Source organism: Microtus oregoni, unplaced genomic scaffold (assembly GCF_018167655.1).
Source record: "Microtus oregoni isolate MIOR12 unplaced genomic scaffold, Mior012 000036F_ref0000092, whole genome shotgun sequence".
NCBI lineage: Eukaryota > Metazoa > Chordata > Mammalia > Rodentia > Cricetidae > Microtus > Microtus oregoni.
In genome coordinates, this window is record NW_024543095.1 from 21,264 (window position 1) to 93,197 (window position 71,934).

Here is a 71,934-nt window from a genome sequence, read left to right on the forward strand (position 1 = left end):
GGCCTTTTTCCTTTGCAGCTCTTAATATTGTTTCTTTATTCTGTATGTTTTGTGTTTTGATTATTATATGGCAAGGAGATGTTTTTTGTTTGGTCCAGTCTATTCGGTGTTCTGTATGCTTCTTGAACCTTCAAAGGAATATCTTTCTTTAGGTTGGGAAAGTTTTCTTCTATAATTTTATTAAATATATTTTCTGGACCGTTGAGCTGTACTTTTTCTCCTTCTTCTACCCCTATTATTCTTAGGTTTGGTCTTTTCATTGTGTCCCATATTTTCTGAATGTTTTGTGATGAGAATTTGTTGGTTTTGCTGTTTTCTTTGATCAGTGTGTTTATTTTCTCTATGTTATCTTCAGTGTCTGACATTCTTTCTTCTATCTCTTGTAATCTGTTGGTAGTACTTGTCTCTGTAGTTCCTGTTCGTTTACCCAGATTTTCCATCTCCATCCTTCCCTCTGTTTGTGTTTTCTTCATTACTTCCATTTCATTCTTCAAGTCTTGAACCGCTTCCCTTACCTGTTTGATTGCTTTTTCTTATTTCTCTTGGTTTTCTTGGGTATCTTTGAGCGATTTATTCACTTCCTCTACCTTTTTGTTTGTAATCTCTAATTGTTTATGGCAGTTTTTCACCTCCTGTTTAAGGTCCTCTATTATTTTCATATAATTCACTTTTGAGTCGATTTCTTCTAATTCTTCTGGAGTAGGGTGTACAATTCTTCTTATTTCGGGATCCCTGGATTCTGGTGATGTCATGTTGCCTTTCAGGTTGTTGGAGGAATTCTTGCATTGGCGCCTTCCCATCTCTTCCTTCAAATGGAGCCAGAAGAGGCCTGGTGTCTTGGTCCAGACTTTGCTGTGACTGACTCTCTGGGTGTATCTCCTCAGTGTAGAAGCAGGAACCATTCCCCTCCAGATGAAACTCCTCAGCACCGAAACATGTACACCTTGTAATCCAATGACCCACGGACAATTGGACAAACTTGGGGGGCAGGGCGGGTCCAGTAGAACACAGGAGACCCTGCCGCGCAAGCTGAAGGTGTCCACACTCACTTTGGGGGTCCTTGAGGCCTGCCTGGTAGGCAGGCACTCACCTCTTTGAGTGGGTAGCCTTAGTGTAGGAGCAGAAAACTGTTCCTAAGCAAAGGACCTTACAGATCACGCAGTCTTGGGGGGGGGGGGGCTCGTGGTAAGAAAGACAGCCCTGCAGAAGGAGCTGGGAGTGGGGGATTTGTGCTCTCTTCCAGGATAATCTGCCCCTGGATAGCACACACTCACCCGTCCAGATGGAGCTCCTCAGTGTTGTTCCTTTTGGAGACAAGGCCGCACATGCACAGAGAATACAGCATCCCACCGAACTACAAATCCCCGCAGCCCAATGGAAAGCCGCACATGTGCAGGACATTCTCCCAGACACACCTGCATTCCCCGTTAAAAACAGGGGACACCACAAGTTGCTCTCTCTCTTTCCTTTTGTCTCTTCACCCCCGTCCCTCACCTGTCGCCACCCCCCCTCCATTAAAGTTCACCCACGTGGAACCGCCGTGTGTCTCGTGTCTCCTTCCTAACCCTGCACTGCCATGTGTCTTGTGTTCTTTCTCCAACCCTGCATCTACCCCCCACAGAAAGAATAACATTGGTGCCGTCTACTCGAGGACCTCTCCTCCCAGTCACCTAAGGCTGCGGCTCTGGTTTGGCGCCTCCCAGAGCCCGGGGCCTCCCGGGACAAGGTCAGGACTGAGGACCTGCGACTGCCTCCACGTGTTCAACGCAGCCATCTACAACCAACAGCGGCTAATTCGTGAATTCACCTGGGTTGGCTCGCCATCCCATCTCACCCAGAGATCGTCTGGTCGAACTCCCGGCTTTCTTTGGTGCGTCCTGGGTACGGTTGCCAACTCCTCCCCCCTCCCCTCCCCAGCCTTCCACCCTCGGCTAGACCTGTTTCTTATCCGTGCCTGGGAGCTCGGAGCTCCCAGTTCTCCCCTCTTCTTTCTGATCTTTTTCTGTCCTCTATGAGCTCACTATGGTGTGAGCACCTCGGCCGCAACGGGCAGCCTCCAGGCTTAACTGTCCCCTCCTAGCTGGGATCCCATTTCCCATCGGAAGCTAGGATCAGGTCATTTAGGCTATAACACTGCCCTCTGATCACTCGAACGCCTGTGATTAGAGCTGCTGTGTTCATGGCATCTCCGGGTGCCTTCTGCGGATATTTCCACAGTTCTAGCCATGGGTGCTAAGCCTTCTAAAACGGTTCCCCCGTCCTCTCCCCTGGGGCAGCTGTTGGAAGCTCTGCAACCTCACTCCCTGATTCCTTCCGTTAACTTATCTACACTCATTCGTCTTTGCTCTAAGACTTGGCCGAAATACAATTTACAGGGGAACTTCAGATGGCCTTCTCAGGGATCCTTCGACCCCGATATTTTACGGGAATTAGCTAACTTTTGTCACCGTTCAGCTAAATGGAAAGTAATGATGTACATTATGGCATTTTTTTTTACATGGCCATTAAAACTGACCCCTCCGCCACTTCTCGCTGTTCACCTGCACACGTTCTTATCAATGCCGTCCCTCCAGGAACCCTCTACTCCCGCCATGGGCCCCACGGACAAACCTCCACCCCCTCCCCCGGCCTCGAGGGGCCACCCCCTCTCGCTCTGCCCAGTCGAGCGACAGCGACAGCTCACCCATTCCTCTTTCCTCCAAAGTTTCTTCTAGGCACAGGAAGGACTCACCTACATCTTCCCCCCATGATGCCTCTAAACGTTCCACTTCTAGGTCTCCAGGAGTCCCTCATAAATATTCGTCCAGGTCACCTCACCGTTCTCCTTCTAGATGCCCAAGAAAGTCCCATTCCAGATCTGCAAGGGCCTCGCCTAGTCCCTCCGACTCAGCTTCACCCCATTTTTTCCGCAGCAGGTCGTGCAAGCAGCTGGAAGCTTCCCCCCACCACAGGTCACACAGGCAGTGGGAAGCTTCTTCAGACTCTTCTCCGTCTTCTTCCCGCCCTACGCCTCCCTCTCCATCTTCCAAAGCCCCTCTGGGCTCCTGCCGTCACTAATCACCATTCCCCCGTTGTTATTCACTTAAAACACCCACACCTAAGGATATCAGGTTTCTAAAAGCTACCACGGCCTCCTGTCAGATCTGCCAAAAGATAATGGCCCAGAGTTTACTTTCCAGATTTCTCAAAATCTGTCTAGGGCACTTGGAATCCCCTGGAATTTCCACATACCGTACCACCCTCAGTCTTCAGGTAAGGTAGAATGGACTAACCGCTCTTTAAAGGAAGCCCCCATTAAAATGTCACAGGAACTCCACCTCGACTGGGTAAGACTTCTGCTTCTGGCTCTTTTCAGGCTTTGGGCTCTCCCAAAGGGCCCCCTTTTCATTTCACCCTTCGAACTCATGTATGGGTGGCTGGTTTTAACCCCCGGCCTCCAGTTGGGTACCTCTCCCCCTTCCTGATCACCTGCTCACTCCTCTCCTTTTCCACTTATGCTCGCTACTATGGGACTTCACAGATCACTCATTACCCCAACCATGTGCTAATACATGTCCACCGCTGGTTAAAATAGGAGATAAGGTATTATTCTCACCTCCAGGCCAATGTCCCTCACCCCTTTCCCCTAAATGGCAGGGTCTCCTCAGAGTAATTCTTCTAACTCCCACAGCTACCAAGCTTGAAGGAATTCCTCACTGGATTCACCTGTCACATCTTAAACCGTTCATCTCCTCAGCTCAAGATAATCCTCCATACACGGTAACCCAGACAGGACCTTGTTCTCTTAAGTTCCAAAAGATACCAGGTTCAGCCCCCTCTACTCCAGTCTAAGGAAAACAGTGGTCCCATCCTTCACTTAATCCTCCTGTGTTAACACACCCTCCCTTCTTTAAATTCCTAAATAACCATCCAGCTGTCGTTACAGAAATCATCATCGAACACGGAGTCAAAGGCTCAGGTGGTAAGCAGATTCTTAACAAAGTTCCTTGACATAACAGGTCAGTCACTGACTGCAGCAGTGACCCCTAAAATGAATACACGGTTAAAATCTATTTCTTTTAAGACATTTTCTTTTCCAGGATGCCAGCCCGACCTACCTAAACAAAGCAAACACAAGCAGATCATTAACGGAATAAGTATCATTTAATTTTTTTATCATTCTTAACCCCAGACCTCCTAAACCCCCCCCCACTCCAAATCTTCCCTTTAATTTTCCAAACCTCCTCCTAAACCTCCTCTCCCCTTTAATTTTTTTCTCTACTAATGCGACTTTTGTCTTCCAGCATCTTAACAATGACCCAGCTACTCAGGAGCCAGACAGATGTGATTTCTTCAATCAGCCACCTCATAAACACCAGCGGACAGGATATAATCAACAGGACATCCTCAGAATAATCGGATACTCCCTGGATCCCTCGACGCCCAAAGCCAGCAGGAAGCAGTCATAAGAGACCTGGCTAGGCCCCCATTCCCTACACGCTAAGACTCTCAATCCTCCCCAATTTTTTTTAATAAAAACAAAAGGGTGAAATGTTGTTCCTTTTGGAGACAAGGCCGCACAATCGCAGAGAATACAGCATCCCACCGAACTACTAATCCCAGCAGCCCAATGGAAAGCTGCACATGCGCAGGACATTCTCCCAGACACACCTGCGTTCCCCGTTAAAAACGGGGGACACCACAAGTTGCTCTGTCTTTCCTTTCATCTCTTCACCCCGTTCCTCACCTGTCGCCACCCCCCCCCATTAAAGTTCACCCACGTGGGACCGCCGTGTGTCTCGTGTCTCCTTCCTAACCCTGCACTGCCATGTGTCTCATGTTCTCTCTCCAACCCCCCATCCACCCCCTGCAGAAAGAATAACACTCAGCACCTAAAGAGGGACGGCTAATAGCCCAATGAGCCCGGGACAAAAGGAAGAACGTGGCAGGCAGGGTGGGGTCCAGTAGAGCACAGGAGACCCTGGTGGGCAAGCTGAAGGTGCCCACGCTCCCTTAGGTGATCCTTGAGGCCTTCCCGGTAGGCAGGCACTTACCGCTCTGGGTGGGTAGCCTTAGTGTAGGAGCAGAAACCTGTTCCTGAGCAAAGGACCTTGCAGACCAGGCAGGCTTGGGGGGGGGTTCCATGTATAAGAAAGACAGCCCTGCAGAAGGAGCTGGGGGAGGGGGTTTTGTGCTCTCTTCCGGGACAATCCGCCCCTGGATAGCACACACCCACCCATCCAGATGGAGCTCCTCGGCACCTAAAGAGGGACGGCTGGTAGCCCAATGAGCCGGGGACAAAAGGGAGAACGTGGCAGGCAGGGTGGGGTCCAATAGAGCACCTGAGACTTTTTTTTAATTGTTAAGAAAGTCCCCTTCCCTGCCCCACACCCCACACTGGGCTGTGGGCTGGCTCCTGGAAGCGCAGCTGGGACAGTTGCCCTCTCCTGTCTTCTTCCTTAGGGGTGGAACCCATGAACTTTTGCTTGATAACAGGGGTGCTGGCCCCTCTGCCATCTCCTGTTAAACAATCATCCTCGTCTTTTTCTTCGGGGTACAAGTTTTTGCTTGACCACAAATTGTCTGGCCTAGCCCTGTCCTCAGGCTTCTGTCCGGTGATAGCCATAACTCTATGTGCTCTTTGGAATACCTGCTTTAGGCCCTGAGAAAGCAGCTGGATGAACCTGGGCTGGGAGGATTTCTTCGGTTGTCTCTTTGAAGAAACAGTGCTGGTTTGAGTACGTCTTGATGGATCTGTCAGTGTTCCAGAAGGACACTCTTCTGTGGGTCTACTGTTTTTGTAGAGCTTTATGTTTTGCTTTTTAAGTTCCTTGGTGATTTTCTTCATTGGATATTTTAAGTCTGAGGTCTTACTGAGTCTTGACTTAGCCCATTTTTCATGCCGGTTACTTTCAGAACCACTCTCTGACGCGGAGAGAACCTCACAGAATTCATAATGCCCAGAGTCTTTGGCTTCTGTCTTCCCTGCCACACCATGGCTGCCCCATTGCTTTTGCCTCCTGTGAACTGGTACAGAAGCCGGAGACTGGGAAGATCTGGACTGGAAATCTCTTGTAGAGGTTGAACTCTTGGAAGCTGGAGTATAGATTTTAGCTTTCCTGTGTGATGATGAGGAAGGGTTCTTTGATGTGTCCGCTCTGTTTCGCCCATGATACTTTGAGACTTGAGGTCTTTTTCCAATGTGCAACCTAAAACCAAGATGCGTCCGGATCTCACCATGGCCTTCAGGGGTTTTTATAAGGTGGATCTGTGGGTAGACGAGAAGGTAAGTGTGGGGAGCCGTTCCCACATACTCCTCCATGGCAAGATGGCGCTGACCATCAGCACCACCAAGCCAGTGCACATGTGCATGGTAAATGACAGTTTACCTTGTCGAGCCAGTGCGCATGCACATAGTAACTTTCCATCCCTTGCTCTTTGCCTCGCCCGTGGCGTCATAGCGTTTAACAGGCTGCAGCCAGTCAGAGTTTGACACGTCCGAGGCGAGGACTGTTAAGCTATATAAAGGCCGGGTTTTCGACCCTTGAGGTCTTTGCTCTGTAAGCTTATGCTCTCCCTCTCAAGACGCATAAAGCTTTTCTGCAGAAGGATCCTGAATGTGCCGCGTCGTTCTTGCTCTCAAGACGGTAGCACGGGACATCTGGTGCCGAAATCCCGGGAATCTTAACATCGTCAGCACCGCCGGAGACCCCTTGGATTCAAGGAGGATTCAGAACTGCAGGTGAGTATGTTCAGAGAGGCATGTCTTTTTTGGATTTCAGATTGGACCTTTCATCGCCCTGAAGAGTAGCGTGGAGGCCTTCTGAGAGTGCTTTTGATCATCGTTTTGGGACCACTGTTATAACTGTTAGGTATGGTAAGTCCGACGTAGATAAGCGGCAGTACCTTATTGTGCGCTTCAGTCTCTTGTAGATAAAAGAGCCGCACGCGGATACTTTCATTTTCGCCGCACTTGTAAGACGGACGTAGATAAGCCGCGGGTGCCTGCTTGTCATCATGGGCTCCTCGCAGTCAAGGAAGGAAGGAAAAAAGGAAGAAAGAAAGAAAAATCCCAGCTGGTAGCTGGTCAGAGCAACACGGCAGTTCAAGAACATGACCGGGAGAGTTTGCCGCCTCTAGACTCCACCCTCCTGCAGGAGAGCTAGAGACGTGTTTGACGGCATGTGGGCACATACACTCTACATACCACGGCCCAAAGGTGGCTGCGGCACTCACAGCCTCTGACATTGCCTCTGGCCCACACATGCTCCACTTCTCTGGCTTCTGCTTCCAAATGAGGAGGAAGAAGAACGATGGGAGGGGAGAGACAAGATGCAGGAAGTTTGCGAAGAGACACATTCTGAAACTCTCCTGATGATGGAATTTGGGGCTACATTACATCACTTAAAAATAACCAATCTTCACCCCCTTTTTGTTATTTTATCCACTTGAGACCACCTACCAAACCAGGTCTGCATGGAGCCTGTGCCCCTCTCTTATCCGAGAGAGGATCTTACACTCATCTATTAGAACCCAGCTCAAACACCTGCCTCCCTTCCGAATCCTCCCAAGCAGGGGACCTGTTCCCGTCATCCCCTCCTCTGCTCTGTAATATGTAACTATCTTTACAAAGCACGAGTCAGCTGTTTCATGATCTTGATCCCTCAGTGTTCGTTTCCTCTTAAGAACTCCTGGAGGATGGGACTGTGTTGTACTGTCCTCATGCATCTACAGACCTTGGCCGGTAATACAAGTTTACTGTGTACAGCCGGCTAATATAGTGAACGGGAACCCTATTTGCCAAGGAGCAGAGGTACAGGGTTCAGATCTGCTAGAAACCTGGATCCTATGCGTCTCCTCTCACCCTACTACTGACTTCCCAGTGTCTTTGGATCCACCCTCCTGCTCTAGGGAGTCCCACCTGATGTGCCCAGACTCACCGTGTCTGCCCTCATCAGGCTCACCAGCTTTTGGGCCTGGGTAGTTAAGTCCCTGTGGGAACACATAGTAAGGAGCTGAATGAGGACCAGAGACTGAGGGCAACATAGCAGACAATAGCACCTGGCAGTCAACTTTGGGGGTCGGCAGGGCAGCCCCGCCATACAGAGCTCCTTCTCGACCCAGGCTCCGCTGGGGAGGACTGACGGCTGAGAAGGCCAGACGCTTGCACGTTTGAGGGGTTGACTCTCAGTGAGTTTATTTATCAGGTCGGTGTATTTAATGATAGACTTCCAGTTTCTCTTCCCAGCTAGGCTTGTTCAAGGCAGATAGGTCTCATGTAAATGTTTTACGTCATGTGCCGCTCAACTCAAGCCTATGTTAACAGACGCCATGGCCCTCCCTCCCGACAAGGTGATCTCAGTTTAAAATGATGACAGAGCTGGGAATAAGCTCAGTGGCCGAGTGTTTGCTTAGCATGAACAGCCTTAGCCTCAGTCTCCTCCTCACTGTAAAAGAAAAACTGTAACACGGAGATCAACCTTGTTTATGAAGACTCCAGCAGCCCCTTGAATACGAGCTACTACTCTGCTGGATAGCATGGGTTGGACTCCCAGGTCTACCCATGACCACTTCTCTGAAATCTTTACCTGACAAACGCAGTACTTTCCTTTATACAACTAATCAGTGCCTTGCCTTCTACAGGCATTGAGAGAATCAAATGAGGGTCACATAAAGAATGTAGTGCCTAACACAAAGCAAGCTTCCTTAGAGTAATTTCCATTGTCACTAGCACATTCACCACCTGCAAAGGTCCTCCAGCACCATGCCCCAGGCAGTATGCGCTGTCCTCCCTCTGCCTTAACTACTGGCCCAATTGTTCTGATCCTGGCCCCAGAACACTGGGTGTCAGAGACCTGGGAGGGGCCTTGGAGTCAGTCACTCAACCTGCTTCTCATCTGTGGATGTGATGCTATCAGGGCAGCCCCTCTGTCTTTGAACCCGAGTTTGGAATGGGTACTCCAAGGGCTCAGGCTTAGCTTTGAGTCACTGGTAAAAACACAGGCAATAATTCCTCTGTGTTGTCCGTCTTAGGGTTACTGTGTGGGACACAAGGATACCAGCCATGAAGGTATTCTGTAACGTGGGCACTGCTGTGAGTACAAGAAAGGGTGTGAGCAAGCTGAAAATGAGGCCTGTATGACCCAAGGCCAGATCCTGGGGTCAGTTTGCTGTACCTGTTCAGGCTAGATATTTTTGTGCTGTAGTTTCAAGTGTATAATATGGGGACAGCTTCCCTGCGCCTGCTTTTCTCTGCCACCCGATGTCTTTTCTGAGGCCACAGACTCAAGGCCGTGTGAGCCACACTTACTGCGGTCACTCAGGTCCTTGACTCTGACCGTCCACTCTTGCATGTCTCCGTGATCTAATCATGGTAGAACTGCCTTTCATCTGGCGCTACCAGCTGAAGAGAAATTCTGTAAATGTTAAAGCCAGTTTGGGCTTGGAAGTGGCAGGTCACTAGCCTTTCACCCCTACGGCCAGCAAAGAAAGAAGCGGCCTTCAAAGTCATTCTCAAACCTGTTAGGCTTGGCATGAGCTGTCTTTCCTATGGGGAATAAATGCGAAAGTTACTCAGAGGAGGCCGACTGCTCCATCCAGGAGAGCCTTGAGAGCTAGGAAATCACCAGGGAATCTCGGGATGCAACTACAAAAAAAAAAAAAAAAAAAAAAAAAAAAATCTTCAGACTCATGTGAAGAAGTGTGGTGTGTGCTGAATCTGGGAGAAAAACTGGGGTAAAATAGAAAAGGTCTTTTCGCACATTTCCCTAATTGGATGCAGTGTTCGTGTGTTATTGGCTAGGAAAAGGACCCTGAGGAACACTCAAGTCTTTGAATAGTGTGCAAGCAGGGATGGGGGTGGGGAAGACCAGGGACACTGATCTGTTATCGAGTCCCTACACCTTCCCTCAGGGGAGCCCAGCAGCCAGGCTGAATTAGTGCTGAGACCACCATCCTCACCCAATCCATGCAAGGGCACAGCTCTTTAGAGCTTTTGCATACATGATGGTGTCAACCTCACAAGCTCCATGGTTTGTGAAAAAGAGGCCTCCAATAGTCTTGTTTCTTGTAGAGACCAAGTAAGAAATGTGGCGGACACTCAGGGCTTCGATTCCTGTGTCAGTGTTTTTCCTCGAGAGTGCAGAGCCCTAGATGACCCCCTAAGGAAGGCCTGGAGCAGAAGACTCAAAAGCAATAGCAGCAAGCGAACAATGGGAACTCCCCATGGGCCCATTTACAGTCACTGCTTAGTGAGGGAATAAGCTTTACAGATGAGGCCAGGGGATCTACATGAAATACATGCAGGGCATCAGAGGAATTCCCTTGGTTCCTAGAGCAGGGTTGAGTGTCCATGGCTAGATTCATGTGTCTGACAGCAAAGGACACTCCTAAGACAGCCCGTTCCAGCTGTTCAACCTGACTCTTTACCCAGATCAAGACCCTCCACCTACACTAAAATCCAGGCCAAGGCAAGCTCTGCCAGGCACCCTGCTTCTGCCCCCCCCCCCCACGTTGCACTCCCCGCCCCCCAAGACACTCAGGCTCACTCTGCTTTGGCTCCTGCCACGGCCTGGTTGAAGAATGCATTGGCCGAGGTTTCTCTCCCGGTGCCAACAGAGAAGCCCTTCAAGGAGGGGTTGAATTCCTGGAGGATGTCTGGAAAGACAAGGGACATGTTTACCAATGGTCCCAAAGCGATCTTCCCAAGCCCCTTACTTACTGCTTTGTGACAGGGTCATCCTAGGTATAGCCCAGGCTATCTTTGAACTGGTGATTTTCCTACAGAAGCCTCTTGAGCGCTGGGATTACATGGCCAACTGTCAAGTTCCTTTGGCCACTCTGTGGAGGACAGAGCATAGCCTCGGCACCACAGCCCAGCACGGAACAGAATGTTGGGTGCCCCAGACTTTACAGCAGTGGTCCTCAGCTCCCTAATGCTGTGACCCTTGAATGTCTCATGCTGTGCTGACCCCTACCATACCATTATTTTCGGTGCTACTTCATAACTGTAAATTTGCTACTATTATGAACCATAACGTAGAGAGCTGACATGCAGGAAGGTTTTAGGTGACCCCTGTGAAATGTCCTTCAACTCCCACAGGGGTTACGACCCACAGGTTGAGAACCTCTGCATTATCAGGCACAGCACTGAAGATTTTCCCATCAGGTCCTTGTTTCTTTAGGGTATTTTTTTTTTTTAATCATGAAAGGCTGTTGATGTCTTTTCCTGCATCTATTGAGATGATCATGTGATTTCTGTCCTTACTAATTTGTATATGTCAAAGCAACCTTGTATCTCTGGAATGAAACTGACTTGCATATGGTCTCAATGTGTTCCTGAATTTAATTTGCAAGAATTGAAAATTTTCACATCTATAATCACAAAGGAAATGGGTCTTATTTATGCTCCTCTGTGTTCAGCAGGGTTGGTGTGGGGACAATGCTTGCCGTGTAGTGTGAGGTAGGAGGCGTTCCTGCTTTATGGAATGGTTAGGACCACTGTTAGCTCTTCCTCAAAGGTCTGGTAGAAGTCATTAGTCAGTCTGTCCCATTCTGGCTTTTCTCTTCACCTAAAAGTTAATTTCCTCGTTTTCTTCTTCAAATGCCCTTTTCCATCAATTTTGAGAGCGTTTTGCTGGAAATAGCAATTTTGATCAGCAGTCCTTTACTTTCAGGGCTCAAAATATATAATTCCACATTCTTCTGATTTTTATGGTGGCTAATGAGACCTGTTATTATTCTGATGTATTTCCCTTTGTGAGCAAGTTTGCACGTCCCCCTTACAGCTGCTAATATTGTTTCTTTACTTTCTAACTTTTGATATGCTGTCTATAATACATTGTGGTTCTTGGGTCAGGTGGATTTGGATTCTAAATGTCTCATCCTTGAGTATTTTTCTCTAGATTTGAGAAACCTTATGCTATAAATTAGACTGGATTATTCTGTATTCCTTTAGTATTTATCTCTCCTATCTTATCCATTCTCTTTCTTTCCTTCCTTCTTTCTTTCTTTCTTTCTTTCTATTTTGTTTCTCGAGATAGGGTTTTTCTGTATAACAGCCCTAGCTCTCCTGGAATCCACTCTATAGACCAGGCTGATCTCAAACTCACACTCTGTACAGCAGGCTGGCCTCGAACTCACAGAGATCTGCCTGCCTCTGCCACCCAAGTGCTGGGATTAATGGTGTGTGCCACCACTGCCTGGCTCATCCAGCTTATTTTATCTGTTCTTAGGTTTGGCCTCTTGATCATATCCTAGAGTTCCTAGACAGTATGGTCATATTGTTTTTTTTTATTGCTATTTGATCAAAGATTTCATCAACCTCGTCCTCCATCCCTTATATTCTTTATGGTTATAGCTATTGGCAACACTTGCTTTACGGAACCTGATTTCACCGAGACTCTCCCTGTTGATTTCTGGTTCCCCCACGTCTCAACATCCTTGCTGACTTCCCCCCACATTGCGGACCTGTTCATCCATGCTTGCTGATCATCAGTGCTTGCGTCTGTCTTTAGGGTGGCATGCCCTGCGCTGAAGAGTGGCAGATGCCATGGGGGCAGAGTTGTGTCTCCCCCACACCCTGTACTGGAGCACCTGCTGGGTTAACTCGAGCCGGGCACTGGATGGGGGTATGTCCTGACCTTGCACTGGATGGGGGTACGTCCTGACCTTGCACTGGATGGGGGTACGTCCTGACCTTGCACTGGAAGTCAATTCCACACACCCATTTACTCCAAATCTCCTCCCACTAGGAAAGAAGGCTGAACAGATAAGCTAAGTGCGTCAGAGGAGGCCGCCTGAGAGGTGACACAGTCTCAGTCATTTGTAAAGCACTTTGGTGGATGTTCTTGGAACAATATGACGTCCAGCCATCTTGCCAGGCCACCTCAAAGCCAAGATCATCACACTCTCAGAAGCAGCCTAAGTCACCTCCTAGCAACAGGGGACAGGAAGTACTCATGACACGGAACTGTACTTATTTAAATTCAGCACAGTTTTCCAGGAACTAAAATAGATAATAGGCATGAAGTCGAATCAGGAGTGCCAGTGTGGACTTTAAGTATCCCTACTGTCTAGCCTTGCTAGCTTAAAACTCAGTGTCTTAGCTCAAGATATACCAAAGGGATACGTACCTGAAAAAGTAGTAAGAATGAAACCAACCAACCCCTACCCCCCCTCCCCGGGCAAAATTCTTAGGGATATCTAAGAAGAAAATAATTCACTATAAATATTGTCTAATGCCTTATTTTAAAAAAAGTGCACTTTAAGAATAAACACTGGGGAGCTGAAGAGATGGCTCAGAGGTTAAGAGCATTGCCTGCTCTTCCAAAGGTCCTGAGTTCAATTCCCAGCAACCACATGGTGGCTCACAACCATCTGTATTGGGGTCTGGTGCCCTCTTCTGGCCTGCAGACATACACACAGACAGAATATTGTATACCTAATAAATAAATATTAAAAAAAGAAAAAAAAAGAATAAACACTGGGGTGGGCAGCACTAAAGATAATGAATCAAGTAGCATAATGGAAAGCACTACCCATAGCCACAGCCCAAAAGATTAAAGGTAGACCCCCCTCTCAGAAAAATGTAGCCAGTCTTTAAAAAAAATAATCTGAGTGGGTTGTTGGCAAAGCCTTAAGGAAAATGTTGAGCCCCAAATATGAGCCTGAGCAAGGTAACTTCATCTCTCAATGCTGCAATTACTACGGGTTCATACAGCAAGGTCATTGTGAACAAAGATGCCCAGGCCTCCCAGGCCTAGGTGGAGAGCTCCCCAGATAGGCTCTGAGTCCAACCCTTCTTTATCGGATCACTTTTAAATGATTGTCCTAAGATTTGGTCTAAGCTCTCTTTCCTTTTCTTACTCGTTTATTGGATAAAGACGACTTCCTGTTGAAAAGCACTAAAAAGCTGACAAAACCCTCCAAGGCTTTGATTAGCTCAGGAACCGAGCCTGGATGGCAGCCACGGGGAAGCAGTGCCCCCTACTGCACGCAGCTGCGTCCTGCTGCCTTGCGAGGCTGGCGGCCGCCAGTAGGGGGCGCAGTGAGCTTAGGCGTAGCCACCCCGCCCCCAAAACACCAAGGAACTCACTGGCCAGGGTGATCACCTTCCTGATGTTCTCATCTCCTCCTCTGCTGTTGGTGAGAAGGGAGAAAGAAAATGAAGGTTTAAAGGGCCAGCCAAGCCTAAACAAAACAGATTTCCCTCCGGAATCACAGCTCCAGGGACTCAAAACGCCCATAATTTCTTCACGAGAACTAAAAACCAAATCAGAACGCAACTCTTTTCCTCTCTCCCTGGACACCAGAGCAAACAAACAGACATGAGAACATAAACTGTCACTGCTCCAGCGGCTCCTATAGTTTTAGCTTTGAGTCCCTCTCATGCTGGAGCAGGGAGAATGGAGTTGGTCTCTCTCACTGCCTTTTCCAATCCAGAGGAATACTTTTGTGGCCAGCCCAGTGCCAAGCAGCTACTCCATTACTGTCACTAGCTTACACTGGTCTTTCTGTTCCTGGTTAGCTTGGAAAATCTGTTTTTGAAAGGGCACCCTTGTCAGGGTCTCCCGATCCAAGCCACCAAAGTCTCGAGATAGCACCGACTTCTATGAACAAAACATTTGTGCGCTTTCACTGCCCCCACCACCCCGCCGCTCCCATCCCCCCACCACCCCGCCCACCCTGCCAACATCCCTCCCCCCACCCCGCCACTCCCCACCTCCCACCAAACTCCTGTCCACACCTCCTGTTCTAGGGATTATAGTTTTTTGGAGAGGTCGATAAATTGAATATAGAAGTTTGTTATAAAAAAAAACAAGATATCCCAACCCTCACTTGATGATCTGTTTTTCTAGAAGGCTCGGAGGCCTTTGCCTTGCTCACCTCCAGGACAGGCCTCAGTACTGAGTTACTTTTGGACCCGGCCCCATTGGCTGCCTGAAAGAGAAAGCAAATGGCGGGTGGGCACCACTGCTTTTTCTCAGGGTACCACAGCTGTCCACCTATTGATGTCCAGGCCCTTAGCCTGGGCAGGATGCCTTGGAAAGTTCTCGAATCCAGATGGAACCTGCTATGGATACCTCTCCTGTCCTTTCTGGGATTAGTGTGTGCTCCCACTGGGAGAGCCTGGTGCCAACCACAGCTAATTTCTCCTCCGGGAAACCCTGTCTAGACTGCAACTGAGAGATGCACAGGCTGATAGCATATATTTTTGCAAAAGCACATGCTTGAAGGTACTGTGTCCACTTTTAAAAGTTGTGAAACATAGCCAGGCGGTGGTGGCGCATGCCTTTAATCCCAGCACTCGCGAGGCAGAGGCAGGCGGATCTTTGGGAGTTCAAGGCCAGCCTGGTCTACAAGAGCTAGTTCCAGGACAGGCACCAAAGCTACAGAGAAACCCTGTCTCGAAAAAAACAAAACAAAACAAAACAAAAAAAAGTTGTGAAACATATAATCAAACTAAGCGTTTGCTAAGCCTGGCCTCATCACATCTACGCATGCGCAGGTGAGACATGGCGTAAAATGTACTTGGGGGTATCTGCTCCCCTGAAGCACGTATTTCTGAACTCCAGGTGGAATCCCCAGGTTATGCTTACTACAGTTTGGTACCAAATTCCCTTTTCTACCTGCCACCATGGCACACTTGCTGCCTCCCCCAGAAGTCCCTAGCACCTGTGTGATTCTCTATGGCTCTCTGTCCTGAGGGCATCTTCTAGGAGACCACGGAGGAGGGTAGGGGGTTGGGTGAGATCAAGGCCTCCCTCAGCAGGAAATGACTAAGATACACAGCTAGTAAGATGCCAAGGACCATCCTGCCAGTTTCTCCCAAGGGTTACACACAGTAAGACCTTTGGGACAAGCACCTGCTGGGGTCTCACAGAGGAGGTTGCTATAGGGATAACTAATATTCTGAATCCTAGGGCTTTTAGAGCCAGCAGCTGAGCAACTGGGTACTCACTGCATCAAACGTGAGGAACGCCATCCCTCATAGGACTTTTATCATGGGGATAAAGAGCGAGCTAACTTCACTATGACTAAAACACAATTGTCCTTGGAGAGTTCAAACCTGGAGATGTTGCCTTCTAATTGATCCAGGGGACAGAAGCTGGAGAGGACAGTTGAACTCCACCAGGAGTGATCCTCTGGGGACCACCCCTGAGGCTCTCTATGGGATTGGGGTTTTTTGTTTGTTTGTTTTGTTTTTAAACAGATAGTTTGTTTGGGGTATCACTATGGGACAGTTCCAGAGGCAGGTTTGTTCATCTTTGGAACTTCTACGTCTTCTACTGACCCTCACTTCTCACTCCTACCTCCATACCCATCAGTCCTAGCTCCTAGGTCATCATCTCTTTTGCCTGCCTGAGTAGTAGTAGTCTTCTAGACTGACTGAATCTTTGGCGATACTCATGGCAGGAGATGCTGCCTCATCACAGATATGTGCCCTCAGGGTCCTTCCACTTTTCCCCCATTGGCAAAGAATGCAGAGATTGGAGTGAATATCACACTGTATAAGACACGCTAGATATTGGGCAGGGAGAGGGGATGTGGTGGGTTTGGAGATTAGGACCAGAAACAGGTTAGGATTAAAATCTCAATTTTCAGATCCATATTTTCATGTTCACTAAAATCTCCTCTCCCAGCTGGATACAGTAGCTCACAACTGTAACCCCAGCACTTGGGGGGTAGACCCAGGAAGACCAGTAGTTCAAAGCTAACCTCAGCTACATAATGAATTGAGGTCAGTCTGAACTACATGAATCCTGGTCTAAAAAGCATAAACAAATTCAGGCAGTGGTGGCACATGGCTTTAATCCTAGCACTCAGGAGTCAGAGGCAGGTGGATCTATGTAAGTCTGAGGCCAGCCTGGTCTCCAGAGTGAGTTCCAGGACAGTCAAGACTGTTATGCAGAGAAACCCTGTCTCGCAAAACCAAACCAACCAAACAAACAAAATGCAAAACCGAAATCTCCTATTCCTTCTCCAGTTGAGGTCACCTACCGTGAGAGAGTCACCCAGGGCTCCAATCACCTTGATGTCAGCCGGCCTCAGCCTGTGAACTAAAAAGCAAATCTCGGGTGAACGGAGAATGGGGATTTCAGGAAGGTTCTGGACCTGGTTCCCTGTGCCTCAGGAAAGTGGCTGGGAAACTTAGCTTTCACCATGGCATACCTTGCTGCCACCAGCAGCCAACTCAGTGACTGAGAAATTGGACAGGATTTGCAGAGCCATCTCAGCTCCCCTTCCACGGAAATACCTCTACCACTTCCATGCTTCTGGCAGAGTGGCAGCTGCCACTCCCACTAAGGACTTGTACTGGGAAGGAAAAGGCCCTGATGTTTCCTAGGATGTAAACTAACACATGTATGGTCATGAATGTAGGCTGTGAGAGTATACAGATTAGCGGTCCTTCAACTGGGTTGTGCACGAGAATCACCTGGAGAACTTGTTAAATCACACATGACCCCCCCAACACACACACACACACACTCCCTAGAGCTTCGGATTCAGTAGGTCTTTATTGAGTCTAAGAATTTGCATGTTTAATCCTCAGGCACCGTGGCCTGTTGTCTGTCTGGGTACCACATTTTGAGAAATAGCTTTTTGTTTTGAAGCCATGGGCAGGGGTCCATTTCTGCATTTGTAGTAGAGACCATAACTGTTTCCTTCCAGGTCTAGGTACAAATTGGCTCCCACGACTGTGGCTGCCATTGCAAAGCCTGACGGTGGCTTTGGCGTCTTGTTTTGAGACCCTAGAGTCACTTAAGTATCTTTAGAGTCTTCCTTCCCTCATCATCATGCCTTGAATTCACCGCACACACGCGCACATTCCCTTTTACGTGATTACAGCCTACGTGGTCTTTCCCAGCCTTCCACAGCTACTCTGCGTGGTTAGCAGAACAATATCAAATCACAAACCCAGCTGCACACATTAACACACGCCTACAGGGCTAAGCATGGAAACTTTAAAATGACCTCTTCCCAAAGAAATCAGGCTATAGAGGGTAAGGAGGGGGGGAAAGCACACCAGAAAATGAGACCCATTCCCTCAACTCCAAAGTGGTTTATTTTAGCTTGTGTTGACGACAGTCAATTACTATATTCTCAGGGCCATAATAGTGAATTCTCTGAATGCCAACTGGTATGCGAAGGTTAGGGTAAGACTTTGTGAAGGCGATGGGCAGATTTGCCTCCACAGTTCCTACATTTATCATAGGCTGAGAAAAGTCCAGATGGCTTAGTGGGTAAAAAGCTCCTGCCACCATGCCAAAAGACCCGAGTTTTGTTCCCAGATTTCACAGGATGGAAAGAGAATTCCTGTAAGGTGGCCTCTGACCTCCTCACATGCTCCATGGCACAAGCACACCTACCTACATTTATTTATTTTTATGTGAATGTAAAATTTAAAGAATGTAAAAAGCAACTCAAACAGACCATAATTACCTCTTAAATTTGGTGGATAGAAATGAGACAGAATATATGCACATATATATATATATATATATATCCTCTGTTCCTCTACTGTGTGTGTGCATGTGTGTGTCCCTGTGTGTGTATGTCCACATGTGTGCATGTGTCCACATGTGCTTGTGTGTCCATGTGTGCACGTGTGTCCATGTGTGTTGTCCATGTGTGTATGTGTGTCCACGTGTGCATGTGTCCATGTGTGCGTGTCCCTGTGTGCGTGTGTCCCTTTGTGTGTCCCTGTGTGCGTATGTCCCTGTGTGTGTCCATGTGTGCATGTGGGTGTCCATGTGTGTGTCCATGTGTTCATGTGTGTATTCATGCGTGTGTCCATGTGTGCATGTGTGTGTCCATGTGTGTCCCTGTGTGCGTGTGTCCATGTGTCCATGTGTGTGTCCCTGTGTGTGTCCATGTGTGCGTGTGTGTGTCCATGTGTGCATGTGTGTGTTCATGTGTGCGTGTGTCCATGTGTGCACACATGCACACAGTTTGCTTCTGGAGTGGTTTCTCTAGTTTGCCGCTCTGTATTCTCAGCCAGAGAGGCCAGGCCGTATGAAACGAGGCCTGCTGGGAGTTGGCTTATCGGGCACTCTACTGTCATGTTACAGCCCATACACTTCTTTGGTTTAATATTCTGTAGACCTTGGCTGGAGATTTATTAATACCATCACACTGATAAAGAATCAGAAATTTAATAAAAACACTTTAGCAATTGCTCCCTTTGGAAAGGCAACTATTTCAAGATAAGATTAAATTTATGTGGCCTGATTAGATAAATATTATCTGGAACACACTGTTCACTGCCTTGAGAGAAGTTTGACACTCATGATTAATTTATGGATGTTTCTACAGAGAGTCTTTATCAGAAGGCCATCCAAGCTTTGGGCAGTATTATGAGCAGCGAGCAGCCTACACAAGTAAACATGGAGAAATGGCCTCTGCCCACGAAAAGCCATACTCAGGAGTAGCGATTAACAGTTTGGTGTTTTATTCTTGTGTAGCCCAAAAACTTGAACCACTCGATGCTACAATCTTAAAAAAAAAAATCAATTTACTCTCTTTGTTAGCTTGGGCTTCTCAATTCATTTGTTCTGCAATTTTAGGGATTTTTATAAAAAGATTTCTACAATGATGGTAATTTACTGACATTAGAATAAAACCCCATTTCTGCCTTTGGAGATTTTAATCTACATATATAGGATAAATGGGTACCTTACACACAGGAGAAGTGAGAGAAATATATTAATTTCACTAAGAAATGATAAGATCTGAGGTGATGTATATGCTGGGTTTCCAGATTTGATTGTTATATGTTGTATTTGTGTATTTAAAGGCCACATTGCACTGCAAAAGTGTGGATGATTACTATGTATTTGCTATAAGTATATTAATAAAACATATTAGATTGAATGAAAGGTTATGTGATGGTGATTTTACAGATCTCAAAAGTTTAAATAAGAAACTTGGAGACCAAAGAAGGATATATGGGAGGGTTTGAAGGGAGAAAAAGAGAAAGGAGAAATGAAGTAATTATCTCAAAAGAAAAGAAAAAATGATAATGGGTTATTTAGGAAATAATAAAAACAAAGCCTGTAATTTGGGACTTTTTCCCCACTAAACATCTTTGAGCCATTATTGTTTGAATCTGCGGATGTGGAAACTGTGGCTAGAGAAGACTAACATCTTTGAACCATTATTGTTTGAATCTGCTGACGTGGAAACTGTGGCTATAGAAGGCTAACTCCACTGACTTATCTATTAGTCCTTCTCATTCCTACAATTATTAGACCTCAGTGAATGCTGACTTCCAGATGATGTCCTCTTAGCTACCCTCCAGGTCACTAATTCCATTTTCTACTCTTTCTGTCTGTGCTGTTTACATATCAACAGGGGTCCCAATTTCAATGACTATTTTCCCACGTTAATTAGGGTCCCAATTTTCATGGTCCTATTTTCATATTTCAAAGTTGCACTCAATTCCTCAGCATTTTGGTGGTTCCTTCATCAAATCCTCAATTTGTTTTAAAACACTAAATGTATTTTTTTTTTAAATAACATTGGGGGAGGAAAATACTTAAAGGAGCCTCTCTGGGAGAACTTGAATTTGCTTCCTAGGCTGGATGTACTGAGGGACAGGCAGACTCTTAGTCCCAAGGGGGCAACATTGCTTGCTGATGGCAGGCCACACTAAGTCCCGAGAACAGGTAGGTGGCTTCAGAGCCTCACTGAGCACTGGCTGTTGGGTCTGTGACCGACTGCCTACTGCTGGAACATGGTCATCTCTCACCTTAGCTCTAGGAGAGTTCAGTGTAGCCAACTGGGGTAAACAAATGTCTGGGGAGCTAAGAATCAGTGACTTGAGTGAATGTCCTTTTCTGTTTCACACGGCTGGTCGCAGCCACACACAGGCAGCACCGCATGGATGCCTTCTGTGGTTGTTGCTGCTGAATGAAATCAGAATTAGCAGCTAGTCTTCGACGGACAGCCAGGGAGCCACGTCCCCTCGCACTCCTCAATGCTGCTTATTTTTGGAAAAAACTTAAGTCACCAGCAGACCCCTAGATAGATATTTAATTCATCCAGGCTATATGAGAGGAAGGGGCAGTAAATATCAGAGTATCAGTGTTTATAAAACCATAGTGCTTTGTAAACCCTACAGGTGTACAGGCAGGCCTTGATCACTGAATTCCAAATGCTGATTGGTTCTAAAAGTGACTTGCACCAAGTTTCTGCCTCTCACCCCTGAAGCCCCATAGATCAGCTGAGGCAGTCTATCACCCACGAGCTCTGGCAGGTAAGACTAGGCACCTAGGCACCAGGGACCACGGCCTGAGAAGACAAGCACTGTCCTCTTGTGTAACATCAGTTTTCATCTGTGCATCTGTGACTACAAAAAGGAGTTCGAAAATACTCTGAGAGGCAAAATAGTTATTTTACACCACATTCTTAGAGACAATGTGCGAGTGGTGGTACTGTGGCCTGGCTGACTCTGCGAATTCATTGGATGAATTTAAAATTCTCAGCCATTCAGAGTTGCTCGGTAAGTATTTAGTGGCTCCTCCCATTTGCTAAGCCAGTGGGGGTGTATCATATGCTCTCATTTCAATCAGCAATCATGGTCTCCAGAAGAGGGGGGAAGAACTTTCCAGAAACATGGTAACAATCAAAGGAAAATAGTAGTGTGGTCTTTTGCTGAGGTTTTCCTTTTTTTTAAAACATGAAAATACTTCCGTCATGAATATGATTAGAATGCTCACAGGCAAGTGAAACAAAAACGAAGTGTGTTTTTCTTCTTGCCCACTTATCTTGTTTCCCTAGACTCGGAGGTCTAGCCTGACACTCTTAAATGAGCATGAATTTCACTGACGAGCGTCCATGGTTCAGTCCTACGTCATTGGGGTAGCTCACTGGAGGCTTGGATCACCTCCCTGTGTACTTAAACAGTGCCTATCACTAAGGTATCTCAGATTGTAAAGTCTTGAGATCTCCTGCTCTTGACTCCTTCAAGCACTCATAAACACAATGGTCACTAGGGTCAGGGAGCAAGGAAGAGACTGTCTATCTGGTTTCTAGATGTAGAGATAGGCTCTGATGGACGGTTGCCATGACAGAAACACAATTCAGGGAGATTGCAAGATGCTTTACAGAACATCCTTTCAGAGTGATAAGATTAAAACACAGCTATTAGAACCTTCAAATTGATATTCTATCTCTATTTAGATATATGCATATCTCGATACATATACCTCTATCTATGTCTTAGACTAAGGGTTTTTACCATGGGAGGGTACACATATAAAGATGATTATTTCTGCTGTTAAAGTCCACCCAGCAAGTAAATAAATAGGAATGCAGGGCCATCAGACATAGGAGCAAGAAGTCTAAAGACTAAACATCTTCATGTAAGATCTGCACCACTAATGTGGGGGCTTGGGTGTGGTTTGGTCTCCCAAAGACTCAAGTTCTGGAGGCTTGGTTCTCAATATAGTGATGGGGAAGAGGTAGAAACTGAAGAGCTGAGTTTAATGCAAAGTAATTATGTCCCTGGGGGCTGGGGACTGCCCTTGGACAAGGTTAATGCTTGCCTTGCAAGGTGAATGAGTTCTCATGAGAGTGGGCGGTTACAAATGAAGGTGACCCCAACACATGACTCATTTTATCAATTCTCTTCCCATCTCTGTACCATGTTTTAACTTTGCCACAAGGGGCATAGCCAAAGAGACAGGCCATCTAATGTTGGGTATTCAGGCTCTAAAACCATGGTCTAAATAGATTTTTTCTTAAGGTCCTGGCTTCAGGTACTTTGTACTTCAGATACCAGAATAAACACGAACGCCTATTCTGTTACATTACAGCTTTGAAAAAGAATATGTTTTGTATCCAGGCTCTGTTTTTTTTATTGACAATTATATGTCTTAATCTGCCTGTGAAAAGGCAAGATGCTCGGAAAAGGCAAGTTAAGCCATGGTCTTACTTGCTCTGCTCACAACACAAGGAGGCAATGTTACAACAGATGTAAGATTCCTTGTAGGTATTGTGACTTCTCTAAATCCAATTTTCCCTTTTCAGTAATCCAGGTCAGACGTTAAATTAGATCAGCCAGGATAGATACTCCTGAACGGCTTACAGGAGCTACCCAACAATTCACCAACAAATCAACAAGCAAGCAGACTGAGAAATGAGCATATCTAATTATCCTCCAATGGCCAGCATGAGAGCTTACAGCACTAATGTCTTAGCTAAGGTTCTGAGTCACCAGGGTCCCACTAATACTGTCACATGACTTCCCATATGTATGGGCATCGTTTCCCAAGCTGCTTCACCCATGGAAAAACCTGCAGTGCTTAAGTAGCTTCCTCTTCAGGAAGATGTTAATGACTGCCTGGAACATTCTGTGAGGCTCCTATTCAGAGTCCAGCAGCATTTCAGAAATATAGTGAAGTCAGGAGTGATGCCGCACACCTTTGACACCAATACTTGGGAGGCAGGGGCAGGTGGCTCTCTGAGTTTGAGGCCAGCCTGGTCTACAGAGTGAGTTCTAAGATAGTCAGAGCTATACAGATAAAACATTGTCTTGAGAGAAATGGAGATAGGAAGATAGGGAGGAAGGCAGGAACGAAGGAGAGAGAGAAAGAGCGAGGGAGTGAGAGAGAGAGAGGGAGAGAGAAAGGGAAAGGAAACATAGAGAGCAATGACAATTTTTTTAATCTGCTGGGTATCCCCATTCTGTGCAGACTTTGAACACATTTTCCACATTCCTTGGGTAAGAAGTATGGACTGGCTAATTTGCTTTCTGTTTACAAGTAATTTTTTTTTTAAAGAACAAATTCACCCATCAAGATTATAAGATAGGAACAATGCATTCAGTAACCCTTAGGCTCCATACATAACATGGCTTGACATGGGGTCAATGCTCAGTCAAAGCTTTCTGATAAGGATGCTATTATTTTAGTTAAATAATAATCACGCATAAACATGACCTCATGGCCTAGGGCAGGGCCATAAACACCTGTCCTGGACCTTCTTACCCACCTTCACCCTGATCTTGGGAGTCCTTGCTATCTTAAAGTTGCTCTGACTTGAATTCCAGCCCTCAAGGGAGGGGAAAACCCACCAACAAATAACCATGTACCTGTGGTGGGGACAGTGTCCGAGGGGTCCTTGTCCAAACAGCTAAACTCTGTGCCTTCTCTCACCTGAAATGAGACACACAGGGGATAAACAAACACACCAACTGGACTAGAACTTGGGGGAGAGGATTGGGGGTTGGCCCTATGTACTGGAAACGACCACTCACAGTTAAAACAGAACAGAACTATGTCTGTTAAGATCTCTCTGTCTTTCAACCTCATAGCTCACTGTCCATAACACATTGCTCCGATCTGTCTCCTCCTCCTCCTTCACCTGAGCTCAAGCCGTTAATAGTCCTGTCTACAGTGTTGCAGGTCCTCAACAGTGTCACCTCCTTTAGACTGGAGGTCCCCTCCTCTCCCTTTGCAATGGTCTCCCTCTCTCTCTCAGGAAGATGTAACTGTGACCTTCCCCTGCCTAGATTCTCAGCCAAGCCAGGCCCTTCTGTCTATGCTGCCTATTGTTGTGTCCTCAAAGATGACAACAGTGCCAAGCATCTAGGAAATACTATTCGTTGATTGGACAAATAAATTGCTGCCATATACCAACCTCAGCATAAAATCCATCGATCCTAACATTTCCCGACTCTAGTCTGTCCTTGACCAAAGTCTTGATACCCTCCCATACCTCTGAGCCTTTGCTTAAGACATTCCTCCAACTCTTTCCTTCTTCTCCATTTTCTTACCCTTCTGCCTCTCAGGTTCACCCCTAGTCATCCTTCAAAATTGAGATCATTTTTAGGAAAGTCATCTTTAACTTTCTGAGTTGGTTTTTCTTCCTCTGTATTCCCAGAAGACTCAACACAAAATTTTAATTCCAGTTACTATAGTGTTTGTAATTGCTGGCTGGTGTGTCCATTTCTCTACCAATCTATGTCCTTTTGGACTATCAGTATGCTTTATTCATATTTTAAAATCTCATGTCTAGGATTCACCTATACATCTTCTTCATCAGCTAACAGATCATGACTCCGCCCTGGCCCCGAGTCCTTGCCCCTCTGAGCTTCCGTTCTAGAGGTATAGGAGAGACTTAATAATGCATCCCAAGGGAAAACAGCAATATATAGAAACCAATAGCAACACTTTGATAGGATTCCCTGCATTCCAGACACTGGAATAAATGCTTTCTCTTTCTTAACACACTTTGTAACTCCACATGGTGAGACTATCACAGTTACAACTTCCCAAATGAAAACAAAAGGCGCGGGTAGGTTGAGGACCTTTCTTATCCACACACAGCCAGGATCTGGAAGACTCTGGATTTGAAGGTAGAACCAGTGGCTTCATCTCGCTGTTCCTGCTTCCTTCTAGGTGCATAAATTAGAAAATATGGGGCCCATTGGTAACTCAGGAATCTTTCTCGTTGCATTTCTTAAGAGTAGAAGCTCAAAATGTCTGTGCTGTTGGGGTTACACATAGGAAGCGATCTCCTGTGCCCATCTGCTGTAGGGTACTTCCCACTTTCTCTTCTATCAGGTTCATGGGAAGTAGACAAAATGGCCGGGGAGAAAATTGAGATCTTGGGGGTGGGGTGGGATGGGGGTAAGGGGAGATGGGGAGAGAAAAGGGAGAAGGGGAGAATGGGGGGAACTTGGGGTAAAAAAGGATTGGGATAAAGGAAGGTTGGATAGGGGAGCACGGAAGCACAATTCTTAGTTAAGGGAGCCACCTTAGAGTTGGCAAGAGACTTGAACCTAGAGTGGCTCCCAGATGCCCAAGCCAAGGTCCCCAGTTAGTTCCTAGGGCAGCTGAGGATAGGCAACCTGAAATGACCCTATCCTATAGCAATACTGACGAATATCTTGCATATCATCATAGAACCTTCATCTGGTGATGGATGGAGATAGAGACAGAGACCCACACTGGAGCACTGGACTGAGCGCCCAAGGTCCCAATGAGGAGCAGAAGGAGGGAGAACATGAGCAGAGAAGTCGGGACCACGAGGGGTGCACCCACCCACTGAGACAGTGGAGCTGATCTATTGGGAGCTCACCAAGGCCAGCTGGACTGTGACTGAAAAAGCATGGGATAAAACTGGACTCTCTGAGCATGGCGAACAATGAGGGCTGATGAGAAGCCAAGGACAATGGCACGGGGTTTTGAACCTATGTAATGTGCTGGCTCTGTGGGAGCCTAGCCAGTTTGAATGTTCACCTTCCTAGAAATGGACGGAGAGGGGAGGACCTTGGACTTACCACAGGGCAGGGAACCCTGACTGCTCTTTGGACTGGAGAGGGAGGGGGAGAGGAGTGGAGGGAGGGGGAGAAGGGTGGGAGGAGGGAGAGAAGGGTGGGAGGAGGGGGAGGGAAATGGGAGGCTGGGAGGAGGTGGAAACTTGTTTTTTTTTCTCCTTTTCTCAATAAAAAAAATGGAAAAAAAATAAAATAAAAAAAAAGAGTAGAAGCTCACTCTACCACTTGGAGCAAATGCTCCCATGGAAAGGGAAGGACCAAGTCATCTTTATCCACCTTTGTCCTGGTTCTCTGAGAGCAAAGATGTCAGTCTTTCGGTGTTTGAGCCCTGAGGAGTGCAAAGTGCCCTATCTAATCTCAGCGGGAAGAATCCAGGTGACTCTGAGATGATAAGCCACAATCCAGATGTGTACAGTGCAGGTCAGGTTGGACTTTAAGGCTATCTGGTCCCCAAACTACCTGGTTCCTGACCTCAGCTCCCTTCTCCCTCTACCCTGACAATTCTATCTTCTTCCTTCTCAGATTAAAGGCTCAAGGACTAGCCAAAGATTTGTGGAGGATCCGAGGTCTCTTGTCAAACTGCCACAGTGCCGTGGAACCCCAACTACCTCATGTAGCTCTGAGAGCTACAAGGAGTCAAGTCTAAGATGGTGTTGATCCGGGCCACCAAGAGCAAGCCACATATACACTTGAGGTCCTTTGCCCCCCAGTCTGCCCTGGCTGAATTTCAGGTACCTGTTGCAGTTTCCAGAACTCCACAGCTCTCGGTGTGCCCAGAGGCCAGTGGAGTTTTCAGGACACAGAGAACCATGTGGAAGGTTACAAAGACTCACGTCTGTCCTTCCCTTACCTGAAGCCTTCCTATGGGTTTCAGCTGTTTGGCCTGGTAGTTGCTATTTCTGTAGGTGAACAGATAGGGGCTCTCCTGCAGAGAAAGGTAACATATAGCCATGACACAGAGCTCTCCATCCCATAGTAATCAAGCCCATCATCTTTGATATGGTTAACTGAAACGTTCATGATGTAAGGTTTCAGGTGGGGGCAGGGTTCAAGAGAGACACTGAGGAGGGGTGTTGGGGAGTAGAAGTTTACCTTTTTTTTTTTTTTAAAGTTAGGAGTGTCACAGACAAGCAGAAAGATAAAACATACATGGTGAGGGCTCCAAGGACAGCTCAGAGCCCAGAGAGAGGCAGCCTGGTGGGGTCTCTGAACAGTTGTACAGAGCCTGGGTGCAGAATGAGATTGGGGGTTGGTTTCACAGTAGAAGTCTGTGAACTGGACATGAGCCAGGGAAAGGGCTGGGGAAGAAGGTATGTGATAATATCCCCACCCCCTTGGGTATAAATTCTCTTCCCAGTGCAGAGACCCTGGCCCCAGGGGTCTGTTAGCCGGGGACCCGGTAGGTATCTGTCAGTTTCTGTGACTGGGAAAAGGCTGCCGAGGGTGTTGTGGCCTGGGCAGTGGCTGGATTCTAACACTGAGTTTTCACACATATCCTCTCCATGAATCCAGACCTTTCCCTGCCCCTTCTCTTCCTGTTGCCTGATGGCCTCCTGAAGAAGGTCCCCGGGGCTTTGAAATGGCCCACTTGCAAGCTAGTCATCTCTGATACTTTCTCCTTCTCTGTCTCAGTGGTCTGTATCACCCAGTTAAACACAGAAATCTCAGACAGAAGACCTCATTTTAGGTTTCTTGGAAGTCAGAACAAAGAGGAAAGGAGGTTTGCCTAATCACAATAAACTTACTAATTCTGCTATCAAGAAAGCAACCCTCCCCCCAAATCAACCTGCCTTCCACGAGAGAAGGAATTTCCATCATTGATGTTTGGTTATTTCCTCATCCATGTCTTTGGAAAGATTATCTGTAGATTTATTACATTTTGGGCACATATTTAGGATACAGCCTTCAAGACTCCTTAGGACCTCATCAGCTCTGCCTCCCGAGGTATAGAAAGGCCTAGATGTGGCACCTGGGGCCCAAGAAGGCTAGCGGGACCATAACTGGAGGCCAGGTGAGCTGTGGCCTTGTTCCTGTGTTGCCCACAAGTATGAAGGGTCTTCACTCTGCTCTCACAGTGCACAGGAATCAGTTTTAGGACAACCTGTGCTCAGGTCCAGAACAGCAGGCCCAAGACTCTCAGGGCTAAAGTCTCAGTAACACCCCACTTTTCAGTGAAGTCCACGTTGTCACCCACACCTCACCTCACCCAGCCCAGTGTCTCCTACCTGAGATGGACATTCCATCCTCTCTCTCTCTGATGCATCAAACAGTTCATCTTTGTGACCCACTGGCTTCATCTAGAAGAGAAGGTGACAGCTGAAACAGAGGCCTTGTGTAGGTAGCAGCCCTCCGTGGCACTCCTGAGATGGGTTCCTCCAGCCAGGGAGCTCTCCGAGTCTGACTCTTGGGTCAGTAGCCCTTGTGGGCATTTCCAGCTCTGTCCTATACCGAGGGGTGAGCAGCTCAACTCTCAGGGAAGTGCGGCCTACATCTTCCTAGGGATGTGGTAGTACTCTCGTTTGAAGACCATGGTGTGAGATTGGTGGGTTTTGGGGGGTGTTGGCTTTTGATGGGACTTTCTAGCCCACCTCCCCAGGAGTGCAGTAGGAGAAACTGAACATGGTTTGGAGCAGGTATCCAAGGCAGACAGACATTGTTATTTAGAGTCCAACCAGATTATCACAGCGGGTCACGTGGCTTCCCCAGGGTGGTTACCATACTTGGCATTGTGTCCTCCCCTCAGTGTCCAGTTGGCTGGACGCTGATAAAGATTTCCATGGCAAGGACAGTAGAGACAGGGAGGAAGGACAAGGCCAAGCAGCGTGGGAAAAGCCTGTATCTTTTGCCCCAGTTTTCCCCTTCTTTTTTTTTTTATTGAGAAAAGGAAAAAAAAGTTTCCGCCTCCTCCCAGCCTCCCATTTCCCTCCCCCTCTTCCCACCCTCTCCCCCTCCCTCTCCAGTTCAAGAGCAGTCAGGGTTCCCTGCCCTGTGGAAAGTCCAAGGTCCTCCCCCCTCTGTCCATGTCTAGGAAGGTGAACATTCAAACTGGCTAGGCTCCCACAAAGGGAAAACATGAAGTAGGATCAAAACCCCTTGCCATTGTCCTTGGCTTCTCATCAGCCCTCTTTGTTCGCCATGTTCAGAGAGTCTGGTTTTATCCCATGCTTTTTCAGTCACAGTCCAGCTGGCCTTGGTGAGCTCCCAATAGATCAGCCCCACTGTCTCAGTGGGTGGGTGCACCCCTCGTGGTCCTGACTTCCTTATCTTCTCCCTCCTTCTGCTCCTCATTGGGACCTTGGGCGCTCAGTCCAGTGCTCCAGTGTGGGTCTCTGTCTCTATCTTCATCCATCACCAGATGAAGGTTCTATGGTGATATGCAAGATATTCGTCAGTATTGCTATAGGATAGGGTCATTTCAGGTTGCCTATCCTCAGCTGTCCAAGGAACTAAGTGGGGACATCATCACCTTGGGCTCCTGGGAGCCACTCTAGGTTCAAGTCTCTTGCCAACCCTAAGGTGGCTCCCTTAACTAAGAATTGTGCTTCCGTGCTCCCCTGTCCAACCTTCCTTTATCCCAATCATCCTGTTTCCCCAAGTTCCCCCCATCCTCCCCTTCTCACTTTTCTCTCCCCATCTCCCCTTACCCCCATCCCACCCCACCCCCAAGATCCCAATTTTCTCCCCGGCAATTTTGTCTACTTCCCATAGCCAAGAGGATAACTATATGTTTTTCCTTGGCTTCACCTTCTTATTTAGCTTCTTTAGGTTCACCAATTGTAGACTCCATGACTCTTATTTATGGCTAGAAACCAATTATGAGTGAGTACATCCCATGTTCATCTTTTTGGGTCTGGGTTACCTCACTCAGGATAGTGTTTTCTATTTCCATCCATTTGCATGCAAAATTCGAGAAGTCATTGTTTTTTACCGCAGCGTAGTACTCTAATGTGTATATATTCCACACTTTCTTCATCCATTCTTCCATTGAAGGGCATCTAGGTTGTTCCCAGGTTCTGGCTATTACAAATAATACTGCTATGAACATAGTCGAACAAATGCTTTTGTCATATGATAGGGCATCTCTTGCGTATATTCCCAAGAGTGGTATTGCTGGGTCCAGGGGTAGGTTGATCCCGAATTTCCTGAGAAACCGAAACACTGATTTCCAAAGTGGTTGCACAAGATTGCATTCCCACCAGCAATGGATGAGGGTCCCCCTTCCTCCACAGCCTCTCCAGCAAAGGCTATCATTGGTGTTTTTGATTTAGCAGTCACACAAACCTCTCTGGTGACAATAGTTTGCTTCCAGCTGGCAGGGTCTTATCTGAGCCGTGGAGATGATTAACCTGCGGGCTCTGTGTCTGTGAGTACCACCTCTGCATTCCTCTCTTCAACACCCGCTCCTGTCACTAGTTCCCAGCCCTCTGCAGGAGCTCCCGAGGGTCCTCTTTGCATAACCCTCTGTCTTGCCAGCCTCTGCTTTGCTCTTGAAGAAGAGGACCAGAAGGGCATTGTGCTTGCCCTTCAGACACAGGACCCTCTGGAAGGCTGGGAGCCTGGATGGGCAGAACAACACCCAGGTCAGAGCAAAGAGAACTCTGGGGCACAAATACCTCTGAAGGCCAGAGATCAGGGTCAGTAGAAGTCAGAGAACCAGGGCCATGGCTTGATCACATGTCAGCATGCAGCCTTTCTATGCCCCACTGGCCCATTTTATCCTCTCCTTGCAGAAAGAAAAGCAACAGAAGCTGCTGGGCCCCAGGTGTACATGCACTGAACTGGATATCACAGAGGAAAACTCACGGAAATAGAAATACTGTAAGAAGAATGAAAACCAAAGAACCTGCCCTAAATACAGCCAGTCTCTTTCCCCCAAATGGTAGGCATCCCCGGATACGTGGACACTTAGGGTCATTGCTGACAGCCTTGTGTTTAGATGGGCTCAGAGGAGTGGTCAGTTGTTTAGTATTACACAGATTTCACACTCAGCTAAACTATGAAATAATTTAAGGACTTACATGTTTCCTGAATGAATTTTGCAACAACTAGCAAGTTGGCGCAAAGGAACAGCACTTCATACACTAACAGAGGCTTTTAAAGGCCTTTGTCCAGCATAGTCACATTTGATAGTCTAAGCTCTGTTCCAGGATTCTATGCTTTACAGGTGGGAAACCTGAGGCGCAGGTTAATGGATTTCTCTAAAAACGAATGAATTACTCTCTTACTCTCTCTCTCTCTCTCTCTCTCTCTCTCACACACACACACACACACTCAAACACACACACACTCAAACACACACACACACACACACACTCAAACACACACACACACACACACACACACACGAGAGAGGGAGAGAAACAGAGACAGAGGGGTCTGTTTTTTAATTGTTCCTCTATGCCCAGCATTTTTTAAAGTCATCTCCAGCTCTTCTAAAGGAAGGCACACTGAAGATGCTCAGTAAATATTTGCTGAAAAAAAATGAAAGAATGAATGAGAAAGCGAATGGAATCCAATCAGATCATGAATGGGAAAGAGACTTAAAGGCTGACGCAGTCTCCAAGAGATTGTTAAAACAATTATCATCTTCACCAGTCTGTCTCCTCTCCTCTCAGCCCCCTCCTGCTTTCGGAGATGGAATGCGTCCTCTCAACTTGGCTAATTTCATGCCGGGAAGGAGGGGATTTTTCAGGTGCACTAGACCCTCGCATCTGCACCTGTCCGGGTACCCCAGTCAGTTCATCTACTAGAGCAGAAAGGATGAAGGAATAGGGGCCCAGCAGGCCGCCATTGGGAGGGTTATGGGAGGAGCCCCGAGAGAACAAGGCTGGCGGGGTAGGTAATGGAGGGCGGGGGGGTAGGATGATGGCGACGGGAACCCTAGCGGGGCGGGGCGGGGCGGGGCGGGCGGGGCGGGCCCGCACGTTCCAGCCGGGCTCCAGCGGAGCGCGCGTCGCCAGCTTTGCAGAAGGAGGCGGCTGGCTGGCCCGGACGGTCACATCCCGCTGCAGGGGACCAGCCTCGGCCGCCGCACTGTCCTCTGCACCGGGGACACAGGCCAGCTGCCAGGCCTCGCCGGCAACGCCCCCTGCTCCGAGACAGACTATGCGTGGCCCTCGGGAACGCTGGGGGCCCCGCAGACTCGCGGCCCGCGGCCACTCCGCCTCTGCCCTCTCAGCCCGCAGCTCGGCTGGCGCTGCCCGCCTAGGCGGGCCCGCGTCGGGATGGTGTAGGGCCTGCGCCAGTCCGGCGATGGGCCGCTGGGCACCGAACAACCCCCCCGAGGCCTGACCGACCACGAGGACCCGGCAGGTGAGTGTGGGCTGATCCGACTGCGCGGGTGGGGGCTGGGGTGGGCACCAGGGTTATGCGGAGGAGGGAAAGGAGCGGGGAAAATGGGCTATGGGCCATAGGAAGCCTGGGAGAGCTGCTGCATCCCGCTTGCGTTCTGGACAGCTCCTGACCCCCACAACTCCTGCCTCTTCCAGGATCCCCCCCTGGATGTTAAGCGGATGCCTCCGGGCCCCTCGGCGAACTCGGTGGAAACCATGGCTTCTTTGATGCCTCTTTCCCCATATCTGAGTCCCAAGGTCCTCCTGCTGGTCAGCTGTGACCTGGGCTTTGTGCGAGCAGGTGAGTGAAGAGGACGCCCGCAGTGGGGGTCCTTCAGAGCTAGTGTGGAAGTGAAACTTCTTAACCTGTTAACACCCTGGCACCCCCAGACCGACCTCCCTCTCCTGTGAATGTGACGGTCACTCATCTCAGAGCCAACTCGGCCACTGTGTCCTGGGACGTCCCAGAAGGCAACATCGTCATTGGCTACTCCATTTCCCAGCAAGTACGAATCACCCTGTTTCCCCAACCTGTGCCCTTGGGTCTCTGAACACCCCTGCACATTACTCCTTTGGAGTGTTTGGATGTTACAGAATCCTGAGTTAAGCCTCATGGTCAGGGACCGGGCCTAGGTTGTTCTCCTTTCTCTACATCTTCTTGCAGCGACAGAAAGGCCCTCTGGGCAGCGTGTAATCAGGAAGGTGAACACCACCACTAGGGCCTGTGCTCTTTGGGCCCTGGCTGAAGACAGTGACTACACCGTGCAGATCAGGACCGGGGAAGTGGTCATCATCGTGGTGGTGTTGCTCATGTGGGCTGGTGAGTACCGGATGGGGAGCCAGGGACTTGGGTCCATGATAGTGGGAAGTGGTGAAGGTTACCCGTCAGGAGAAAAAGGAGAGAAAAGGAGTGTGTGTGGGGGGGGGGATGGCTGGTGGAGGGAGGTAATCAGGACAAGTTTGGGGAGAAAGAGAGAAGGCTATTGCATGGCCAGGGATGACGGTTGTATGGGCCCCAGGAATTCCAGGATTTTCTAGAAGTCGTGAGGCTGTTACAGCCTCAAGGCTGTGAATGAGAGGTCAAGATCAAGGCTCAGATGGTATTGTTGTGTTTCAGCTGTGATCGGGCTATTCTGCCGTCAGTATGACATCATCAAGGACAACGACTCCAACAACAACCCCAAGGAGAAGGGGAAGGGTCCTGAACAGAGTCCTCAGGGAAGGCCAGTGGGGACAAGACAGGTGACGTGGGGACCAGTGAGTGTGAGAAGGGTGATCTGGGTGCCCAGGAGTATTCAGTGAAAAGCAGAACAGGCAGCAAAGGGGGGTGGGGCGGGAATGGGATGTCTGGGATGAAGGAGTCCAGAAGGCGGGAGCAGCACCTTTACCTGTCTGAAATTTGAGATTTGGGTAATCTTCTCTCATAGAAAAAGTCTCCTTCTATCAACACCATCGACGTTTGAGTGAACTGAGTGACTGAAGAACCAGAACCAGAAGAGAGATGCACTGATAATGGGGGGTGGGGTCAGGGAAGCCTAAGTTGGTGATCTCTCTGAGACTCCCACAAGGCTGTGCACTCCCAGAATCCCAGGCTGGTACCCATCCTCTTTCCACTGTGAGCAGGGCCAAAAGGTAGGTCTGTTAGAATCTGTACCCCTGGACCTGGGAGTGGATATCAAATGGAACATCTCCTATCTCCCAGGTCCAGGTGAGTCATTTATTCGACCCTATCCCACTAGGTCCCAAATGGGGCCCCATCTCACCTGCATCAGGACCATTGGCATCCACTAGCTGCCCCTACAGCTTGCCTCTGGGCCTCAGAGAGGGCTGTTTCTGTCTGTATTGCCCTCTTCCACGGAGGAAGAGGAAGCAAGCATCTGGGCCTCGAGGCAGATGCCACACTGCACTACTCCAATGTCTTCCACGGAGCCTCAGGTGCTCCCCCCTCACCTGGCAGTCCCTCTCGCTGCTGGTGATCTCACCCCTGGGACATTTTTCCAATAAAGGTTCTTGGACAAACCAGAAGTGACTGTATGGTATGCTGAAGACATCTCTACACCTTCTCAGCTCTCCAAGGGCCCCTCACGCCACCACCAACTTAAAGGAACAGACCCATTATAGGATGTTTGTGTCCATGTTTTCGTCTAAGACGGGTGGAGAAAAGACAAGGAAAGGGTACAGAAGCTAGAAGCCTCCTTTTTTTGGCTTTGTTGAAATGTGGGGGAGGGGTGCAATGAGAAGACACAGAAGTTTTTGCACCAATGGAAACCAGGCCATGTCACCATAAAAGGGCCAGTAGATTTTCTTTCTTTTATCTTTGTCCAGGACCTTGTGCATACCAGGCAAATGCTCTACCACTGGGTTACATAACCGACCCCCTCCCCATTCTTTCAACTCCACCATTCCCTCTGGGAAAATGGTCAGAAGGACTGAGCAGGGTCATGGGGGGCTAGCCAAAGAGCAGCTATCACGGATGTGTCCCTTGGTGCCATGTATCCTCACCCTGTGCATACCAGTGCCTCCTCTCCGTTTTCTCTTTCATCTATGTCTCTGTTTGTTTAACGTTAATAATTGTAATCCACAAAGGCATTTACATTTATACTCTGTACCATATCCAGAGCATTCTAGAAATAAAACAGAGGGGTTTGGGTGCCCCTATAGAAAAAAATTATAATCTGGGTTCTGGGACCTATTTGTGTTATCTGTGAAAAATAGGAACTGCCCTCTACTCGTTCTTAATTTTTCAAGAGGGAGGTAGTGGTGGGGAGAGAAATATTCGTTGCCATTGGCAACCGCTGTGCATGCAAGGTTTTGGGACCCAGCTTCGGTCTGGAGATCATATGCTATGCTTTTTGGGTGGTATAAGTCTTGCCAACCTGGGACCGTTTAGAGAGAGAAGGCCTTCTTTTCTGAATTTCAGTCAATCTATCTGATAACAAAAATTCTTGAGAGCATTCCAATCAAACAAAATAAAGACAATAGTATCTTTTCTTAGTCAATCCCCAGCCCCAGGTGTCACACAGCTCTAAGCTAGGAGGCCAGCCCAGCTCTGTCCGCTGCACTGACCCATAAAGACATCTGGATTTCGGCAAGCAGCCTTGAACTCACCGTTTACCCAATGACCAAACAGGGTGCCTTGCCTTTCCCTAGCCAGTGCTACCAAACCCCGATCATTTCCTGAGACCGTGTTAGAGGTTAGAGAAGCTGAACAAAGAGACAACGAGTTGAGAAGACTTGAATCGTCTCACGGGAATTAAAAGGTTATCAGCTCTGGGTTGAATCCCGGTTCCACCGTTTATTAGCCATTTCAACTTTGGCGTGTGACCCCCTCCTGTTGTGTAAAATGGGACTGTACCTCTGCCCACTTCAAACAGGTATATCCTTGAGCATTCACTGGTCCCTATCAGTATTGAGTGGCCTCGCGCGAGTCACAGAACTTTTGGCGAGGAAAGCGGAGGCTGCAGTTCTGCGAACTGGCTTTCGCTCTCGTAGCACCTGCCTTGTGCTTCTCCAGAGTTAAAGCAACTAAAGCACACTTGGCAGGTTACAGCAAGGAGAAAAGCTGGGGTTAAAGTGATACAGGATCTAGGGGCGGGGTTGGGGAGGGTGGGGACAGACGAAGACTTGCGGATGGGGCTTTGCGTTGAGTTTGCATGCAAGTACAGGATTGGTCGAGGACAGACTTCGACGACCTCCTCTTACGTGCCCGCCCTAGGATTCACTGCGCTTGCGCACATCCGGTTTGCACGGTCGCGAACCCACTACGTGACCTTATGACGTATGTCGCACTCACGTTGCCTGTGCGTCAGTGGCTGGCGCCTTTGCTGCTTGGCGGGTTGTCCAGGTAACCGCGGGAGTTGTCTTGGTCAACGACCATCCGAGACCTGGGCGTCACGCAGTTGAAGCACCTGAGGACCCTGCTGAGCCCTCAGGTGAGGAATCGCGTGACTCCCATTCCCCGGCCACCGGGAGTTCCAAAAGAAAAAAAGTGGGGTAACAGAAGTTTATAATGTTGAGCGCCTGCTGTGTGCAGAAGATTGTGAAATATCTTTCAGTAGGCGACGTGAATTGCTAAAGACCGCAAACTTTGATGGCACCGCATACAGCATTTGAGTGCCAGGCCCCAAGCTTAGGCTCTAGGGGTCGAGTTACGTCACAGGCTGTGAGGGAGAGGCGCATATCTAGACAACGAGCATAAATCTACACAGGATGAAATAAGCGCAAGGCTGATGCTTCATTTGAATTGTGAAAGTGTGTCTCAGATTCAGAAGCGGCTGGGCTCTAGGAGAGGAGCCCAAAAACATGAAGGATAGGTTTGGGAGTGAAGGGATCGGAGTTCAGGTTTAGCACTGATTTGACCAAAAGGTATCTCTGGCTTTAACCCTCATCATACGTGGCCTTTCTGTCATTAACTTCGTCATTTGGGAAAGAAAAGCCGTAGTTAGAGCAACTCCAAGAACCTTAGGAGAGAGTTAAGTAAAGTTCAACATATACACACACACACCACACACACACACACACACACACACACACACACACACTATAAACATGGTTCGGTGGCGCCAAAGGCCGAAAATCCTAGCAATTGGGAAGTGAAGACAAGAGGGTCAGGAGTGCATTCTTGGCTGTATAGACAATTCAAGGCCAGCCTGGGCTGCATGAGACTATCTTGAAAAAAGAAAACAAAAATTGGGCCAGTGAGATGGTTCAGTGGATAAAGGCACTTACCACTAAGCCTGACTCCCTGAGTGAGCCCTGAGACCCACACACGGGAAGGAATGAGTCAATTCATGCAAGTTGTTCTCTGACCGCCACACAGGCACCGTCCCACCACTCACAATCAATAAAATGTAAGGAGAAATTCTTTTAACTTTCTTTTTTTTTTATTTATTCTTTGTGTCTTTCACATCATGCATCCCGATCTCACCCATTTCCCGTTCCCTTGCATCCAGCCTCTGCCCCTGCAACCCCCCCCCACACACAAATAAAATTTAAGATAAAAAAGGAAAAACAGAAAAAAGGACGAAAGGGGAAATCTCGTCAGGGAAGCTGCAGTCTGGCACAGAGAGTCACACGGTATACTCCTTTGTCCATACATCTTTACATGTTCATCGCAGAGAATCATTGGTCTCGGCTACACTACCAACACTGGGGCCTCACCGGGACTCTTCCTGGACCTCCTGTTGCTGCCTTGTGTCGTGGAGGTGTAAGGGACAAATGGAAAGGGCATTATGAATTGGACAGCTGTATGAAGAATGATAGACCACAGGGAAGGACATGGAAATGGAGAGGACAGGCTAACAACACAAATAAGGCTGGCTGTGGGGGAGACGGCTCTTCATCAGCACGAGCTCTCCGGCATCCACTTGAAAGCTAGGCACACCTGTAATTGCAGTGCTGGGGAGGCAGAGACAAGGGGGTCCCTAGAGCTCGCTGGCCAGATTCATGAGCCCCAGGTTCAGTGAGAGGAGAGACCCTGTCTCAAAAGAACAAAGTGAAGAGCAATTGAGGAAGACCCTTGATGTTGACCTCTGGCCTCTTCATGCACACCCAAACAGGCACATTGGCCCCCAACATATAAAAAGAATATGCTACTTGCAGAGGATGTTGCTGAGTACTAGAGCATGTGCTTGGCATGCGTGAGCCTCTGCATGCGTCCCGAGTACTACAAAAAGAAATCTGTTACCTGATCATGGTGCTGCCTGCCTGTAATCGCAGAATTTGGGAGGCTTGCTGTGTGCACAAAGCCAGCCTGACTACAGAGCCAAGACCTCCTTTTAAAACATAAGAATAATGTGTGACTTTTAGAGTTTCCTGGAGAAGTAGGGTGTAGTCCTACCTCAACAAGATATGCCGTGCTTTGTTGCCGCCCATGGGAGGCCCGCCCGTCTCTGAATAGAAATAGAAGAGGAGTGGATTGTGTGTGTGTGTGGGGGGAGGTGAATGGAAGGATAGTGAGGAGGGAAAAGTGCAATCAGGATGCAAAATAAATAAAATTAATTAATTAAAAAAAAAGAATAGCCAGGCATGGTGTCTGCAAAACGAGATAGAGGACTACATAGAGAGACCCTGTCTCAATAATAATAATAATAATAATAATAATAATAATAATAATAATAATAATGGCAACAGTAAATAAAAGTATATGGCAGAGCTCTTTCTCTCGGGCCTGTGGCATCGGCAAGATGAGCAAGTGTCATGGTCTCCGTACTGCCAGGAAGCTCCGCAGCCCACTGGGACCAGAAGTGGCATGAAAAACAGTACATGAAAGCCCACTTGGGCACAGCCCTGAAGGCCAATCCTTTTGGAGGTGCCTCTCATGCCAAGAGAATCGTGCTGGAAAAAGTAGGAGTTGAAGCCAAGCAGCCAAATTCTGCTATCTGGAAGTGTGTCAGGGTGCAGCTCATCAAGAACACCAAGAAGATCACAGCTTTCGTCCCCAATGATGGTTGCTTGAACTTCATTGAGGAAAACGATGAAGTTCTGGTTGCTGGATTTGGTAGAAAGGGTCATGCTGTAGGTGATATTCCTTGGAGTCTACTTTAAGGTTGTTAAAGTAGCCAACATGTCCCTTTTGGCCCTGTACAAAGGCAAGAAGGAAAGACCAAGATCCTAAATTTTGACAGTGGAAGCACAGTAATAAATTTTCCTATTCTGAAAAAAAAAGTATATGGCTGAATTAAGTCATTAATACATATGCCACAACAGCATAAAGACAGAGTTATAGCTTGTGGAATCAAACATACATGGATTCAAATATTGCATCTGTCATCTAAAAACTGTATGTGTGACTGAGCACCTTTCTTAATTTTCAGTGCCTCAATTTCCCCATATGTAAAATGGGAATCATAATAGCTTCTGCCTCAGAGATACGAGGTGAGGTACCGACTGGGTGTCAAGCAGTTATGAAAATGCCTGTTCTACTTTCCATTCCACTCAACCCCCAGGCAGTCCAGTCAGGCACGTATTGCAGAGAAACGCGTCCCCATCGATTATGGGTCTTGGGGATGTTTGCACTGTGTAAGGAGAGCAGAAGTCGGTTAGAAGAAAGGAAAGCTGAAGGGATCGAGCCCTCACTCGGTGGTAGAACAATAAAAAGTTGTACTCCTTGCTCAGTAAACTGGTACTGTTATCTGTCACTTCAAAATACCCTAATGGAAAAATTGGAAATAGAACCGTTTGGTCTCTAAAAAAAGATGATGTCATGGTGCAGCTGGACCATATGCCCAGGATGGACAGCCTTGAAGGAGGATGAGCAGCCAAAGCTGATGAGGCGCCTGCACCCCCTTCTAGCCGATGGTAGTGAATGGTTGGCTCATGACCATGGTGGTGGTGCCGCTATTTTCTGGTTGTAGTTTGAGGATTTGGGGGCAGTGATCCCCCTGCTGGCTCTGGACGTATTTGGGTTAGGTGTAGAAAGTAAAGGTGTTGTAAGCCAGATCTCTAGTAGCCCAAGTGGTGAATCCAACATTTGGCGTAGGAGCCAAATTTCATCTCAGGAGCCTGAGAGGACAGCTGGTGAGGGACACGCAGAGTAATTCACTGTGTGGTGATCACGTATTTTCTTTTTTGGTTTTTCTTTTTTAAGTCAGGGTCTCATATAGCTCAGGCTGACTTCAAACTCGCTGTGTAATTGTGGAGTACTTTGAATGTCTGACCGTCCTGCCTTCCCCTCCCAGGTGTTGAGATTTCAGGCGTGTGCCGTCTTACCTGCCATTCCCATATTCTTTTTATTTCTTTGCTTACTCTTGTGCAGTGCGAAGGCTCACACCTGGGGACTGATGAATGCCAGACAAGCGCCCCATTATCTGGGCTGTACCCGTTTTTGCAGTGGTCACTTTCACCACGAACCTTTAGTGGACACTTAACAGGGGAAAGTGACATTGTTTATCCCAAGTCTCAATTCTAATTCTGTTGCTCCTTGTTTCCAAACTTACACTGTCTCTGTATTCCTGCCCAATAAATCCAAATCGTTAGCGGCCTCCAGAGGCCCTTCCTGAGCTAGCCCAGTCTATGCTTCCTGAGCTAGACCAGTCTACGCTTCCTGAGCTAACCCAGTCTACGCTTCCTGCCCTGCCTCCTCTCTTGTTGGCAGTCTCAACTTCCTTAAATTGCTGGTCCTTGGCCAGAGCTTGACTTTGTTCATGCTACTCATTACATCTGAAGTAATTTACCATTCGATGGCATCCCTTCTTCAAAGTTTAATCTTGACCATTTAAGCATAAAATTGTCTTGGACTTCTCTAAATTATTACTATACTCAGAACATATTTTTCTAATGGGACATTTCCAATTTCTCAGCGTCCAATTAGAACCTAGGGTAGGATCTGTGCTTTGCTCTTTGTCTATCTGTCGTCTTCCAGCCAAGTGTCTTTGACAGTAAAGTGCTGGAAAACATTAATTGAATGAGTAGCTATAAAGGCTAAAATTTATCAGATTAATTGATTTTTTTTTTCAGTCGCAGACCTGAAAGATGAAGGATCAAGGAGGCCATTGCTTTTGGAACGGTTGATGCGTTACATTTGTATCATGAGTCTCAGAAAAACACATTAGGTGAGAAGGAGATGTGGCCTGGTAGTACAGTGTTTGCTTGTCTCGAGTGAAGCCCTGAGTCCTGTCCCCGGCATGGTATAAACTAGACAGGGTGGTGTACGCCTGGAATCCTAGCACTCAGGAGGTAGAGACAGGAGGATCAGAAGTTCAAGTCATCCCTACCGTACAGTGAATCTGAGGTCCGTCTGGGCCACGTGAGGCCCTGGAGACTATTATTCTTACAGTTCAGGTATCCGAGCAATTTGTCTCATTTTGTTTAGTTTTGAGAGAAAACCTGTGACGTAGATGTAGAACAAAGGCACACGAAGACTGATGGACCTGGAGACGCTCTGTACTCTGGAGACCAGCGCTGTGTTTACAGTACCCCTTTGCCTCTGCAAGATGGAGCTGCGAAGGTGACTTGTATGGCCTGGTCCCAGAACAACGCTAAATATGCTGTCTGCACAGTGGACCGAGTGGTATTGCTGTACGATGAGCATGGGGAGCGGGAGAGACAAGTTCTCCACCAAGCCAGCTGACATGAAGGTAAAGAGGACTCACATGTGCTCCAACACGTTATCCGAGAAAGCTGTGTGATCTGCCTTCTAGCCGTAGACATGGGCAATAGTCTACTCTATTTCTCGCTATAAACTTTCTGGTCTTTTGGGAAATGTGTGTTTTTTCTTTTCTCCTTCATTTCTACTCATTATCTTTGTTTTTACTCCTAGTGTGGCTGGAAGAGCTACATGGTAAAGGGCATGGCTTTCTCCCCTGATTCCACTAAAATTGCCATCGGACAGACTGACAACATCATCTATGCCTACAAGATTGGAGAAGATTGGTGAGGACAGGATGGGGGCTAGGCGGGTTGTGGCCACTAAAGAAGAGTTGGGCATGGGAAATACCTCGCTGGGATAACGATGACATCAGGCATGGAAGGCAGGGACTCTCTAGAGCCTGATTCTATTGTGTCCACCTCTGCCTGCCCCACCTGTCCTGCAGTCCCATCCCTGGAGGGATGAGTGTAAGCCAGCAGAAGGTCCCGAGAGCCAGTGATATGCTGTGTCATTGGCATAGCTCCAGGGCTCCTTGGGGACCCACTCACTTCTCCATCAGACCTCCCACAGAGGGCCATGTTGGGCAGTTCATTGGGAAGTGATTTTTTTTAAATATTTATTTATTTATTATGCATACAATATTATGTCCAGACCTCATTACAGATGGTTGTCAGCCACCATGTGGTTGCTAGGAATTGAACTCAGGACCTTTGGAAGAGCAGGCAATGCTCTTAACCACTGAGCCATCTCTCCAGCCCCTGGGAAGTGATTTTTAAGGTTGCTTCCTTGCCTTTTGTCTGACAGGGGTGACAAGAAGGTCATCTGTAACAAGTTCATCCAGACGGTAAAGTTCAGAGGTGAGCCGCACCTGCTTCCCTCCTTGTAAATGAAACAGGAGTTGCCTTTTTCAATGTCTGACCCCGACTTGACCTGCTAAAGAATGGTGTTGTCACCTGCTTGAGAGCCTTGTTGTGTCCGCTGCCTGCCTTTTCCCCCTGGAGAGGACTAGAATGACGGTGTGTGGTGGGTGGCGGTTGTTCTGAGTGTGCCAGTCCACACAGGCGGGTCACCCTTTCACCCCTTCTCATACAGAGTGCTGTCACCTGTCTACAGTGGCCTGCAGAGTACATTATTGTCTTCGGACTGGCTGAAGGCAAGGTAACGGAGGAGAGGGAGACACAGGTGAGGTATTAGGGGGGGATAGTGTCCTGGGGTGCCTGGCAATATGGTTCATCTTTCCCCTGGAGCTCAAGTACATACTTGAGAAAAATGCATGAGGACTAATTTTGTCATTTGGCGTTTTTACTTCTGTTTCTCCGTGCCTGGCTGACACTGTAAGTAGCCTAGCCAGACTTGTTTGGTTTTCAGGTTCGATAAGCAAACACTAAAACTAACAAGTCGTCTACCATCTATGGGACAGACTCGTATGTGGTGGCGCTGACAACCAAGTGAATAACAGAAGTAGACTGGGACTGTCAGGACAAAGCTGCATTTGATGGAAAGGGGACTGTCACGGGGCGGAAGTCCCTCCCTCTGTGCCCACCTCTCTGCCTCTGCCCTTCAGTTGCTCTGGGAAAGGCATCCTCTCAGGTCACGCAGACGGCACCATCGTCAGGTATTTGTTCGATGATGAAGGCTCCGGAGGGTCACAGGTATGAAGGGCGCACACTCACTCTGGGGTGGGGTGGACATTCCAGGAGCCCTCCCGGGGAAGCTGCAGGTTTAAGCACCATTACTGGAAAAGGGCAAACTTGGAGAGAAGCGTTTGGTGCCATCACGGAGACTGGTGTTCAGGAGGCTAGAACTCACTATTTATAGGGAGGAGTGGGCGGAAGGGACCTTGAAAGAAGGGAAATAAAGACTCTAAGGGGGACAAAAAGTGAAAATTATTTCCATTTATGTAAATACATACATATACACAAATGTATGTATATGTATATATATGTATATATATACATGTTTATGTAATGTATATACATCCAAATGCATAGGAGAAAGAAGTTAACAGCCCATCAAGATACCTCAGCAGGTAAAGGTGCCCAGTGCCAAACCTGACAGGACCCTTGCCATGCAAGGACAGAAGTGACTTCCGCAAGTCATCCTCTGCCCTTCGACCATGTGTGCACATATGCAAATGTGCGCACAAAAACACACACAAATAAATAAGATGTTAAAGAATTAACTATTTTTTTGGAAAAAGAAAAGATAGACATACAGGGAAACTTTGCTGTTTTTCTCTGTATAATTTAGTACTGTGGAATCGTTTACATTGTGAGTTACCCACATAATTCAATTTAGCCCTTCTTGAAGCCATGTACTCTCTTGGACCTAGACAGTGTTGGTTACTGTGTGTCGTCTCTCTTTGGGTGGCTTTACTAGTACGTACCAGAGGTCTCAACACACCACTGTGAGTACACGGCCCGTGTACACATGGCATGCGTGTGCTCATGATACAGAGACAGGCTGTGAAGCCTTCAGAATTCGGGCGTGTTGATGTGGGAAATGCTGGCAGGAAGGCTCACTTTCTCTCTGGGGTGGGATGGTCAGGAGTGTGTGGATCAGCTGCTAGCCTAGCATTCTCAACGAACAATTGAAATATTCTGTCTGTCCCAGGGGAAGTTGGTTAACCACCCATGCCCACCGTATGCCTTGGCTTGGGCAACCAACAGCATCGTGGCAGCAGGCTGTGATCGGAGGATTGTGGCCTATGGAAAGGAAGGCCACGTGCTACAGACTTTTGACTACAGCCGTAATCCTCAGGAACGTGAATTCACCACAGCTTCAGCAAGTCCTGGAGGCCAGTCTGTCGTGCTAGGAAGCTACGACAGGTAGGTCCCCCGGCCAGTTGCATCTTTTTTTTTTTTTTTTTTTTGATTTTCGAGACAGGGTTTCTCCGTAGCTTTTGGTTCCTTTCCTAGAACTAGCTCTTGTAGACCAGGCTGGCTTCAAACTCACAGAGATCCGCCTGCCTCTGCCTCCCGAGTGCTGGGATTAAAGGCGTGCACCACCATCGCCTGGCCCAGTTGCATCTTCTACCTTTCTCTGTGAGCTCTGCCCTAGCCAAGTTCTGAACTGCAGCGGGTACCTGGACAGAAGCAATGTCTGTTGAAAGGGATTCTCAGATTGTCGTCTGCTTCAGGATGCGCTGTGCCTACTCAGCCTGGACTCCACAGCAGAGGCCATCGCGTTCCCCATGTCCCCCTGCCTTGTCCCCACTATGCCATTGTGTTCTAGTTTGAGAGGAAGACTAAGTAGCCGTCCTCATCGCCAGTGCCTGCACTGGCATGGTCTTTAATGTAGTCGCCATTTGGTGAATGAATAAAGAAACAGCCAAGCAGCTAGGGTCAGGTCTCTTTGTCTGTCTGTCTTTATGTCCTTCCAATCTCACGTGTCTCCTTAGGTTCCGTCCTTCTTTGACTCCTACACTCTGTTTCTTCCTCTTCCCTCTCCTGGCTGTCCGTTTGTTTCATTTGTCCTGCTGTCCTGGTGTCTCTACTTCTGGCTTTTGTGTTGTTGTTGGTTTTTGAGACAGGGTCTCATTCTGTGGCCCCAGCTAGCCTGTAACTCACTGGGTAGACCAGGCTGGCCTCCAACTTACTGTGATCCTCCTGCCTCTGCCTCTCTCCTGTTGGCATTACAGGCGTGTACCACCACACCTGGCATCCATCTTCTACCTGCTCCTTTCACCCCTACTCCCTCAACTCCCCGCACCTTTTCCCCTCCCGTTGGCCTCCTCGCTGGTCTGCCCTTTTGAGTTTGCTTCCCTTTCTGGTAGAGTGAGATGCTTCCCTATCAGTTCTGGTCTATTTTCACTCTTTACCTTTCTAGACTCCGGGTGTTCAACTGGAGTCCTCGAAGAAGCATCTGGGAAGAGGCCAAGCCCAAGGAGATTGCCAACTTATACACCATCACAGCCTTGGCCTGGAAGCGGGACAGCTCCCGGCTCTGTGCGGTGTGTTGTAGGAGCCCCTTTCTGTACTGGCGATTGTCTCCAAACTACAGTAAAATAGAAACTACTCCCTATGCCAAGGGAGTCGCTCTACTCTGACACAAGAGAACTCCAGCTGCCTTGTGACTTCAACCTAAAAAAATCTACTGTTAAAGGCAGGAAAGGGAAACTCACACTTTCCAGGAGGCCTTGAGGGACACGCTTGTCCAGGACAGCCTGATTTCCCCTCATTGTCCAACCCACATGTGATCCCTGTAAGTCCTGGGATTGCCACTTTTTTTTTCTGATATGTTCAGAACCTGCCCACCCTTTTGCTGGCCACTTCTGTCTAGATTGTGACACTGAGGTCTGAGGTCTTGGGGTATATCCAGATACCGTCCTTGGCCAGCGCGCCGTGCATCGCCTTCCATGCTGTCCCCCCCTTTCTCAGGGCACCCTCTGTGGTGGGGTGGAACAGTTTGACTGCTGCCTCCGAAGGAGTATTTACAAGAACAAGTTTGAGCTGACGTATGTGGGACCCAGCCAGGTCAGCAGCTGATGACCTAGCATGCTGAGACCTCTCGTGGCTCATCTGTCCTTGTAACATTTCCCCCACCTGCTGGCCACAGCCACAGTGTCAAATTTAACCTTCCTCCCTCTGGCAGAGCTATCGTAGGGAGCTGAATGTGTCAGGGCAACTTCTGGCAACCCTCCTGCTACGTAGTTGTTCTAACCCATCGCAAGCAAAGGTTTCACACCTGGCTCAAGAGATACAGGGATTGGTGCCTGTATCTCCCCAGTGTGAAGCTGTTCTCAGCGCCGCCCACTAGAGTTGTGGACGTGTATGATCACTGGCGAACTGTAGTGCGCAGGACTCTGTTGTCCCAGAGGCACGCGTCTCACTCTCCCACTTCCCTTCCTTCGCTCTTATTACCAGTTTGTTCCTGGATCTTTCCAGTCTCTCCAGAAATGTTTATCCTTTCTCTGCTGTGTTAGATCTGTTAAGGACTGAGAGTACAAAGGTAATTTATCTGTAAGACATCGCACCAGGGCCAGAGATACGGCTCTTACTATTCTTACAGAGAACACAAGTTCAGTTCCCAGCGCCATGTTAGTGTCTCACAATCACTGGGTCTTCAGCCTTGGGGATCAACACCCTCTTCCGACATCCGGCACCTGCACTCACCTTTGTGCACACCCACCCATGTAATTCAAATTCTTTGTAAAAAAGACATTGTGCTCTGGTATGTGGCCAGTGAGCTTGAGGCCAGCCTGGTCTATATAGCAAATTCCAGGCCAACCAGGGCTACATGTCTCAAAAAAGAAAACAAGTAGAAGAGGAAGAAAAAGAACGAAAATCTTAGCATTTAGGAGGATGGGCAGTTGGAGATCACCTTAGGCACATGATGATATAATAACGATAATAATAGGTTCATAATTATATAACAGTAATGATGATATAGTATTCTGTCTTCATTGGTAAAGAGCTTTGTACTAAGAAGTGCAGGAACAAAGTGAGTGATTAGTGTTACCGAGTAGAGCTCTCAGAATCGAATGGCCATGGACAGCCCAGGCCATGGGGAAGTATTTCCTAGGTAGCAAACCCCTGTGTGGGTGCAAGTGTTGTCCTTAGCAACAGCATCCCAGGCCGAGGGAGAAACAAGGTATCCTGGAGTTGCGTGAGGGACCAGAGCACCTTCACTCTTCTCCTGCTCTGGGAAAGCCTGATGGGTTGGACTGGTCCCTTCCCGGGTGATAGTGAAGAACCTGTCTTCAGGGACCAGGGTGGTGCTCAAGTCCCACTATGGCTATGAGGTAGAAGAGGTGAAGATCCTGGGGAAGGAACGGTACTTGGTGGCTCACACATCGGACACGCTGCTGCTCGGAGACTTGAACACCAATCACCTCAGTGAGGTAGGAACCGAGAGAGGAAGAGTGGGTAATGGGATGTCTTGGCTTGCTAATTCTGAAGGTGTGGGCCCTAAGAAGTAAGATTCCCCATAGGATACCATTCTGATATTATTTCCTGGAATATAAACTTCCACAGTCAGACTGGTTTCTCTTGGAAATATGAGGATCAGGGCAAGAGTCTGATACAGAGAACCTTTTGTGTAACTTCAAAACCTCCCTGAAATCTCTTCCTTGCCACTGACATCCTCCAGCCTTGTCTTGGGTGATTGTCTACATTGTCTATGATGTTTTCTCCTCACTTTGCAGATAGCCTTGCAGGGATCTGGTGGCAATGAGAAATATTTCTTTGAAAATGAGAATGTGAGTAGCCGCGATTCCCTGCTAAATTTAGGGATTTTCCTGTTTAGACATCATCAAATCCTAGACCCTTTAGAATTGGAAGGACTGTATTTTTTATATTTATGTTATTAGTAACCCTTATTATTAGTAACTAGTAACAATAGAAATGTAATTTGCATTTCACAATCTCCACTTTATGATTTCTGTCACCAAATGTTCCAAGCATGGAAGGAAGAACTAAGACTAGCTTAGGATCGTGCAGAAGGTGTAGAGACGAGCATGCCACATAGTATGTCTGTAAGGATGGGACTGGCGTCAGCTACCCTATCCGTACTTACTGCTCTGTGAGCTTACCAAAGTTACTTCGTCTTTCTTAGTGTCTTAACCCACACAGTGAACGAAGACAGCACCTATGTCAGAGGGAAGCACTCATCCTTCCCTGCCACATAATCGTTAATAAACCCCAGCTGCTGAGAGTCATGACCTATTGTTAATACTTGCTTATCCACGCCTAGTGCTGTTAAGTCAGAACTTTTTGTTGCATTTATATTAATTTTTTACCTCATCTCTTACTCATGAGCATTTAGAGTGGTTTTTTGTTTCTTTGTTTGTTTGTTTGGGGGGGGGTTCATTGTTTGATTTGGTTTTATTTTATTTTATTTGAGACAGGGTTTCTCTGTGTAACCCAGGCTGACCTGGAACTCACTCTGTAGCCCAGGCTGGCCTCAAAATCAGAGAGATCCACCTGCCTCTGCCTCCCATGTGCTGGGACGAAAGGTGTGTGCTGCCACAGCCTGCTGAGTATTAATTTTTTAAAGGTTTATTTTAGTTGAATGGCTATTTTGCCTGCATATATGGCTGTGCGCCATGTGTGTTCCTTATGCCTTTGGAGGCCAAAGGAGGGCAGTGGGATCCCTGGAACTTGGTGGGTGTGAGCTGCCATGTGGGTGCTGGGGATTGAACCTGGGTCCTCTGGAAGAACAGTCAGTACTTTTAACCACTGAGCCATTTCTTCAACCCCTAGTTGTTTGGGGGGTTTGTTGTTTGGTGTGGTTTTAATCACATTACTGCTACTTGCTGAGGTCCATGCTTAGAGCAGAATTGCTGAATCATAGGAGCAGCTGTGCCTTCAGCCTGACTAAGTGTCTCCCATTGCTCTCCAAAGAGGACGATCAATGTCCGTTCCTCTCCCAGTCAGAGTTCCTATTCTTCCACATCCTCTCCAGGACTTGAAATGCATGGTGTGTGTGCAATGCCGTTTCACTTACTTATTGTTCACTTGGATTTCTCTTCTGTGACTTCCAGTTTCTCATCCCTTATGCATTGTGAAAGTCAAGTGGCCTCTTTGTTAGAGATGTGAAATTGTGTATATAACCTCTGATGGTTACTTACATTGTAGTTTTTTTCTCAGTATGTGTGGCTTGAGTTTTCTCTCTTTTAGGTATCTTTAGTATTGAGACATTTAAAATTTTATTGTAGTTATTTATGTAATGGAACCGGTTGGGGGAAGCATTATGCCATGACACTCAAGTAGAAGTCACAAGACAACCTGAGAAGCCGGGCAGTGGTGACACACACCTTTAATCCCAGAACTCAGGAGGCAGAGGCAGGTGGATCTCTGTGAATTCAAGACCAGTCTGGTCTACAGAGCAAGTTCCAAAGGTACACAGAGAGACTCAGTCTTGAAAAAAAAAAAAGACACTCTGAGGCGGTAGATCCCTCCTTTCCACTGTGTGGGTCTAGAGGATCAGACTCAGGCCCTGTAGCACACACCTTTAAGTATTAATTGAAGGGCCAATGGGATGACTCAGCCTCTAAAGATACTGGTCCAAGCCTGATGACTCAGCTTTAGTCCCTCAGGAGAAGACCAACTCCTGCAAGTTGTCTTCTGACTTCCACGTGTGCTCCTTACAAAATAGAAACAAAGAACTAAAAATGTAATTAACAAATTCTTAGTTTAAAAAATTGAGTCTAGGGATGTAGTTGAGTGGCAGAGTGCAGGGGAGCCCTGTGTTCAATCACCAGTGCTGCCAAAATAATAGTAATTGTAATTGCTGGTTTTTGAGGTCTCGTTTAAAAACTTTTCCCCATATTCCCTCCTATATTTTAACATTCTTAAGTTTTGCTTTCCATCTGGAATTTATTTTTGTATGTGTGTAAACACATTTTTTCCATCTGTGTAACCATTTACTGAAAGCCCACTAATTTGTTATACCATCCCTGTCATAAGTCAAGCTTTCGTATACATATGGGCCTCTTCTTAAGATAGTTTCCTATTTCATGAATATTACATTTCACATCTGAGCTCAGAAACGCAGGTATCTGCACTGGGAATGATATGTAGGCCAGGAGGCCTAATTCTCGTGGCGGTGATAACTCAGACCTCAGACCCGTCCATTCGCTCACGCCATGAATTTTACATATTTTTCAATATATGTAAAATGATAGTCAGTTCTCTGAGTCACCAGTCCCTTTTAATGTAATTTATATATAATTTCAGGGTCCCTATGTGGTCCTAGAGGCTCTAGCAGACTTGGCTTGGTTTGGCTTTGGTTGCTGTGTTGTTTTTCAGTGTTTGAAGGCAGGGTCTCATGTTGCCCTGACTGGCTTTGAATTTCTGGTCCTCTTGTCTCAGACCCCTGGGTACTGGGATTATAGTCAGTATGATATGAGTCACCATGTCTACTGTCATAATTTCTGTCTCCAGGTTATCAGTCTGTGTGCCGGCTGGTCCCATTGGTTATGCTCCTGCCTCAACTTTTTGCCTTGTGCTTGAGCTCTGGGTGTGAGCCACTGAGCTTCACTGAGTGAGCTCTCCTCAGGGCTTCCTTTTTCATCGCCTCACTTGTGCATCCACTGTTCTGGTGACTCCGCGCAGCCAGGGTGACATCACCAGGTCATTTCATTCCTCAGCTCTCTCTGGTACTCAGTAACACGGTCACCCTCTTTCACTGTCTTTTCAAGACAGGGTCAAACGAGGCAGCTGGAACTGGCCTACATAGAAGGGCCTGGCCTCAAACCCCCACTCTTTCTGAGGGCTGGGTTATAGCAGTATACCACCATTTCTCCATGAGATCTATCTAGTTGCCTATAAAGCCAAGTAAAACATTTATAATTCTAGACAAGTTTATTGACAGTATTTCTCTGTGTGGCCTTAGCTGTTCCTGACTGTGCTTGAACTCTCTCAGTAAACCGGGCTGGCCTCAAACTCACAGAGATCCACCTGCCTCTGCCTCCTGCATGTTGGGATTAAAGGTGTGTGCCACCACACCTGGCAAGACCCAGTATTTTAAGCATCTTAGAAAAATCGTGCAATATTGGTCATTTGTGGTCCCCATTGATACCTCTGGACTGATAAAATGTTCCTAAATCCCAACATGATTATAAAGCCAGCATTCTAGAGACCAAATGCAGCCCTCTACATGGTGGGGTTCGCTCTTCTTACCCTGTCTTCTTTGCAGTGGATCTGATTGGCAGCTACAACATTGGTACTATCAGTCACGAGAGCCGTGTGGATTGGCTGGAACTTAATGAGACTGGGCACAAGCTTCTCTTCAGGGATCGGAAACTTCGTGTGAGAGGGGTTACTAGGGTTTTAGGCCTGGGCTGGTCCACAAGCTGTTACCTGGGACTGTGGGGGCAATGCAGGACATAAGTTATTGGTTCCATATGCCATTAGCATAGCAAAGTGGACGAAGGATAGTCTATACGCTGTCAGAACCTGACCTAGGGACCATTCCAGTGAGAGCTTCACTGCAGACTGTCAGCTCACTTTGTTTGTAGCCCTACCTGCTAATCTGGCCCAGGGTTACTCTCTAGTCTGACCTTCACCTGACTATACCTTGAATTAGATCGTGGTTGTTTGGTCATCTCATACTTGACCAGTCAGGATATACCAACTTAGCACAAACTCCAAGGGCTGGCAACTCAACACATAACTGACTGGTGGATCATTTCACTGTGGGGGAAAGGGACAGAACCAAATGTCATCAGTGCACGCCTCCTAATTGTGCTGTCTCCCTCTCCAGTTGCATCTATATGATATTGAAAGCTGCTCCAAGACAATGATCCTCAACTTCTGCTCCTACGTGCAGTGGGTTCCCGGGAGCGATGTGCTGGTAGCCCAGAACCGAAACAGCTTGTGTGTGTGGTACAACATTGAGGCACCCGAGAGAGTCACCATGTCCTCTATCAGGGTACGTTGGTGCCAGGAGGCCCAGGTGTGTCGCTCTAACTCATTAGCGCTCCAAGGAGAAGTATGTGGAGACCGTGTGGTGTTCTCAACCCACCACCCACAATCGCTATGATAAAACTGGCAAGCCAAACTTTTACCCCCTCCCCATACTGGCATGGCCTCCAGAATTATCCTTGCTTGCGTTTCCTGACCTTGTGTTGCATTCCTAGAGATGAGGCCACATTCCAGTGGCCCTGGGACTATATAAAGTCACCATATGGCATTCTTTGCAGTCTAGAAGACAGACCCCAGTAGGAGGGATGGTTCCATGCCATCATCCTTGTCCTTGGTCTTGGCCATTCAAAATCCCTCCTTTTTCAAATTACACATAAAACACTCTTTACTGTCCCATCGCAACACCACACACCACACACACACACACCACACACACACCACATACCACACACACACCACATACCACACACACACCACACACCACATACCACACATACACACCATACAATAATACACCACACACCACACATCCCACACACACATCACACACACACATACACACACACCACACACTTACCACACACTCATATGCAAGCCCTTGAAGGCTCTCAAGTTAGCCACCATGTAACTTTCTCTCTCCCCACAAATAATATAGGACCTTGCAAGGCTTTGGCTTTGGTTACCTCTCTTTTTTCTTTGTTGAACAATATTTTCATTCTAACCTTTAAATTTTTAAATTACATTTATTTATTTTGTGTATGTGTGTATGCATCTATGGAGGCCAGAGGACAACTTGTGGGAGTCTGCTCTTCCCACCATGCGGGTCCCAGGAGTGAATGCAGGCCAACAGGCGCCTCTACCTATCGACCTTCTCTCTGGTTCTTTGTGCTAATCTTCGTTGTTGCTGCTGCTGCTGTGCTGGAATCAAACCCAGGCTTCAAGCACACTGCACAAGTATTTACCACTGCGCTTCGAGGAGTAGTAAGGGGTTCCTTTAGTTTTGATGGGTTTTTGTTTTGTTTTTCTTTCTTTTTTTTGTGTGGGGTTTTTTGTTGTTGTTTTGGTTTGGTTTGGTTTGGTTTTTTGAGGGATTTTTTAAAAAAATTTTATTTATTTAATTTTTTAAGAGAGAAAACAATCTTTTTTTCATTTTACATGCCAATCCCAGTTCCCACTCCCTCTCCTCCCACCCATTCCCCTGCTTTTACCTCCTAAGTACTTGAGTGCTGGGATTAAAGATCTGGGCCGCCATGCCTTGCTATAAGATTTTTTTTTTTACTCCCAAAATGGGCATCATTCATATTCAATGTCTCATTCTTTCTCTCCTCTCCTTCCTCCCTGAATGACCTGGAACTGGAACTTGTAACCCAGGCTGGCCTCCATGAGTGCTGGTATCACAAACACGGGCCACCACACATGATTTATGACACTATTACCTTATATGGACAGAATTTAGATTTCCCCACTACCATATTTCTTCCTACTTTTTCTTCTTGCAGTTTTGGTCTCCCCTCAGGAATTAATTTTCTGCCTGGAGAATATCACTTAGAAATCCCTTTGGTGAGGGTCTCTTTAGTGGAAGATTATACTCTCTCAGGTTTTGATGATCTGAAAGTAGCTTTGTTTAGCTTTTGTTCTAAAAACGCTTTGGGACTAAGTACCCAACTTCAAACTGACAGCTAACTTTTCTTAGCTTTTTGTAACATGTTATCCCAATAGATAACATGTGTTGTGCACATATGTGCAATGCCTGCTGAGGCCAGAAGAGGGCATCAGACTCCTCAGAGCTGGAGGTACCGGCCACTTGCTGTGAGTGCCCATGTGTACTGGGAACCAAGCTTGGGCCCTCTGCCATAGCAGTGTTCTTAATCTCTGAGCTATCTACTCTTGTCCCTTTGGTTGCTCCTAAAACCTACTTTTTTTTTTTTGGATGTTTTGACACTTGACTACAATTTTTGTACATAGTATTTTTCCTCATGAAGGGGTCTTGCCATATCGCACAGACTGGCCTCAGATTTCGGGGCCCAGGCTGTCCTCCTGCCCTGCCTCTTGAGAGATAGGGACTGTAGTCACGGGCCACCCATCGGGTTAGAGGGTTTGGGGGTTGTTTTTGCAGTGGATGGCTAGCGACTGAACCTGTACATTAGAAGTAAATTCTCTGGTACTGAGCTGTACTCCAGCCTTTTTACATGAATTTAAATGATATCCCATGCAGCATATGTTGGGTTTCATGTAGTTCTGAACACACACATCGTGCTCAGTCTTGGGAACTTCTCGGCCACTCTCTCTCGGAACGCTGTTACCATTCTCCCAGGAATTCTGACTCAGCATATGCTACGTTTCTTGCTCCATCTTGTTTGCCTTTTCAGCTTCTTCTGTGTCTCCTTCTTCTGCTCCATGAACATTCCAGATAGTATCTTCAGATCTCTCCTTCAGCTCCTTGGCTCACTCTTTTCCTTGTCTGCTGCTTATGCCACAATTGGGGTTTTGCTTCAGAGTTAAATTTGGGCCAGGAACTTCTCCATGTTCAATGTCTCAGGCTTCACTTCCATAAAATTTTATTTGATTCTTTTTCCAGTATGCCCAGCCACTCCAGTCTTTCCTTAGTTAATTTTCCATGTCATTTTTATATCTTCAAATATGTAATATTTAATTTTATTACAATGCATTATCTATAACTGCCATTTTTAATATCTAAAATGCTTAAAGACCTAAAATTATTGTTTACAATTGCAATTTATTCTTTCGTACTGGTTGTGTTGTATGTGCGTGTGCTTGCACACATACACCCACATGTTACTCTGAAGGCAGTCTCTACTTGTTTTCCTGCTGAGATGGTTGTTTGCTTCTGTAGCAATCAGAATCCATGGTAAGGCTGTGCTCCGCTTGCTTTGGTGCCCTTTGCTACAGAACGGGCTAGGCTGGGTTTACTCAGAGACTGACTCAGCCCATCCACGTGCTGAAGGCCTGAGGCTCATTGTCGGATACATGCATTTGCCTTCAGAGCAGCACCCCTTTCCTGCTGCTCAGATTTTAGCTTTTGGCCTTTGCCCTTCTGTCTTTTCTCTTTTTTATTGTTTATTTATTATTATTATTTTTTTTTTGGTTTTTTGAGACAGGGTTTCTCTGTAGCTTTGGAGCCTGTCCTGAAACTAGCTCTAGTAGCCCAGGCTGGCCTTGAACTCACAGAGTTCACAGCCTCTGCCACCCAAGTGCTGGGATTAAAGGCGTTGGCCACCACCACCCAGCTAAAAAATGTCATTTTACTGATTTGTTTTGTTTTGGTTGTTTTTTTTTATTTTTAAGGGGGGATGGGTAGCATAGAGGTGGGGAACAGTCTTAGTGATTTTGTCACGTGAACTAAGCAGTGCCGGAAAAGAAAAAATATGTTCTGGGTTCAGGTTCAAGTTGTAATTTAACTGGAGGACCCCCAAGACTATCTCAGTCTGGCCCCTGGGGAAATGGTTCCATGGATAAGGGTGCTTGCTGCTAAGCCTGATGACCTGAGTTCAGTCTTCAGAGCCCACATGGATGGACACACACATGCTAAATAAATAAACGTGAAAAAGTAATTATATAGATATATATTACAGGGTTTCTCTGTGCAGCCCTGGCTGTCCTGGAACTCACTCTGTAGACCAGGCTGTCCTCAGACTCACAGAGATCCACCTGCCTCTGCCTCCTGAGTGCTGGGGTTAAAGGTGTGTACTACCACAGCCTGACAAAATAATATACTTTAAAAAGAATATCAGTCTAAGAGTTGAGAAGATAACTCATTTGGTAAAGTGCTTGCTGTTCAAGTAGAGGGGCCTGAGTTTGAGCCCCAGAACATACAGCAAGAAAGTGAAGCGTGTTAGTGTTGTTCTTAATTCCTGCAGGTTAGACAAGGGTTACGCGAGGAAAGACACAGACACGCGGCAGTCCCACGTGGGTGCACTTTTAATGGAGGAGGGGCAACAAACAGGTGGGGAGGGGCATGCAAACACAGTAGGGAAGGTGGGAAGGAAAAAGGGGCAAGAAGGGGCGAACTCGTGACTTGTCCTTGCTTTTAACGGAGGATGCAAAGGCTTCTGGGAAATGTGTCCCGAGCTTGCGTGCGCTGGAGTCCAGAGGGATGCTGGGAGTTGTAGTGTTGCAAGAGAACAACATTTCACCCTTTTGGTTTGATTAAAAAAAATTGGGGGACCTTAAAGGGTAGGGAATGGGGGCGTAGTCCAGTCTCTCATGGCTGCTTCCTGCTGGCTTTGGGCGTTGAGGGGTCCAGGGAATGTCCGATTATCTTGGCAATGTCCCATTGGCGTTTGCGGTCGCTGGTGTAGTTGGTCACTGATGTCCAGGGTTGCTGGCTGGTGTAGTTGGTCAATGATGTCCAGGGTTGCTGGCTGGTGTAGTTGGTCACTGATGTTTGAAGTCCTGGCTGGTGTACTTCATCAGCATGCAGTCTCGCCTGCTCCCAGACCCGTCGGCGTTCCTCAGGAAGCAAGTTGTTAAAGAGAATCATATAAATATCATGGTAAGTTAGGCTGTAAGATTGGGTTAAATATTGAAACTCTTTTGTGAAATTAGTGGGGTTAGCCGTATACGACCCTAGTAGCTTAGAAATATGTGAAAGTTCCAATAAGGCGAAGGGGACGTGCACCCGAAGTGGGCCCTCGACCCCAGCTACCTCTCGTAAGGGCAGAACGGTAGCTGGTTTGGGTTGATCAGGGTCTGCTGCTGCAGCAGCGGCTCGCGAGCACGTAAGGGGAGGGGTGAAATTAGGCGCAAGGCGGCGGGTGGGGTTAGCGCCTGAGGGGGTCTTGGAAGACCGAGGCAGAGGGGTGGGGCGGGGAGGTGAGACGGAAGAATCCGAAGTCGATTCGGACGGCCTGCGCCTGCTGTGACAGGAAGAAATTGTTAATTGTCTTCGCAGTCGAGTCCTGCTGCGAGAGAAGTTAGGTGAAGCTGGATCGGAAAGGCTGGGATATATGAGACGGGGGGAATGAGATTTTTTGGGGGATTCAGAGGAACGGGAAGGCGACCCAGAAGGATGTTTACGCGGAACTCCTGGAGACCTAGGAATGAAGCGTTTAGAGGCGTGGGGAGAAGGTGTAGGCGACTCCTTTTTGTACCTAAAAGAAACTTTTGAAGGGGGGGATAGAGGAGGTGGCCCCCGATTGGGCAGGGCGGGAAGGAGTGGTCCCACGAGGTCGGGGAGGCGGGGGGTCGTCAGCGGGGTCCATGGTCGGAGCGGAGGGTTCCTGGAGGGAGGGTAGAGCCAAAAACATGTGAGCCGGTGAACAGTGTGATGAGGTAGATGGGTCAGTTTTTAGAGCCATATAAAAGAAGGCCATCACGTACATTAATTCCTTCCATTTAGCTGACCGGTGACAAAAATTTGCCAGCTCCCGCAGGGTGTCAGGGTCAAATGATCCCTGGGAAGGCCAGCGGACGGAGCCTTGTAAATTGTATTTAGGCCAAGTCTTGGAACAAAGCCGTGTTAACTTGGAAAGTTTTATGGAGGGAATGAGGGCGTGAGGTTCGAGAGCTTCCAGAAGCTGCCCGAGTGGGGAAGATGGAGGGATTGGTTTAGAATTTTTTGAGCCCATGGCCGAAGTGTAGCCCAGCCACAAAAAGGTACCAACAAAGTACCGTGAACACGGCAAGCCAAAAACGCAGGCGTCCGAGCGAATTTGGGGCGTGTTAACACTTAACTGCCCCGAACCCAGCAACCGTACGGGGGAGAAAAAAAGCCCCGGCTGGGAGGAGACGATGAAGCTCTTTAGGAGGTGCCGCAAGGAGCGGCCCGAAAGGGGACAGGAAAAAGTTAGAAAAAAAAGGAAGAGAAAAAGCCCAGAGCACCGAACTCCGGGTGCGCGGACTGAGCATTTCGGCCGAGGGCAAAAAACCGGGGGAGGCAGGTTAGCAACCTAGCCCTAGCCCGGGGTGCGCAAAGAAAGCCGGCCGGACAGTCTTTGAACGCCCGGGGGGTAAGGAAGTTAACCCGGGGTAACTCACGGATAAGGATGAAGCGGTGGAAATGGCCGTGGAGAACAGGTGGCGGTGAGCGAAGGCTGTAGGTTCTTTAGACCTTGTCGGTGAAACCCAGAGGCAAAAGCCTCGGGCACTGGACAGAGAGGTCTCCGGGTCGAGGATGGCACCAAAATGTTGTTCTTAATTCCCGCGGGTTAGACGAGGGTTACGCGAGGAAAGACACAGACACGAGGCAGTCCCACGTGGGTGCACTTTTAATGGAGGAGGGGCAACAAACAGGTGGGGAGGGGCGTGCAAACACAGTAGGGAAGGCGGGAAGGAAAAAGGGGCAAGAAGGGGCGAACTCGTGACTTGTCCTTGCTTTTAACGGAGGATGCAAAGGCTTCTGGGAAATGTGTCCCGCGCTTGCGTGCGCTGGAGTCCAGAGGGATGCTGGGAGTTGTAGTGTTGCAAGAGAACAACAGTTAGTGCACACTTAAATCCCAGAGCTGGAGAGGCAGAGACAGGCAGACCCCTAGGGCTCAGCCCAGCTTACTTGGTAAATTCCAGGGCCAAGCTGAGATCCTGGTTGAAGAAAGAAAGGGTGGAAGCAGCTGAGGAGTGACACCCGAGCGTGTCTCCTGGCCTGCTCACGTGGACAAGTGCAGTCACACACGCACCCACAGTCTGTGCGTGCACACACACCCCTAAGTCTGTTTCCTACTGAAGAACTGGATGCCACTCTTTGTATACTGGGCAGGGTGACGTTGTAGGTCTGGAGCGAGGTGGAGGGAAGACAGAGGTGATGGTGACCGAAGGGGTGATGACTGTGGTCTACACCCTGGACGAGGGCCTGATTGAGTTTGGAACAGCCATCGATGATGGCAACTACACCCGGTGAGAGCTGCTAACAGCCAGTGTGGTGCTGAGCCAGTGTGGGCCTAGCAGATACCTGCAGTGACCCATTAAACTGTCACAGCTCAATGGAGCCCTGGAATCATGGGAGGGGCCTAGACAAAGGGCGGTGTTTCTGGCCTTTCTTCCCCCCTCCTGCTGCCCCAGCAGCACCAGGGTTCCCCTCTGCTCCTCCAGATCCTGCTTCACTCCTGAGCTTTCTTCCCTTCCTCTCCAGGGCAACAGCCTTCTTGGAGACCCTGGAGATGACCCCAGAAACAGAGGCAACGTGGAAAACCTTGAGCAAACTGGCCCTGGAGGCAAGGCAGCTCCGCACTGCTGAGAGGTAAGAGCTGTGGAACTGAATGCTGGCCACTAGGAGGCCTGTGGGCTGCTTCTGTCCTGTGTGTGAGCACTGCTTCCCACACACCCCAACAACATGAGCCCTTCCTGGTGCACTTACTCCAAACACCTTCCTACTCTAGATCAATATATCTTTTTAAAAATAGTTTTAAATTCTGTGAATAAGAATGTCGATGTGTGGGTTTGTGCATGTGAGTGCCAGTGCCTGCCAAGGTCAGAAGAGAGTTTTGAACCTCCTGGAGCTGGAGTTCCAGGCGGTTGTGAGCCGCCTTGGTAAAGGTGCTGGAACCAGACTCCAGTCTCTACAAGAGCAGTACACACTCCTGACTGCAGAGCTGTCCCTCTAGCTCTGAATATGTCCTAATGTTTTAGCTTCTCCTTTGCAAGGTTCTCCTTTAAGTGGTTGTTTCTTGTTTGTATTATTACTGTTTATATATTTAAAGTTTTTACATTTTTAAGATTTAATTACTTTGAACTGGGTGTGTTTTAGTCACTTTTCGATTACTGTGGCAAAACACCGTGACCAAGGCAGCCTATAAAAGCCGCACAAAATGACCTTACAGTTCCATGATAGGAGCAGGGCGAGCACAGTGGCCTGGACAGCTGAGAACTCACATCGTGGAACCAGCAAACAGACAGCACTGGAGATGGCAGAAAACTTTTGAAACAGCAAAGCCTCACCTGCAGTGACAAACCTCCTCCAACAAGGCCATACTTCCCAATCCTTCCCAAACAGTTCCACCTCCTGGGGACCAAGTCTTCAGACATCTGAGCCAGTGGGAGGCAGTCCCACCCACACTGCCACAATGTGTCTATGTGAGGGTCCATGTGTGGGTATGTCCACATGAATGATGGTCCCTGCAGAGGCCAGAGGTGTAGGATCCCCTGGAGCGAGAGCTTCAGGCGGTTATGAGCCTTCATATGTAGATACTGGGAATTGAACTCAGGTCCTCTGCAAGAGCAGTACACACTCTTAACCACTAAGCCATCTCTGCAGCCTGCCCAAGTCTTTTTAACATACCTCTGTGTCTTTCCTGGGTGTGGCACAGAGGTAATGAACACATTTGCGACCTCAAATTCCTTGAGTTCAAACGTTGGTTCAACTTTTCATCTTGTATAAACTTAGGTCATTCACCCTTTCCAACCCTGGGATTTGGTTTTCTTCATATAAAATGGGGGTACTGATGACAGTATTTACCACGTAGTATTATAAAGGAGAGTGGCGATGGTATTTGTGGTGAAGAACAAGAAAATCTGCAAAAGGCTTAGATGTAAGAGCTTAGTAATGTCAGCTGTTTCTGGGAAGCAGCTTGAGCTTTTTCATATATACCCCTCCTCCCTTTACCCCATGTAAGCTGTCCGCAAGTTCTCAGGACTCTATCTCGTCTGCCTGTGTGTCTGTCTGTCTATCTATCTATCTACTTATCTACCTCTCTGTCTGTCTACTTTTTACCTTTTAAGGTATATTTTATTTTTACGTATATGACTGTTTTGCTTACATAGGTACCCATGTATGGAGGTCCGAAGAGGGTATCAGAAACTGGAGTTACAGGTGGTTGTGAGCCACCTTGTAGGTGCTGGGAACCAAACTCAGGTCCTCTACAAGAGCAACAAATGCTCTTAACTGCTAAACCATCCTTCCAGCCCCAATTTTGTTTTTGTCTTGTTTTTTTCAGATTTTGTTTTTAAGCAAAGTCTTGTGTAGCCCAGGCTGGCCTCAAATTTCATATATAGCCAAGGGTGACCTTGGAGTTCTGATCCTCCTGCCTCTTCCTCTCAGTGCTGAGATTGCAGGCTTGCACTGCCTCGCCAATTTATTCAGTGGTGGAGATCAACCCAGAGCTTAGCGAACACTAGAGTGCTCTACCAGCTAGGCTACATCCCAGCCCAGGCCTTAGTCTTCACACGTATTCCCAGTCTGATATCTGTCTGGCCATACGACCACCAGTCCAGACCGCCAGCGTCTCCCACCTCAGTCGTACAAAAGCCTCTTCCCTAACTTTACTGATGTTAGCCATGTCCTTCAAAATCTGCCCATCACACAGTGGAGACACACAGTGTAGACCGGGTTGACCTCAAACTCAGTGATCTGCTCAGATTCCCCAGTGCTTAGGTTCAAAACCTGTGCCACGACATTTGACCTTTTTTTTTTGTTTTGTTTTAACTAGGGGGCTAGAGAGATGGCTCATCAGTTAAGAGCACTGCTTGCTCTCCCAGAGGTCCAGGATTCAATTCCCAGGACCCACCTAGAAACTTACAGTCTTCTGTAACTCCAGTCCATGGGATCCAATGCCCTCTTCTAGCCTTGGGGAACACCAGGTATGCATGTGGTGTACAGACCATGGAACATAGACATATATGCAGACAAAATACCCATACACATAAAATAAATATTTTTTAAAACCGTCAATATAGGACCGGCAAAATGTCTCAGTGGTTAAAAGGTCTTGCTGCAGAAGTCTACTACTGATGAGCGTTCAGTCCCCAGGACCCACAGTAGATGGACAGAATCAACTCCACAGGCACAGCATAACACAGGCATGCCTGCATCCACACACACGTAATACATACACAAATAATTTTTAAGACCATTTTAATTCTAGAGGGCTGTGGCTTGCCTAGCACGCATGACGCCCAGCTTTGATCCCCAGCACCACATATGCCAGACATTATAGCACATGCCTATAATTTTAGCATTTGGGAGGTGGAGGCAGGAGGATCAGAAACTCCTTGGAGCAAGTGGGCGAAGCCTGAAGATTTCAGGGGTCCTCGTGAACTCCAACCCTTAAGCTCCGGGCATTTGCACATCCAGTCCCACCCACCCCACAAGTGATCTTACGGCTGCAAAGAGAGTTCAATTATTACCCCTTTATTGATCTTAAATAAATTACGGGCCCATTCTCACTCCCCTCCTAGATAGTTCTTTGATTGCTAAGGGTGCAGGCAGTGGCTGAAGAGGAAGGGGCAGCTAGGTAAAGATTTGCAGGAACTCTTTAGACCAGCTATGTCTGGGTCTCTCCTTAGGGGAACTGTGCCGGAGCCTCCCTTGGGGCTGTGATGGGGTCTCGCATGGTGACCTTGCTGGTTCCTCTCTAAGTGTCGGCTCCTCTCAGAGTGACTGCGTCTGCTGTCAGAGGGGCTGTAGTGAGTTCTCTGAGAATGGCTGTGGTGGAGTCCGGAAGAAGGCCTGTGGAGCCTGGACCTAGAGGGACTGCGGTAGCCTCTTCCAGAAGAGCTTTGACTTGTCCTGCCAGAGCGTCTGGAAGGGGGTCTCTCAGAGAGAGTACCATGGCTCCATTCTGAAGGACTGTCCCATGTCCTCTGGATGGGACTGAGATGGCTCCTTTCGGAGGGGCTGCGGCATCTCTGATATGGGGGACTGTGTTGGTTCCTCCCATAAAGACCAAGCTGACCCTTGGGGGAGGGATTACGTCCCCTTCTCTCTCGAGGGCTACTAGGGGTACTACTACGAGGGCTCCTCCCTGAGGAACTGCAAGGCCTTCTCCCAGAAGGGCTGGGTTGGCTCCTCCCTGAGGGACTGCGACCTCTCCCCTTAGAGAGCCTGGGCGGGCTCCTGTCAGAGATACTCTGAGGGGTTCTTCTAGAGGGGCTGCCATCCTTCCTCTGGGGGGGACTGCAACATCTCCTCTCCGAGAGGCTGCTAAGGGTTCTGTCAGAGGGACTCCTAGGCTTTCTCTGAGGACTGTGGCTTCTCCGATGAGATCTCTCAGACAGGCTGTGATAGGTCCTGTGTTGTTCTTGCTCGTGTTTGAAGTGACTCTGCATGGTTCTCTTCAGAAGGGAGTCAGGCACGAGTGTCTCTTGGACCTGAAATTTGGCTCCTACTTTAGAACAGTTCTTAGACTCTGGACTGAAGAATTCATAGTTTTTCTTTGTTCTGCTGTTGACATTTAGAACTCTACTCAAAGGCTGTAGGATTGAAGTAGCTTGGATAACGGCATTCCTCTCAGAATCAATGTTCTTCGCCAATTCCAAAGGTCTGGGTTGGAGAGAGCTCACTTGTTTTGATTGTTGAGCTTGGTCACATGTTTCCTGCAATCTGTCTTCTTTCTTAGGGGTGGAACCCATGAACTTTTGCTTGATTACAGGTGTGCTGGCCCCTCTGCCATCTCCTGTTAAACAATCATCCTCGTCTTTTTCTTCGGGGTACAAGTTTTTGCTTGACCACAAATTGTCTGGAATAGCCCTGTCCTCAGGCTTCTGTCTGGTGATAGCCATAGCTCTATGTGCTCTTTGGAATGCCTCCTTTAGGCCCTGAAAAAGCAGCTGGATGAACCTGGGCTGGGAGGATTTCTTCGGTTGTCTCTTTGAAGAAACAGTGCTGGTTTTAGTACGTCTTGATGGATCTGTCACTGTTCCAGAAGGACACTCTTCTGTGGGTCTACTGTTTTTGTAGAGCTTTATGTTTTGCTTTTTAAGTTCCTTGGTGATTTCCTTCATTGGATATTTTAAGTCTGAGGTCTTACTGAGTCTTGACTTAGCCCATTTTTCATGCTGGTTACTCTTAGAGTCACTCTCTGACGCGGAGAGAACCTCACAGAATTCATAATGCCCAGAGTCTTTGGCTTCTGTCTTCCCTGCCACACCATGGCTGCCCCATTTCTTTTGCCTCCTGTGAACTGGTACAGAAGCCGGAGACTGGGAAGATCTGGACTGGAAATCTCTTGTAGAAGTTGGACTCTTGGAAGCTGGAGTATAGATTTTATCTTTCCTGTGCAATGATGAGGAAGGGTTCTTCGATGTGTCTGCTCTGTTTCTCCCACAATCCTTTGAGACTTGAGGTCTTTTTCTAATGTGCAACCTAAAACCAAGATGCGTCCGGATCTCACCACGGCCTTCAGGGGTTTTTATAAGGTGGATCTGTGGGTAGACGAGAATGTAAGCAGACTGGGACTTATGACCACATCCACATTCTGAAAATAGGCCGCACTGCAAGCAGATGGGGTATTTCAGGACAAGACCCGACTCTGAGGGTGGAGGGACGTTGTAGGGTATCTGACTCCGTAAGAGTTTTGCTGCTATCTCTAGATTTAGATCTTTAAGCTCTTCTGAGAGCTCGGTATTGGTCTGGGAAAAATAACTTGCCTCGAAGGAGTAGTGAGTCTCGGAAATTCCTGTTTGTGAATCGCTCTGGGAGATTTTACTCGGCTCCCTGGAAACAGGATCTTCCCTACTGTAAAGTATCCCGAGGGAAGACTCTGGCTTCCCTAAGGCAGGAAACTGGGCCCCTGTACATGAGACAGGCACGTGCTGAGTGACTTCCTGGAATATATCACTGAGTTTTGAGTTTGTTTTCTTTAGTCCCAATCTAGTCCCAGAGTACTGCTGTATTATGGAGGATGTGGATCCACGTGTCCACATCTTTAAGGGTATTCTTTTCTTGTGACCATGGCCTAAGATATGTCTCTGAATATAGTTTTTGACCACTGACGTCTGTGAAATCGTCCTTGGGCCCCTCTCTAGTAGGCTCTGGGAAAATTCCATCAGTTCAGCTGGAACCCCAAATAAATTCTGAATCGATTGGCAGATACCCATAGTGGCTCCTTCTGTTAAAAACGGTTGAGAACAAAGCTTTCTTCCCATAGTGGTTCCCAGAATATTCCCCAGCATCAGCATATTGGAGAGGTACTTCCTGGGTAGTCGCTGCCTACAGACATGGCTTTCCCAGATGTTCAGTTGTCTGCCCAGGAAAGAATGAATAGAGTTTCTTCGAGCTCCTAATCCTGCCTGAAACTCCAAGGGTAGTAATCTCAGTGGATACGGAGAATAGCTCTGCAGTGAATTCCCAAATTCTTCCATTTGCTTCTTTTCGGTTGATTCCTTAGTTATGACATCCATATCCCAGATCTCAGGATATAGGGATCCCACAGAGTTCCCTGTTTTATCAGAAGGAAGGACCAAGGGAAGAGCTGGTGACCGTATCCTAATAGTGTCTGTATAGGACTCTGGAGACTGCAAAATGCCAACATTAAAGTTCTTCATAGTCCGGGCTCTTGACACTTCCGGCATTCCAGAACCCTGAAGGGGCCCTAATTCACTTGTTTTGACAGAGCTTGAAATGAATGGGATCGGAGGGCTGCTTAGGAACCTAGAGAAGTAATTCTCTGCTTGTAAGTTTTCTGATGTTATCATTTCTGAATCTCTGTTCTGAAATGCCCGTCCTTGATTCAGATCCATTTCCAGTACTTTAGGAGATTCTCTTTTGAGTCCTACAGATTTTCCAGCCTGAAGCCTTTGCTTGTGAGTTAATACTGGAGGTTCCTCAAGTGGAGATGTTTGCTGTAAGATTAATTCTGGAAAATTTTCTTGAATATTTGCCCTTCGAGTTCGTTCTATAGGTTTTCTCTTGTCTTGAAGATGTGGTCTTGGGAGCAAATTCAAAGGATCCTTTACTTGAGTTCTTGATCTTGTGGCAACTCCTATTGGTTCTACAGCCTGAGGACTTGGTCCCAGCGCCAGCTCTTCGGATCTCGCAATCAGAAGCAGGGGCTTGGGAAGCAATATTGTCTTTATCACTTGAAAGCCTGGTAATTCTATCATTTCTAAAATCTGATGTGTTGGCTCTACAATTAATTTCTCAGTTTGCACATTTTGTAGCCAAAGTCTTGGAGCAAACTCTGAAACTATCATATCATGCAGTTTGGGAGTCAAATCAACATATTTTGACCCTTGAGAGGTCGGCTCCGGTATCATCACTGACTCTATAACTTGAAGTGGTGGTCCAGGAATCACTGTCAGAGATTTAGAGACTTGAGGAACTTGAAGCTGTGTCTTTGCAGGTTCTGTCATTTGATCGAGTGGCTTTGGGCTGACCGTTACAAAGTTTATAATCTGATCCAGTGATTCTATTGGAGTGACGTTCGCTTTTTCTATGCTTGTCTTCTGGGGCGTTGGTAGACCACTTCCTACCTCTTCTGTCTGACATTCCTCAAACGGGAGCTCTACAGAGGCTGTATTTCCCACAACTTGATTGGTTGGCTTGGCGGCCAACTCTAGGAATTCTTCCCTTTGCAGCCATGGCTTAGAGGTCAAACCTACAGATTCGGGAATCTGAGGTCCTGGTGTTATCCCCGGAGCGGAATCTGGAACATGATAGAATGGCCTTGGTGACGAGGCTACAGATTGTTCCCTTGGGGATCTTTTCTCGGAGCTCCCCATCACAGGTTCTAAGTCTTGAGGATATGGCCGTGGAGATTTTTCAACACATTCAGTCTCTCTGTTTACTGGCGTTGAAGACACTCTAAGAAATTCTTTCCCTTGTTGTCTTATCTTACAAGTTAGCCCCGTCATTTCTGTGGCATGATTCTTGAGGTCGAGGGTCATTCTCTTAGATCCTGTGGCTGGTTGGGTCTGTGACTGCACGAAATCTTTCACTTGAGGCCACGAACAAGAAAGCAACTCCAGGGTTTCTAGGCTCTGGTAGTTTTTCTGTGGGGTCAGTTCTGAGGCATTTGAACCTTTTTGATCACTTAGTGTTGGAGTCAGATCAGCAGATCCTGGCACTTGAAGCTCTGGCTGCTGCGGCATCCCCAATGATTCTGTGACTGTATCCGTTGGCTTGGAGGTCAACCTCATAGATTTCTCTGTTGTTTCTGTGCTTTTGTGTCCCAACCCTTTCATCCTTTCTGAAGATCCCGCATCTTCTTGATAAACGGGCAGCGGAATATAATTTACCAATTTAGGGGCTTGGTACCTGATCTTCGTGTTCATCTCTGCATAGTCCACCAGGTGGTGTGCTGGTCTGCCAGTCACCTTAGAGGGTTCTGTGATTTGATCATTTGTTTGGGGAATTTGGTTCCCAAATGTCACATTTTGAAGGAATGGACTTGGTGATAAGCCCACAGAGTTTCCACTTCGTGGCAGGAACAGCAATGGTTGTTTGCTCATCTCTGGAAACATTTTATCTTCAGGCAGTGGTGTTGGTAAAACTTCCGCAGAGTCCACACCAGTTGACTGAGGCTTCGGAGTCAACATGGGTTGTGCAGTTTGCTGCCGTGACCCAAATTGCTTCTTCAAAAATGGGATCTCTTGAAACTTTGCCCCTACCGATAAGTTAGATGGCTTCACACCTTGAAAAGGGGGTCCAGGGCTCAATAGAACAGGTCTTGTATACTGAGATTCTGATCCAGGGGTCCATGCAAAGGACTCTATGTTTTGCAACTGTGGCCCTGAACCAAGCTTCGCTAAATTTATGCGTTGTAATTCTAATCCTGGATTCAATTCAGAAAAATTCATACATTGTTCCTGTGGCCCAGGGTTGTATTCTGCAGGTGCTATACCTGTAATATTTGACCCCGGAGTTAATTCAAGCCTTAAATCTTGCAAGTGCTGTCCTGGGTTAACCATTATAGGCATCTCTCTTTGAATTCTTGTCCCTGGGTTCAACTCAGGAAACTGCATACCTTGAAGTTTAGGAGCTTCTAAATGTGGCCCAGGGTTGTAGCCCATAGAATTTGCAGACTGTGATTCTTGTCTTCGAGTACATGCAGAAGAATTCACATTTTGCAAATGTGTTTGGACACTGCACCAAACAGGATTTACATACATCATTTGTGGTGCTGGAAATGTTGTACCAGAATGCATTCCTTGAAGAAGTGGCCCAAGATTATTCCTATTAGAATGTTCACACTGAGGGTTTTGGCTTGGAATGCATGCAGAAGAATTCACATTTTGAAAATGTGCTTTAGAATTGCACTCAGTGGAATTCATACACGGAGGACTTGGCTCTGGGGTGCATACGGAAGAATTCACACACGGAGGACTTGGCTCTGGGGTGCATATGGAAGAATTTACACACGGAGGACTTGGTCCTGGGGTGCATACGGAAGAATTCACACACAAGTTTAACTCCACAGATTCCCCATTTGGGGACTTTGACTCCACTATCAAAGATTCCATACTTTGGAGCTTTTTCCCATGAGCCAACTCAGATGGCTTTTTATTTTGTGGCTGTGATCCTGAATTAAAGTCCATTGCTTTTATGCCTTGGGATTTTATCTGTGTTACCAGCTCAGGAGATTTTATACTTGTAACGTGATGTTCCATAGAGTTCACATCTTGAAGTTTCATACCCAAGATATGCTCAGCATATTTCAAATCTTGTAAAGGGGACACTGAGTCCAGCTCTACTGATTTTGTGCCTAAAAATATCTTCCTTGGGGTGAAATCAGGTTTCTTACCTTGTAACTTTGAACTAGGTTTGCTTTCTACCAGTTTCACACCATGAACCCTCTTCTCTGTAAGGACTTCAGATGGCATACCTTGTAATTGTGGTCCAGGAGTAAAGCCCATAGATATGACATCTTGGACCTTTATACCCATGATTGTCCTTGAAGATTTCAGATCTTGTAACTGTGGGCCTGATTCACAGTCTTCCATTTCCATTTCTTGGGACTTTGTCCTCAGACCTGGATTGGATTTTATACCTTGCCACTGTGACCCATGTTTACAGTCTAGCTGGACACTTTGATTGGCAAATGGCTTACCTTGACTTGACGTGATACATTTCATATTTTGGGACTCTGTTTCAGGTGTCAAGTCAGAACATTCTGCACTTTGCCACTGGGGCCCAGAGTTGATCTCAGATTTTATATCCCAAGGCTTTGTCTGAAGTGCTAACTCAGAAGATTTTGCACTTTTTAACTCCATACTGTTTTGTGGTTGTGCCCTTTGGCTTAATACCCCATAGTTCGCTTCTGAGGCCTGTGACTCTTGTTTAAACACTAAAGATGTCACAGATTGAGGTTGTGTTCCTGGGGGTGACCCTAAGGTCACTTCTTGTGGCTGCATTCCAGGGTTCAATCCAGGAGAGCCTGTGACTTCTAAGGGAAACCTGGGTTCAAATGTGAATTTTATATTGTTAATCTTTGACCTTACGTTTGGGTCACATCCTTTCATACTTCTAAACTGGCGCTCCGATTTAAAATCAATAGTTTTGAACCCACGAGACTGTTGTTCTGGCGTTGACCCTGTAGGTTGTTTACTTTGTAACTTCAGCCCTGTAATCAACTCATTAGAAGTCTTCACATTCTTTAGTTGTACCAAAGGGTTTAACTCTTTAGCCGTGACATCTTCAGATTGTAACCTAAGATTCAGTATAGATTTCTTAGCTTGATAGCCAGATGCTGGGATCCACTGAACAGATTTTGTATTTTCAAGCTGTAATCCATGGTGTAATGCCACACTTTTTACACACTCATCCTGTGGCTCTGATCCGTGGTGTAATGCCACACTTTTTACACGCTCAGCCTGTGGCTCTGATCTGTGGTGTAATGCCACACTTTTTACACACTCAGCCTGTGGCTCTGATCTGTGATGTAATGCCACACTTTTTACACACTCAGCCTGTGGCTCTGATCCGTCATGTAATGCCACACTTTTTACACACTCAGCCTGTGGCTCTGATCCGTCGTGAAATGCCACACTTTTTACACACTCAGACTGTGGCTCTGATCCGTCGTGTAATGCCACACTTTTTACACACTCAGACTGTGGCTCTGAGTTTTCCCCTTCTTGTAACTCTGGTTTTGGGGATGCCCCGGGGGTTTTTATGTGCTGTACTTTTGGCTCAAGGTTAAAATCTGCAGATTTATTCCCTTGAAGTTTTGGCCTTACAGTCGTTTCAGGTCGCTTCACACCTCCCAGCTGTATGGATGGTTTCTGTTCTGTAGATTTGACACCTTGAGATTGTGACCCACGATTTAACCCTAAACACTTCACGCTGTGGAACTCAGGTCCTGGTATCCACTGAACGGATCTAACACTTACAACTGATGGATCTTGGCTTTGATCCACAGTTTTGATCCCCTGAGGCTGTGGTTCTGAATTGGATGTGACGTTTTCTCCTTTCTGTATCTCTGGTTCTGGGGACAATTGAGGTGTCTTCGTATAGTTTACTTTTGATTCAAGGTTAAAACCCACAGATTTTTCTTCTTGAAGTTTTGGCCTTACAGTCGTCTCTGATGGCTTCACACCTCCCAACTGTATAGACGTTTTCTGTTCTGCAGATTTGACACCTTGAGATTGTGACCCATAATTTAACCCTAAACACTTCATGCTGTGGAACTCAGGTCCTGGTATCCACTCAACGGATCTTACCCTTCCAACTGGTGGATCTTTGTTTTGATCCACAGTTTTGATTCCTTGAGGTTGTGGCTCTGATGTTAAGTTCAAAGTTTTTGTTTTCTGAAGCCCTAGTGCTAACGGAGAGGTTTTTACTTGCTGTGACTGTGGCTCAAGATGCAACCCTACAGATTTTTTTTCTTGAACTATTTTAGACCTGACAGTCAATTCAGAGGGCCTCACACCCCTCCATTCTGTAGACGGCTTCAATTCTGTAGGTTTGGCACTTTGAGATTGCAACCTCAAGTCTGACCCTACCCATTTCTCACTTTGAAACTCAGATATTGGTATCCATCGGACGGATTTTGTACTTCCAGTGTGTGGCTCTGTGAGCACCATGGTTTTCACATCTTGAAATGGTGGCTCTAACATTGGCTCTGAGACTTTCACCTGGTGCTCCTGTGGCCCTGGAGTCACCTGGCATGGTTTCATACTTGGCACCTGGGCTTCATCTTGGGCCTCTTCAGGTTTTACACTGTGAACAACTGGTTTAGGAGTCGATTCAAATGATGGTGTATCTTTAAATTGTACTTTAAATTTGATCTCTTTGGGTTTTTTATCTGCAGGTTTGGCTTCTTGACCTGACTTCATGGACAACACATTTTCTGACTCAAAATGCTTGCTCAGCTGGTCTAAAACCCCACCTTTCCACTCGGGTGATCTTACAGTTATCTGGTCATCCTGTCCAGGCTTGAGAGTTAAATCCGTAGGCGCCATCCCTCGACACGGTTGTGTTGAGACTAAATTCACAAGTTTTACTCCTGGGATTCCTTGTGTTTTGGCTATATTTACAGGTTTTAGACTTTGTGGCTTCAAACATGAGATAATCACATGTTTCCTACCCCGCATTTGTGACTGTGCAGTCAGTTCCTTACCTGGTATGACCTGTGTACATCTGAAACCTTGGTGCTTGGGCTCAGGGGTCAGATCAGAGAATTTCACAGCTTGCAAGCATGGTCCTACATTTACTTCCACAGGCTTCACATGTTGCAGTTTTGCTTCTGGAAGATTTGGCCCCGGGATATAATCTGATGATCTGATTTCTGGTACTGGGGAACGTGATCGTGCCTCATCAGATTTCACACCATAACGTGGGGGGCCTGAGATGACATTTCCTCGTTTTCCCCCTTGGTAGAACTTTGGAAATCTGACACTTTGCAGTTGTGGCCCTGGAATCAACCCAGATTTGATACTTAGCTGCTGTGGGCCCAGATTTAAATGCACAGATTTCACTTTTGGGGGCTGTGTCTCCTCAATCAGTTCCTTCGGGGATGGACTTTGTGGCCCTGACTCTGGCTTTGTCTTTTCAGGACCTACCTCTCCTAGAGACGACTGTCGTATTACATTTATAGAGTCTTCATTTTGCAACTGTGATTCTGTATCCATTTGCCTAAGTTTGACTTTGAGCTGGGGCCCTGGGATCACATGTTTAATGTGTGGTTTGGGTCCTGTAGTTAGTGTGATAGTCTCTACAGCTAGTACAGGTGGTTTACCAATTACTTCCCCAGATTGCAAATGTTGAGCCAAGGA

The 71,934-nt window shown here is 47.5% G+C and overlaps 1 protein-coding gene and 1 pseudogene across 1 annotated transcript; both read left to right on the forward strand.

Moving 5' to 3' along the window:
* Positions 1-32,185: 32,185 nt before the first annotated feature.
* LOC121432948 lies at positions 32,186-34,617 on the forward strand (annotated as a pseudogene).
* Positions 34,618-38,796: 4,179 nt separating this feature from the next.
* Positions 38,797-39,144, forward strand: LOC121432862 (40S ribosomal protein S23-like). The gene has a single exon (XM_041631024.1). It carries the CDS (start codon positions 38,797-38,799, stop codon positions 39,142-39,144), a length of 348 nt encoding a protein of 115 aa, XP_041486958.1.
* Positions 39,145-71,934: the final 32,790 nt, after the last annotated feature.

Excerpts from the sequence above, each read along its gene's own strand:
- LOC121432862 (XM_041631024.1), top strand. The coding sequence starts at position 38,797 with ATGGTCTCCGTACTGCCAGGAAGCTCCGCAGCCCACTGGGACCAGAAG.